This window comes from Salmo trutta, chromosome 7 (genome assembly GCF_901001165.1).
Source record: "Salmo trutta chromosome 7, fSalTru1.1, whole genome shotgun sequence".
Classification (NCBI taxonomy): Eukaryota; Metazoa; Chordata; class Actinopteri; order Salmoniformes; family Salmonidae; genus Salmo; species Salmo trutta.
In genome coordinates, this window is record NC_042963.1 from 33,805,023 (window position 1) to 33,865,970 (window position 60,948).

The 60,948-nt window shown below is 41.8% G+C and overlaps 2 protein-coding genes across 6 annotated transcripts in view; one reads left to right on the plus strand and one right to left on the minus strand.

Annotated features, from left to right (window-relative positions):
• The window catches only part of LOC115197280 (genetic suppressor element 1), a 36,642-nt gene extending 33,927 nt beyond the window's left edge, over positions 1-2,715 (plus strand). For 4 of the 5 annotated variants that reach the window (XM_029758660.1, XM_029758661.1, XM_029758663.1 and 1 more), the window contains one exon: positions 1-85. This exon is cut by the window's left edge and continues 237 nt beyond it. In XM_029758660.1, coding sequence (XP_029614520.1) covers positions 1-50 — 50 coding nt within the window. In that variant the 3' untranslated portion in view covers positions 51-85. Of the gene's footprint in view, positions 86-1,906 lie in introns of those variants that run through there. The other variant, XM_029758662.1, reaches the window with a different exon arrangement.
• A 13,055-nt stretch (positions 2,716-15,770) lies between these two features.
• LOC115197291 (ubiquitin-conjugating enzyme E2 H-like) lies at positions 15,771-38,073 on the minus strand. The gene is made up of 7 exons (XM_029758677.1): positions 37,671-38,073; positions 20,742-20,818; positions 20,068-20,142; positions 19,880-19,919; positions 19,651-19,703; positions 16,206-16,334; positions 15,771-16,130 (listed from the first exon to the last, which is right to left on the minus strand). The coding sequence occupies exons 1-7, from the start codon at positions 37,721-37,723 to the stop codon at positions 16,009-16,011; spliced, it is 549 nt and encodes a 182-aa protein (XP_029614537.1). The 5' UTR covers positions 37,724-38,073; the 3' UTR covers positions 15,771-16,008.
• Positions 38,074-60,948: the final 22,875 nt, after the last annotated feature.

A 60,948-nucleotide genomic window follows, 5' to 3' on the forward strand; every position in this document is an offset into this window, starting at 1 on the left:
TCCACAAAGTGTCCACAAAGCTCACATATCCACAAAGTGTCTCAGAGTAGGAGTACTGATCTAATCAAATCAAATGTTATTTGTCACATGCTTTGTAAACGACAGGTGTAGACCAACAGTGAAATGTTTATTTATGGACACTTCCCAACAATGCAGAAATAAAAAAACAGAAATAACAGAATATTAACACAAGGAATAAATACACAATGAGTAACGATAACTTGGCTATATACACAGGGTACCAGTACTGAGTCGATGTGCAGGGGTACGAGGTAATTGAGGTAGATTGGCTCCCCAGATCCTCAAAAAGTTATACAGCTGCATCATCGAGAGCATCCTTCCCAGTTGCATCACCGCCTGGTATGGCAACTGCTCGGCATCTGAACATAAGGCGCTATAGAGGGTAGTGCGAACGGCCCAGTACATCACTGTGGCCAAGCTTCCTGCCATACAGGACCTATATACTAGGCGGTGTTAGAGGAAGGCCAAAAAAAGTGTTAAAGACTCCAGACACCCAAGTCATAGACTGTTCTCTCTGCTACCGCACAGCGAGCAGTACTAGAGCGCCAAGTCTAGGTCCAAGAGGCTTTTAAACAGCTTCTACCCCCAAATCATAAGACTGCTAAACAATGAATCAAATGGCCACCTGGACTATTTGCTTTGACCCCCCGCACCCCTTTATTTTTACACTGCTGCTACTCGCTGTTTATTATCTATTCATAGTCACTTTACCCCTACCTACATGTACAAATTACCTCGACTAACCTGTATCCCCTCACATTGACTCTGTACCGGTACCCCCTGTATATAGCCTCATTATTGTTATTTTATTGTTACTTTTTATTTTATTTTAGAATTTTAAAACATTTAGTAAATATTTTCTTAACTCTATTTCTTGAACTGCATTGTTGGTTAAGGGCTTGTAAATAAGCATTTCACAGTAGGGTGTACTATAGCTGTTGTACCATTCCAGTGTTGTACTTGCTATACTTTATTTACTTTGCCACCATGGCATTTTTTGCCTTTACCTCCCTTATTCTCACATCATTTACTCACATTGTATATAGTCTTATTTTTTTCTACTGCATCATTGATTGTATGTTGTTTTATTCCATGTGTAACTCTGTGTTGTTGTATGTTGTCGAACTGCTTTGCTTTATCTTGGCCAGGTCGCAATTGTAAATGAGAACTTGTTCTCAACTTGCCTACCTGGTTAAATAAAGGTGAAATAAATAAATAAATAAAAAATGTGACAAATAACATTTGATTTGATTGGAGATATGTACATATAGGTAGGGATAAAGTGACTAGGCAACAGGATAAAAAAAAGGTCAATGCAGATAGTTAAATAGTTAGCCAATAGCTACCCAGACTAACTATTTAGCAGTCTTGTGGCTTGGGGGAAGAAGCTGTTCAGGGTCCTGTTGGTTCCAGACATGCGGTAGCAGAGAGAACAATCTATGACTTGGGTAGCTGGAGTCTTTGACAATTTTTAGGGCCTTCCTCTGACACTGGCTGGTATAGAGGTCCTGGATGACTGGAAGCTGGGCTCCAGTGATGTACAGGGCCATACACACTACCATCTGTCGTGCCTTGCGGTCAGATGCCAAGCAGTTATCAACTTTTTGAGGATCTAGGATCTGTCCATACAATTTTATTTATTATGATCAAAAAGTAAAAAACTAAAGCTTGATCAGCACTCTGTCTGTCTGTCTGTCTGTCTGTCTGTCTGTCTGTCTGTCTGTCTGTCTGTCTGTCTGTCTGTCTGTCTGTCTGTCTGTCTGTCTGTCTGTGACTGTTTGTTTACACTAATGTGCTTTGTTCACCCCTACTCACTCTTTTAGTAACTCTTTCGCTCTTTATCTCTCTCTTGCTCCATTCCCTCTCTTTCTCTCTCTCCCTCTAGGAGCTGCTGAGTCAGAGACAGAGGGTGAGAGATGAGAGAGAGAGACTACAGGCTCAGCTAGAGCACTTCAGAAAGTGTCTGACCCTTCCCAACGTGCACTGGGGCAAGGGGCAGCTCAAAGGTCGTCTCCCCCGGTGACTCCCTGCCCTGCTCCTGACAGATTGACAGAGACAGACAGACAGACTGACTGACCTCTGGAGAGAGGAAACTGGATTGGTTCCCAGTCAGAGGCAGAGATGGAAGAGAGCTCTGGACTGGGAAGGAAGAGAGGAGGGTAGAAAGGGAGGAGTGCCACACTCCTAGACTCTGTAGTGTGGTCAGACTCACCATTGGTGAAAGACTAGAAGTCTAAAAGCTGGAGGTCGTAGCTACATAAGAGTATGGCATAATATTGGCACCCACTTTAACCAATTCTAGAATTTGGGACAATAAAATGACGAGTATATCCTCCTTTTTTCCCTCCTTGATTTTGAAGGGTTTGGAAGCAACCAATAGCAAGCTCAAAAGGGAATGCACAACCAATAGCAAGCCAACCAACCACTGAACTGGAAGGACGAATCAGCCAAGATGCACTTAAAGACCTAGAAGAGCTACTAGGGATCAAACTAGTGACATTGCTGTTAGAACTATCTAGAACAGCAAACAATGTGTTATAAAGATATTACTATTCTGGAACTTTTTTTCACTTGGGTTCATGGACTTGCAAAAACATAGTTGTAGAATATTTAAGACAGTGTTTCTATAAGAAAATAACTGGATGTTGTGAAAATGTTTATATATATATATGCACTACCGGTAAAAAGTTTTAGAACGCCTACTCATTCAAGATTTTTTTCTTTATTTTTACTATTTTCTACATTGTAGAATAATAGTGAAGACATCAAAACTATGAAATAACACATATGGAATCATGTAGTAACCAAATAAGTGTTAAACAAATCAAAATATATTTTATATTTGAGATTCTTCAAATAGCCACCCTTTGCCTTGATGACAGCTTTGCAGACTCTTGGCATTCTGTCAACCAGCTTCACCTGGAATGCTTTTCCAACAGTCTTGAAGGAGTTCCCACATATGCTGAGCACTTGTTGGCTTCTTTTTCTTCACTCTGCGGTCCGACTCATCCCAAACCATCTCCATTTGGTTGAGGTCAGGGGATTGTGGAGGCCAGGTCATCTGATGCATCACTCCATCACTCTCCTTCTTGATAAAATAGCATTAACACAGCCAGGAGGTGTGTTTTTGGTCATTGTCCTGTTGAAAAACAAATGATAGTCCCACTAAGCCCAAACCAGATGGGATGGCATATCGCTGCAGAATGCTGTGGTGGCCATGCTGGTTAAGTGTGCATTGAATTCTAAATAAATCACTGACAGTGTCACCAGCAAAGCACCCCCACACCATACCACTTCCTTCTCCATGCATTGCAGTGGGAAATACACATGCAGAGATCCTTCGTTCACCCACACTGCGTCTCACAAAGACACGGCGGTTGGAACCAAAAATCTCCAATTTGGACTCATCAGACCAAAGGACAGATTTCCACCGGTCTAATGTCCATTTCTCGTGTTTCTTGGCCCAAGCAAGTCTCTTCTTCTTATTGGTGTCCTTTAGTAATGGTTTCTTGGCAGCAATTCGACCATGAAGGCCTGATTCACACAGTCTCCACTGAACAGTTGATGTTGAGATGTGTCTGTTACTTTATCTCTGTGAAGCACTTATTTGGGCTGCAATATCTGAGGCTGGTAACTCTGCGGCAGAGATAACTCTGGGTCTTCCATTCCTGTGGCAGTCCTCATGAGAGCCAGTTTCATCATAACGCTTGATGGTTTTTGCGACTGACTTGAAGAAACTTTCAAAGTTCTTGAAATGTTCCGTATTGACTGACCTTCGTGTCTTAAAGTAATAATAGACTGTCGATTCTCTTTGCTTATTTGAAATGTTCTTGCCATAATACGGACTTGGTCTTTTACCAAATAGGGCTATCTTCTGTATACCCCCCCCCACCTCAAAAAGATTGTGCAAAGCTGTCACCAAGGCAAAGGGTGGATGGCTATGTGAAATATAAAATATATTTTGATTTGTTTAAAACTTTTTTGGTTACTACATGATTCTATATGTGTTATTTCATAGTTTTGATATCTTCATTATTATTGTAGTGAAAATAAAGAAAAACCCCTGAATGAGTAGGTGTTCTAAAACTTTTGACCAAAGTTTGGGGTCACTTAGAAATGTTCTTGTTTTTGAAAGAAAAGCACATTTTGTTGTCCATTAAAATAACATCAAATTGATCAGAAATGCAGTGTAGACATTGTTAATGTTGTAAATGACTATTGTAGCTGGAAACGGCAGATTATTTATGGCATATCTACATAGGCGTTCAGAGGCCCATTATCAGCAACCATCACTCCTGTGTTCCAACGGCACGTTGTGTTAGATAATGCAAGTTTATCATTTTAAAAGGATAATTGATCATTAGAAAACCCTTTTGCAATTATGTTAGCACAGCTGAAAACTGTTGTCCTGATAAAATAAGCAATAAAACTGGCCTTCTTTAGACTAGTTGAGTATCTGGAGCATCAGCATTTGTGGGTTTGATTACAGGCTCAAAATGTCCAGAAACAAATAACATTTTTCTGAAACTCATCAGTCTATTCTTGTTCTGAGAAATGAAGGCTATCAGGACAACAGTTTTCAGCTGCGCTAACATAATAGCAAAAGGGTTTTCTAATGATCAATTATCCTTTTAAAATGATAAACTTGGAGTAGCTAACACAACGTGCCATTGGAACACAGGAGTGATGGCTGCTGATAATGGGCCTCTGTACGCCTATGTAGATATGCCATAAATAATCTGCCGTTTCCAGCTACAATAGTCATTTACAACATTAACAATGTCTACACTGTATTTATGGTCAATTTGATGTTATTTTAATGGACAAAAAATGTGCTTTTCTTTCCAAAACAAGGACATTTCTAAGTGACCCCAAACTTTTCAACGGTAGTGTATATAAGGTTATATACTGTTAAATCTTTATAGGATTTAAGTCTAAATAATGTTTTTAATAGTTTTGCCACTGATAATGTAAATACTTATTAAGCCAGAATTGTGTTTTTTATCATTTTAATTATAGTTATTTAAAAGCCTGCCTTAGAATACAAATTAGGGGTTAAACAAGACGCTTGGGATGTTTGTACTGCTGCTGGTCAGTATTTAAAGCACAGGAGGTTGGTGGCACCTTAATTGGGGAGGACAGGCTCGTGGTAATGGCTGGAGTGGAATCTGTGGAATGGTATCAAATATATCAAACACAAAGTTTCCAGGTGTTTGATGCCATTCCATTTGCTTTGTTCTGGACATTATTATGAGCCGTTCTCCCCTCAGCAGCCTCCACTTATTTAAAGATAAATAAACATGTTGTATGTGGAGTGTCCCAACTTAACTGAAAACATTTTGGGAAGGTGAGGAATAAATACACTGCAGGTGAGGGACAGGAAGTGTAATATTTTGATCATGATAGCTATTTTATATTATTCTATTTTATATTATTCTATTTTATATTATTTAAAGCTGAGTCTCAGCCACAAACCCCTCATAACCTGTCTGTCATTGAGATATCTTCTGCCACAGGACAGAAGTGCCAAAGTCACACAGACAATTGTAAACAGATTCTCCCCAATATGCCACAGGTTTTTCCACAGAAGCCTATACTGTACACCCTAGTAAGGGCTCTACAGTGCTGCCATTTTGGGACATATTTTCCTAAATATTTTGCTATGCTACCTGGAATGTTAATTTGGGAGCACCAGTGCCCCTAGGAAAAAAATCACCCAAGTAATAATTGTTGTAATTATATCTTTGCTGTCCCATAGCCTCAGTAGTATGCAAGCATGGAGATGAGCTTCAGGAGATGAGCTTCAAAAGAAGCTAGGATTCATAGGACAAATGTAGGGCCTCAATCTTAAAAATCTATTTTTCTGGTGCTTCTAAACCCTGCATTTTGTAATTGCTGACAATTCTTATCATTAAAGGGGCACTCTGCAGTCACTACATACATTTTGACTTATAAAGAATGATATACTGTAAATCCTTTTATTATTGAAGAGTTTAACTTAAGAGCCCCAGAGCTTAGTTCCACTGTCGTACCCCATCAGAAGCCAAAACATAGGGCTCTATTCAATCTGTATCGCTAAAGCATTACAGACTGCGTAATAGAAATGTAAAGGTCATTTCAGATTGAGCCGACATATGCAGCGTTTACCGTGAAAGCTGCCTCCACTGTAATGCTGAACTTCCGTGATATGGATTGAATATGAGCTTGTTTTTACAATATTTGTCAACAAAGTGAATGTAAACAAACACTGTATAACCTCCAAACATGGTTCAAACTATAATCATGGATGAACAGTCCTTGTATCTATATATGGCTCTGTCAACGACTTTGAGTGTGGTTACATTTCTCCAGGCCCTAATACCTCTAATATTTGTCATTGTGCTCCTAAATTGTTCAACTTAGGAGCAGATGTGTCACGTAGAGCCCTGCTGTAATAAGAGGTACTCTCTCTACATGCTATTGACTCTAGAGGAACTCAGCCCTGTTCATTGCAGATACCCAGTCTAAGGCCAAAGTCTGCCTCGCTCTACCTCATGCCTACCCTAGCCTACCTACATAACCTACCAACATAACCACTACCCCCCCCCACACACACTCATATGCTGTTAAATCATGTTTCTACATGCTCTAGTTTTTATATTTAGCTTACAGTAGGCCTATCATGTAATATACAGTGCCTTCAGAAAGTATTCATACCCCTTGACTTATTCCATATTTTGTTGTTACAGCTTGAACTCAGAATGGATGAAATTGATTTGTTTTCTCACACAATACCCCATAATGACAAAGTGAAAACATGTTTTTAGAAATGTTAGCAACGTTAATGAAATACATAATGTTCTCATTTGCATAATTATTCACACCCCTGAGTCAATACATGTTAGAATCACCTTTGGCAGCGATTACAGCTTTGAGTCTTTCTGGGTAAGTCTATAAGAGCTTTGAACACCTGGATTGTACAATATTTGCACATTATTATTTTCAAAATTCTTCAAGCTCTGTCATGTCTTGCCATACTGTAACTAGGTCACTCAGGAACATTCAATGACGTCTTGGTAAGCATCTCCAGTGTAGATTTGGCCTTGTGTTTTAAGTTATTGTCCTGCTGAAAGGTGAATTCATCTCCCAGTGTCTGGTGGAAAGCAGACTGAACCAGGCTTTCCTCTAGGATTTTGCCTGTGCTTATCTCCATTCCGTTTCTTTTTTATCCTGAAAAACTCCCCAGTCCTTAACAATTACAAGCATACACATAACATGATGTAGCCATCACTATGCTTGGAAATATGGAGAGTGGTACTCAGTAATGTGTTGTATTGGACTTGCCCTAAACATAACACTTTGCCATCTTTTTTTCTGGATTAATTTAGTGTGTTGTTACAAACAGGATGCATGTTTTGGAATATTTTTACTCTGTACAGGTTTTCGTCTTTTCACTCTGTCAATTAGGTTAATATTGTGGAGTAACTACAATGTTGTTGATCCATCTTCAATTTTCTCCTATCACAGCCATTAAACTCTGTAACTGTTTTAAAGTCACCATTGGCCTCATGGTGAAATCCCTGAGCAGTTTCCTTTCTCTCCGGCAACTGAGTTAGGAAGGACGCCTGTATCTTTGTAGTGACTGGGTGTATTGATGCACCATTCAAAGTATATTTAATAACTTTACCATGCTCAAAGGGATATTCAATGTCTGTTTAAAAAATATATATCTACTAGCTGCCATTCTTTGCGAGCCATTGGAAAACCTCACTGGTCTTTGTGGTTGAATCTATGTTTGAAATCCACTGCTCGACTGAGGGACCTTACAGTTAATTGTATGTGTGGGTTACATAGATGAGGTAGTCATTAAAAAATCATGTTAAATACTATTATTGCACATACATAGAGTGAGTTCATGCTTATTATGTGACTTGTTAAGCAAATGTTTACTCCTGAACTTATTTAGGCTTTCCATAATAAAGGGGTTGAATACTTTATTGACTCAAGACATTTCAGTTTTTAATTTTCAATTAATTTGTAAAAAGAATCTATGAACATAATTCCACTTTGACAATATGGGGCATTTTGTGTAAGCCAGTGACACAAAAAGTCAAGGGGTGTGAATACTTTCTGAAGGCACTATATTATTTTGATTAAACATTAATAATGAGCTATTTATGGAAATTCTACTGTAATTTTCTAAAGAAAACTTTGTAAAATGTAGAACATGTCTGGATCAATTTCAATGGGACTCACCTGGATAAATAAAGAATAATTTTAATCGATAAAATGGATCATGTTCAAGTTCGTTGACAACATTTACTCCTCAGCTAGATTGCGTCTCCTTTCCTCTACCTGCACTGAACTGGCATGCATTTTCAGATAAGTGCAGATGAGAGCAGGAGACAAGGAAAGGAAACCACTATCCTACTGCCAAAATAAAGGAAACACCAACATAGTGTCTTAGGGTGTTGGGCCACCACGTGCCACTAGAACAGCTTCAATGCGCCTTGGCATAGATTCTTGAACTCTATTGGAGGGATGCGACACCATTCTTCCACAAAAAATCTATAATTTTGTGTTTTGTTTGGATAAACTTAAAACACTGTCTCAGGCGCCGCTCCAGAATCTCCCACAGTGTTCAAATGGGTTGAGATCTGGTGACTGAGACACACAACCTTTAAACCCCTTATGCTACTTTGACTCACCTCTTTAAAAGTCACTAGGTCTTTATTCGAGCCATGGTAGCCAAAAGAATGGGCAACTGGGCATTTTTACACATGACATTACGCACGCGAGCATTGCAAAATACATTTACACATACATGTTATTCAATCATTTCATCAAAACTGCTTGTGCCCGTCAACGAGCGTCTGCGTAGCCTGGTGCTAAAATAGAACTTGGTTTTATTTTTGACTCGACGCACTACAAGTCCTGCTTCTCCCATCTCCTCATTGGTTTTTAGGAGCATATACCCACGTGGGTGATTGAAAGATGAACTGAGGTCCACACTCCAGTCTAGTTGGTGGTGGTAATGCACCTTAAAGTTGGTTGCCAACCGCCATATAATTGTATTTATTTTACCTTTATTTAACTAAATATAAATATATATTTAATAAATCAATATTTAAATATAAAGTCCAAAGAAGATGAAGAAAAAGAAGACTGAAGGAGGAGAGATTGCTAGAAACTAACTAGGTTTATCCTTAATAGTCGGATTAGAGGACCTTGCCCTGTCTACTCAGCATGCTTGATCGGATGTTAATTTCTTAATTAACTTGGGAACCACAACTGTGTTGGAGGCACCTGCTTTCAATATACTTTGTATCACTTATTTAATCAAGTGTTTCCTTTATTTTGGCAGTTACCTGTATATACATGCTGATCTGAGAATAGCTATAACCAAATTCAGTACAGGCTTATAGTACTTATATGTCGTTTATGCCCTCTGCTGGGCAGACCTTGTATGACATCTGAATTATCTTATTCTGGTGTTGCTGTCTGTCAGGCTGTGTTTAAAGAAATATGGTAGAGCATGGTTACACCAATCAAAATGCTTTGAAATTTACACGGGAGCGTGAGCAAATGTACACTTCAGGGAGAAATAGAAAATCAGACCGCAGAACAGTAGTAAAACAGATCATTTTGAAGGAGTTTGTTTTCATATTTTTGTTTATTTCTTTACTAACGTTACAAGGGAAGCACATTTATTTATTCATTTATTTGCCTTTACAAACGTCTGTATTTCTGGCCTTGTACATCCTTGAAGTAAGGGTTAAAACAAATAACGTAGGTTTCAAATATATATCTCATAATTCAAATGACACTGTAATGACTGTGTCCTGATGCTAAATAGCCATAGGAAAGGGGTAATGTCCGCTCACTGACCACGTTTACATGTGCACAGTATTCCAGATAGTAGGTCATATCCCACTTAAGGTCTTATTCGGGATAAGCTGTTTACATGCACCATTGATATCCCGTTCAAAACTATCCCTGTATCCGTGAATTAATGGAATATTCCCAATTGAAGTTCATATGGGTTAAATGGAACAGTAACTTAAATGTGGACACTGACGGTAGGCCTACAACCTTTCACATGCAGAATAATATCATTCATTCCTGCAGAATTATGCATTTCTTGCAGTTAAATTATACAACATATGTTAATTTTGTCAGCACCTCTTGAGAAAATGCAAATAAACATGTCATGTGTTATCTTTGACGCTGTAGCAGCAGACAGTTTTTCAACCACACAAAATATGCACACAAAGCAAACTGAAGTCTGATATGAAGCTGTGTTTAATCGTTTTCTCAGCTTTTAACGTCCTTAAAACCGGTCAAACTGATGACATTTGGACATTTTGCACAGGACCAATCTTTCAACTGTTTTGGAGTTATTGCGTTTTATTCCCAGTCCCAAAACAGACAACTTTACCGATGTTAGCGAGATCACTCATGCATTCATTCCATCAATGTAAGACATTATTCTGGTGTAACACGTTGTAGTCTAAGACAAATGGCCTACCAAATGACAGAAATGATATGGCCTACCAAATGTCTGGAAATTATAAACAGAAAGCTGTCTAAATTAAGGGTGAGTAGCAAATAGGTTATATGGTCCATTACCGAATATCAGCTATGATGGATCGAACTGCTACTTTTGGAAGTGATTTGTTTGACAATGCGATGACATCATCAAACAATACCTACGATATGAGAAACAGCCTGCGCAGACCGCGGAAAACAACATAAAATGGGATAAGATGTTTACATGCCACAGTTCCCATCTAAAATCAGCATATCCCAGGCATTTTATCCGGGTTTCAAGCTTTTTCAGGTTATTGTAAACGAGATATGATGTTTACATGTGTTAACTCAAAAATAGAATACTTGAGTATCCCGAATAATAACGGGATATTGGTGTGCAGGTAAACGTGGTCACTGATTTCTGCTTTCAACAAGCCTGCAACTCAGTAAACAGTGAGAGCAGACATTACCTTTTTTACTTCGTTACTTTTTGGTCTGCTTCTGTGCAAAGTTGCTAATAGACAACATAGGCTTCTGTGCAAAGTTGCTAATAGACAACATACAATATATTTACAAAAGTATGTGGACACCCCTTCAAATTAGTGGATTCGGCTATTTCAGGCACACCTGTTGCTGACAAGTGTATAAAATTGAGCAAACAGCCATGCAATCTCCATAGACAAACATTGGCAGTAAAATGGCCATATTGAAGAGCTCAGTAACTTTCAATGTGGCACCGTCATAGGAAACCACCTTTCCCGAGTGGTGCAGCAGTCTAAGGCACTGCATCTGAGATGCCTCTAGCTGCATCTCAGCTAGAGGCATCACTACAGACCCTGGTTCAATTCCAGGCTGTATCACAACCGGCTGTGATTGAGAGTCCCTTAGGGTGGCGCACAGTTGGCCCAGTGTCGTCCGGATTTGGCTGGGGTGGGCCATCATTGTAGATAAGAACAAATTATTAACTGACTTGCCTAGTTAAATAAAGGTTAAATAAATTTCAACAAGTTAGTTTGTCAAATTTCTGCATAGCTAGAGCTGCCCCGGTAAACTGTAAGTGCTGTTATTTTGAAGTGGAAACATCTAGGAGCAACAATGGCTCAGCTGCGAAGTGGTAGGCCACACAAGCTCACAGAACAGGACTGCTGAAGCGCATAGCATGTAAAAATCACCTGTCCTCGGCTGCAATACTCTAAACTGCCTCTGGAAGCAAACAAAGAACTGTTCTTCGAGAGCTTCATGAAATGGGTTTTCATGGCCGAGCAGCCGCACACAAGCCTAAGTTTACCATGTGCAATGCCTAGCGTCGGCTGGAGTGGTGTTAAGTTTGCCGCCATTTGACTCTGGAGCAGTGGAAACGCGTTCTCTGGAGTGATGAATCACCGACGGACGAATCTGGGTTTGGCAGATGCCAGGAGAACGCTACCCGTCCAAATGCATAGTGCCAACTGTTGAGTTTGGTGGAGGAGGAATAATGGTTTGGGCTAGGCCCCTTAATTCCAGTGAAGGGAATTCTTAATGCTTCAGCATACAATGGCATTCTGGACAATTCTGTGCTTCCAACTGTGTCAACAGTTTGGGGAAGGCCCTTTCCTGTTTCAGCATGACAATGCTCCAGTGCACAAAGCGAGGTGCACACAGAATTGGTTTGTCGAGATCGGTGTAAAAGAACTTGACCGGCCTGCACAGGGATGAATTGGAACGTTGACTGCGAGCCAGGCCTAATCTCCCAACATCAGCGCCCGACCTCCCAAATGCTTTTGTGGCTGAATGGAAACAAGTCCCTGCAGCAATGTTCCAACATCTAGTGGAAAGCCTTCTCAGAAGAGTGGAGGCTATTACAGCAGCAAAGGGGGACCAACTCCATATTAATGCCCATGATTTTTTTACGAGATGGTTGACGAGCAGGTGTCCACATACTTTTGGTCATGTAGTGAAGTTACACACTATGGCTGTGGTAACCATTACAATACACCACAGTATATGTCTGGTGCCCATGTTATTGGGACAGAGTTACCATAATGCTAAACCTACAATCATAATGTATGAAAATTCTAACGCCAACTCCAACCATCTCAACACTAAAGCAGTTCCCCCTGTCAGTGCAGACAGTGTATGTTTTTCAATGCACTATTATTTCAAATAAATGTAATTTTCCTGTCTCATTGACTCCTGTTCTTAGTTTAATGGAGGCAAAATAGAAATGACAGACAAATAGCAACAATAGCATCAGAATGTAGGGATGAGGTGGTGGTTGGATATGTTATCTGTACATCGAACTTCAACCCTGAACCCTAATACGTTACATGTTATTGTCAACATTATACATTTTACAGTTGTTGCATTTTGTGAAAAGAAAAACAAAGGGATTAAATCAATTGCGATTTAATTGTAATGTTTACGACTAGGATGTCACCAATGAAAGAGATTGGTTTTCTTAAAGAAATACAGATGATACATCTCTTCTCATCTGACCCAAGACAAGTGGCCAGTACACTTCTGTAACAGGCTTGTCAGTCTTATCACATGTTATGACAATGTCTTGAAGCATTCTGACATCTGCTTTGAGCAAAGAGTCCCTGTCATTATACCAGTAATGTGCAACCAGCTCCTTGAGTCTAGGACCTAGACCTTTCACTTACATCACTAGTAGCATATTGAATTGATGCACAATGTTTAGAAAATCATAGGTAGATCTGTCATGTACAGAATGGACAAGATCCTCTCTTGTGTGGACTAGACAACCATGACCAATTTCTATCTGAAACAATCAGAATGTGACCTATAGGATATTATAGAACTAAGCACACAGATGAGGATAGGTTTGGGCACATATAGTTTACTGTGGCAGGAATGGGACACCCTGTGTAGGTTGATGAGCAGCCTCTTAATGATCACAATAGTAAGAGAGAAGAATCCTGGAGCACTCCCAATGTGGTGCTCCTGAGTTAGTGATCCCACAGGCTGTAAACCAAAACCACTGTCTGCCAGCCAGTCTGAGTATGTAGGTGTACTCATCTAGCCTGGGTATCAGACAGTGCGTTTCTGCTTTAGACCAAATTTACATAAGAACAACGACACAGGAGTTGGCTACAGCAGAAACAGCCAGACACCCAGGCTAGATGAGTCCACCTGCACACTGAACTGAGAATACAGACAGAGGGGGGGATTTGAATAAGGGACAGGAGACAGGGATGCAACGTGTCTTTGGAGGATCAGATTGAAACCAGGAGAAAAAAATAAGTCAACTCAAATTAAAACAAAATGTATTTATCTGTTCACCTTTACAGGATGATAAGCTTTGAAACTAGCTTGATATAGAAGAAATAAAACCATAGATTATAATACGACTCACCACCCAGCACACTAACAAGCCCTAAGCTACACATTATAGTTGAACATAAGCAATAGGCAAAGTTAAGAAGGTCAACAAGGACCTGGTTAGTTCCCTCTCCATCCCACCCCACGCCACTCCCTATTCCACCCAACACGTCCCAAGATAGCCTTCAAACCTCCCAACCAGCCCTGCCCCACACAACTACTCAATCCAACCCAGCCCTGCCCCACACAACTACTCAATCCAACCCAACCCAGCCCTGCCCTGCCCTGCCCCACACAACTACTCAATCCAACCCAACCCAACCCTGCCCTGCCCTGCCCCACACAACTACTCAATCCAACCCAACCCAACCCAACCCAGCCCTGCCCGGCCCTGCCCAGCCCAGCCCTGCCCAGCCCAGCCCTGCCCAGCCCCACACAACTACTCAATCCAACCCAACCCTGCCCAGCCCTGCCCTGCCCAGCCCAGCCCAGCCCTGCCCTGCCCCACACAACTACTCAACCCAACCCAGCCCCTAGATCAGGGCTGTCCAGTCTTATCTAGAGGGCCAGTCGTACAGCTCGAGGCTTCTGCTTCAACCAAGCACTAACACACCTGATTCAACTAATAATAGTCTTCTATGAAGACTGAAAGGTCCAAACAGTGCTTGAAAGAAATGAAACCTGGTCATATACTGGCCCTCAGTGTGGATACGACTGGACACTGCTGACATCTAGATAGAAATCCATCCATCACACAAGAGGTGTCTTTTCTCTTTTTCTACAGCATATAAACTTAACAATGCTCTACACATCTTCACTTCTGTATCATGTCACAAGGTACCAAAGGATGCTTGGAGAATCACAAACACTTTCCTAAAACGGAGAGGAGGAGAAAGAGGACAAAGAGGATAAATAGGAGGAAGAGGCTTGTTTACAGAACAATTTCTATGACAAACAGGGTGTGGTGGTTGGATAGGATATACTGGCCTCTGGGGTGAGGCCTGACAGAGAGGTCAATGGCAGCCATATTGGATAGGTCTGGATGAAACCCACTAACTGATCCTTGGGAAGGAGTGATCATGTGGTGGTCCTGATGGTAGCTTCCAACACCCAAAATGTAGAAAGTCAACAAGTGAAATTGGATCTCAAAGTGCGATTCCTTATTGTGGTAATGACTCCAGAAACAGTGGGCCGTGCACTAGAGCCAGAGAGCTTCTCTGAGAGCAAGGGGAGGGTAAAAAGCTGTGCCTGTCAAAACAGTGATTCACACACTAAATCAAATATAGAACAATTTTGAGAATTAAAAATCAAACTAGAGTGGGGGGTGGTCGGGTTACTGAGTATAAACATTCCATCCCTGTCTCCCTCATGAGAATGACAGTCTGACCCTCTTGTCTTCCCATGGTGCACTGCTCTCTGGTCTCACCCCATCAGTTCTATCAGGGTTGGGTCAAAGGTAACCTAAAGTAGCAGGCACCTGAGCTGAGTCCCCACATCCGTTTTTAAGGGGAAACGGAAGTTATGTTGAAAATACTGTATCCCTGAAAAACTGAAAAATCCGCTTTCTGCCTACCCCGCGGATAGTGGGTCAACGAGAATACGACCCAGACCACAGCAGAGGGAATTTAGGATCCTGGGAATGCTGCACTCCTTTCTGGGTAAGAGGGGGTAATAATGTGGTTGTGGTGGTGGTGGAGGTAAAGGTGGAGGTGGTGGGGGAGGTAAAGGTGGAGGTGGTGGGGGAGGTAAAGGTGGAGGTAAAGGTGGAGGTAAAGGTGGAGGTGGAGGGGGAGGTAAAGGTGGAGGTAAAGGTGGAGGTGGAGGTAAAGGTGGAGGTAAAGGTGGAGGTGGTGGGGGAGGTAAAGGTGGAGGGGGAGGTAAAGGTGGAGGTGGTGGGGGAGGTAAAGGTGGAGGTGGAGGTAAAGGTGGAGGTAAAGGTGGAGGTGGAGGGGGACTATGACTGAGTTAAAAAATTATATCTAGACGAGGGTGACATTTTAACATTTCACACCGCCGCTTCTCATACATATAATCCATAAAAATCCTTGTTTAGTAATAAAAAAATTGCCATGTTTATATGTATATAATAGTCTGTTTCTGCTCTTTAGGAAATTATAGTCTGTGTGTGTGAGGGGAGTGGGGGTTGTCTCCCCTTCACTACAACTCCATGTCCTGAGCCTCATCCTCGGAGAAGTCTGACATGGAACTCTCAGACGAGGAGTCGCCTCCCTCCTCCTGCTCCTTTAGAGCCTCCTCTGTCGCATACTTCTGGAGATACTCTGGAACAGAGAGAAGGAAAAGAGGGAGGGAGTCAGACGGGCAATCTGGTGTGTGTGTATGTGTGTGTGTCTCACCTTTGATCTTGTGTTTGTAGTCCTCTGGCCGGTGCAGGTACATGGCAGCAGCGTCTCCATTGAGAGGATCGATGGGGTTGGGGTAGGCCAGCAGCTGGGGCAGGAACGCCTCAAAGATGTTGGTCAGGTCTGCAAGGGGAGGAGGGACGACCAGAGTTTTACATTATGGAGGAAGAGAGATGATAATGTGCACCCTACTCAAGGCAAACACTCAATGAGCTGTACTAGGGCTGTGGCAGTCGGTGATTGTCATGCAAATAACTAAATGGTCTCACAGTAATTTACCGTTAATTAACAAACACGTTTAGCATCTCCTGGCTTCCACACATAGCCTACAAGCCACTGATGCAGACCTTTGGAACGTCTACATTTTAAAAGTCTAATAAATCCATGTAATATAGCCTACATTACAATAAACCCATTATTTATTTTAGACAGGTCAAAAGAAACACGATATGAAGAAAATGCAGCCTATTTCAGTATAACAGAACAGCATATTCTGAGTTGTCCTTATGTTTGGTCCTGATCTGGCTAATCCATATGGCTGTGGGCTACACTAGTGCATTTAGCAGACAAGATTTGCTTAGAATTCCGTGGCATTATTTTATAGTATGAAGAATACAACTGCTGAATAAAATAGACAGGATATTTTCCCCAAACGATTTCTGATGGAGTGCGCACATGCGGCTATTCTGTGTTGAGCCGTTAACAAAGAAACAGGTCCTCCTCTATATGCTTAATTTAGAGTTATTAATGTAACTTTAGTTGTGATACAAAAGTTAGGCTATATGTTTAGATTTTTATACATTCCAAAGCTGCATGATGCGACTCTAATGATGATTTGAAAAAAGGTGCATGAAAGGCATGAACTCTGCCCTGTTGCTTGCGCAGGCTGTACACATTTCATCAGTCTCTCATTCACAATTTGACAAGTACTTGATAATATTCTCCCCTATCAGACATTCTTAAATGAATCTGGTCTTTACATATAGCCTACTAATATACTGTATGTGTGGAATTATTTTTTATTTGTGGATTGTTTTAAATCACTTTACCTACAGTTGGAAGGAAAGGCATCATGCGCAATTTGGGCAGATTATTGTTGAGTTGTGACTGTCTGTGAAAAGTAGAGAGCCCAAGCCAGGCATATCACAATATTTCAAAATACAATCACGGGAAAACAGTTTGGAAAGAAAAGTATTATTGCTGTAAAGAGAAGACAATGAAAATACTAATCTGTCTTTTAGTTATCAAAATTCTCACCTTATTTGAGTGAACATTATAGCCTATCTTATTGGCACCAGCAGACAGCATCCCAATATCCCCAGTGAGTGTGCACTGCGCATATTCACTATTTATCATTGAGTGCTACTTAAATGTTTTTTGGACAATCATTTCCTCCTGCAGTTAAGATGAACATCATATTCTATTTGTGTAGGCCTATTATATGGACGTCATTTTTACTGATCGGTTTGTCAGTGTCAGTAGAGTAGGCTACCATGTAATTTGTCTTATTAAAAAAAGATTCTGCTAATGTCACCAGTCATATAAAGTGTAGTCGAATTGCATGAAATGGGTTTATAAAAAGGCCACATTTTTCCCATGCAAAGAAAGAAAACCACGTCTGATATAGCCTATAGCCTGCTCTACATTATATGTGCTCAGCCATGCATTGAACTGTCTTTTTTTGCAAACAGTTACATTACTAGCCTAAATGATGACTATCAAATCGGCTCATCACATTACAAAGATTAGGCTCTTAGTCTGCAAATGCAATGATGCATGGAATGCTTTATTATAAAGGTGAATTTTTATGATGATCATTAGCTTCCCCAAACTTGAAACTCACATGCAGCCTATGTATGCCAGGTAGGCTACACTGGTTGTAATGTGCTTCATTTTAAGAATTGAGCAATAAATATAACAGCACGAGAAAGATGGGATCCTCTTTTAAATAGTGGCCAGTTAAAACTCTGTTTTCACACATGATTGTGCAATGACTGGGCTTATAAGAACATGTTTCACTAGGCTGTCTATGTGCTCTGATCGTGTTCCAGGGGTCCTAGGCCTAGTCTATAGGCTACGTTTGGAGTTATTTAGCCAATTTACAGTACCACTCAAAAGTTTGGACACACCTACTCATTCAGGGGGTTTTCTTTATTTTTACTATTTTCTAGAATAATAGTGAAGACATCAAAAATATGAAATGACACATGGAATCATGTAGTAACCAAAGTGTTAAATCAAAATATAGTTCATATTTGAAATTCTTCAAAGTAGCCACCATTTGCCTTGATGAAAGCTTGGCACACTAATGAGCTGTGGAGCTTCTCAAAGTAATGTTTTCTTCACTTCAAGCAAACAAAGTCTGTTTTTACATCCATTGAAAATGACAGTAGTTCCTCAATATATCCCCCTTTCGATAACCCCTCGACATGGTAAATGACATGCTCTGATCCAGTGTCTGTCCCGAACTCACTGTAGTGGGAAACAAAGCCCAGAATTTTTTATAGAATGTTTCAAGTTTGCTAGCACAAGTTAATAGTTGATACAATGTTTCAAGTTCAGTGCAGATAGGCCATGCGTAGCCAATGTGATTTCTAGGATATTTATTTTCATCAAGTATTTTCTACCTGCAGGCTGCAATATTTATTTGTCGGTTTTATGTAGGCTATTTCCACATAGTTGGCAATGGCAATAAAAGTTAATTTCTAGGTTTGTATCATTTTCATTTAGATAGAATTTTGATTACTCACATTACAATCCTTTTGAAATGTGAAGATATTATAAATTACATGAAACAAATGTGCATTTGAAAACCCAAACTGAGACACAGATCGATAGAAATGGTGAGATAAATTGGCATTCCACATGAGAAAGGTTGCAGAGTCCTCATGTAGCCTATTACCAGCAACTTCAGGAGAGTAACGGCAGAATCTGTGAAAGCCAGCAGGAGAAGGATGGTCGTGTCAGGTTAAGTATTATTTTTCTGGTTATCTTGATCTCTGGCTCCCTTTTGAGTGATGCGTCTTATTTCGTCACACAGTGTGCTTAGACAAGCATCAGACAAGCTAAATGCATATAGTTGATTTTATTCAAACACATATGGTGTGTCTATATATGGAAAGATACACGTTTAAAAATTTCGACCCTTCAATTGGTGGAAAGAACAGATGACTTTCGGTCGACCAAGATTTTTGACAATCATGCTCAGTTGGGAGCTACTTAAGTTTATACAGACATTCTATACCTGTTTTTCCAGTCTGTCCCTCTTATATCAGCTTGTCACAGCTGCTCCTTACAGCCAACAGTCCAGATTTGATGAGAGAAAAGGTATGTACCCATGTCATGGAACAAACCATTCAGTAGGTTTCAAACATTGTCAAACTGAGGTGGTACCATGTCCATTATATATCCAAGTAGACATTTTGGAACTGTTACTCACCATACAGAGCTGTCCATGTCTGGTTGATGACATCTAGACACACCGTACCTGACCTGAAGGAGATGGGAGATGAGAGAGAAAGAATAAAATAAACAAATTGTGAGAATCATTTTGTGATATAGGCTAACATCAAACAAACATCATGGATAATTGATAAGATTGTCCAGGCCTATACATCAACATGCATTAATTGCTAACTACTAAAACAATAATCATCATAAGAACTTACGCTTCATCAATATTGGGATGAAAGATTTTATTCATGAATCCTGCGAGGAGAACAATAACAGTCAGTCTACAAAGAAAACCTGTGGCTTGAAAAGGTGTTACTGTCATTTCTATGATGCTTTCACCAGTTGAGTTTATAATTGTATGTTACATAGAGAGTGTTGTGACCGATGCATTGTCACACTGTACCTATAGATGGAGACTTGAAGGGGTATTTGTCCGGGAGGTCTACTCGTACCTTCCATACACCTCCTTCATACGGTGCTAAAAAACAACATTTGATTAGAAACACACACACACCTGCACATACAACCACATGTTCACACACTGGGAGGAAGATTGCCTCCACACCATAGCAGATAATAACATACAGATCTTGCATTGACACAATTAGCCAGTGAGGATGTTTATGAAAACACTTACGTCCCAACTTAGTGGCCTTGTGGTTAGCTTGTCCACCCTGAGATTTGAAGGTTGTGAGTTCAATCCCTGGCTGAGTCATTCATTTTATTTAACTAGGCAAGTAAGTTAAGAACAAATTCTTATTTACAATGACGGCCTACCGGGGAACAATGCCTTGTTCAGGGGCAGAACGACAGATTTGTACCTTGTCAGCTCAGGATTCGATCCAGCAACCTTTCGGTTACTGGCCCAATGCTCTAACCACTAGGCTACCTGCTGCCCCAGAATACCAAAGACTATAAAAAGGGGACCTGATGCATCTCTGCTTGGCACTCAGCATTATGGGGGTATTGCCCTGCGATAGATCCGGTCCAGGGGATGTACTTGTACATCAAGATGCCTCGTGCTACAGAAACAGGAGATTCCTGCCCTATGAGCCGTTCTGGCTCAAGGCTACTTACTTCCTTGTGGGCCGTAGAACTTGACCACAAATTCGTTGAGACCGCTGAGGATGGTGACCTCATGCTTGCTCTCGATGCTGAGCACTTGTTAAGGAAAAGACACGACTGAAAATGAACTAACAAGGAGAGGGAAACAGTACAAACAAATGTTGAAATGTCTGTAAACAAGCAAATTAAATGAGCTACAAATAAGATACAATTCGTTGGGAGAAATGGTACTGGTTCAAAGTAGTGCACTAAATAGTGTGACATTAGTGGTCTGTGTGAAAAGGAACACAACATTTGACATCCCAATTAAGAACTGGCAAAAAATATACTTCAATCAGTTATAGAACCCATTACCCTCTATAGCTGTGACGTCTGGGGTCCACTCACCAACCAAGAATTCACAAAATGGGACAAATACCCAATTGAGACTCTACATGCAGAATTCTGCAAAAATATTCTCAGAGTACAACACAAAACCACAAATCAGGCATGCAGAGCAGAGCAGAATTAGGACTATACTCACTAATGATCAAAATCCAGAAAATTGACGTTAAATTCCACGACCCCCTAAAGGAAAGTGATGCCCAAACCTTCCATCAAAAAGCCCTAACCTGCAAAATGAACCTAGAGAAGAGTCCCCTCAGCCAGTTGGTTATGGGGCTCTTTTCACAAATACAAACAGACCCCAGGACAGCAACATTTTCACAAACTCCTGTATGTTAGGCGAAATACTGCAGTGTGCAAACCCAGCAGCAGAATGTGTGACCTTCTGTCAGAACAAAAGGTCAACCAGTGGATCAGAAACACCAACTGTAAATATAACCTAACCAGAACTAACAAACAGCCACGACAACCTCAGACTCTACCCAGAACTAACTGTAGGTATAAGCTTCTCTCCTGGGGAGAATAGGAACCAAAACAAGAAGAAATAACCATCAACTAGGGCTCTGGGAGACCAGGTTCTGGACTGATGAGAATCCCTGCCCTGATGCTACATACTGGGCATCAATCACTGGGGTTCTGGGGCTTGAGTTAGCCTCTCCAGCCTTATGGATGGAATGACCTTCCACATTCTGACACCTGTGTCCTGGTATTGTTTAGACCAATGAATTGTTACAGCTCAGTTGGCCAATGTTCTAGTTCACCAGGGTAAAGTGAAGGCTCAGGGAGGGAAAATAATGGGAAACTGGAAAAGAAAGAAAGAGAAATAGGAAAACAGAATTTGAAAGAGGAGAGGGGGAAGAGAGTTTGACATACAGCAGCAGCTGAGCCTCAGAGAGAAAGAGACGATCAGGGTAGAAAGGTTTCCATTCCGCAGCATCAGAGACATGGCTGACACATGGTTGTGTGTGTGTGTGTGTGTGCTGGGCAGTTGTGTAGCATCCACTGTTGTCCAGTGTGACTACGCAGTACAGTATGACCCAGATATTTCCGTGTGCAGAAATGTGTCATTCAGACCAAGGGGACTGGAAACAACATGAGAGGGTTCTTCCACTGCCCACAGGTGGTGGTTGGGAGGGAGGTGGTGCTGTAGGGAGGATGTGTCATGATTACAGGATGTGTTGGTGACCGAGCAGGAGAATCCAGGGACATGTTGAGTGTGTGACATGAATCCAGAACTTAGTGTGTCTGTTACTCTCACCTGACACACACACACACCAGTAGCAACAGGTATTCCATGTTTCATCATCCTGTCACTTCCTTCCCAATGAAAAACATGACACGATCTCCTAAACTTCACTTCTCAATAAGGCAGTCATAGAGCCTATCCCAGCTCACTAGAAGGCAAAAATGCAAGCTTGTTATGTACTGTATATGGGTTGATATATTTTACCTCATGTGTCTTACACTCCTCGAGGGGACTTCAAGTCTTATCCTCTTCATTCTGACAGCTCAAACAGGATGAAAAGCAAGTTGAAGCAGGAAAGGATTCATCCAACATTCACCTCGGCTGCCGGCTTGCCCCTAGGATCTGAAATCTGCCGCTCACACCTGTACTTCTACAGTGGCAAGACAAAGTATGTGAACCCTGAGGAATTACCTGGATTTCTGCCTAAATTGGTCATCAAATTTGATCTGATCTTCATCTAACTCACAACAATAGACATAGTGTGCTTAAACTAGAAACACACAAATTATTGTATTTCGATGGTCTATATTTCTATTGTCTATATTGAATACATAATTTAAACATTCACATTGTAGGTTGCAAAAAGTAAGCGAACCCCTAGGCTAATAACTTCTCTTAAAGCTAATTGTAGTCAGGAGTCAGCTAACCTGGAGTCCAATTAACGAGACAAGATTGGAGATGTTGATTAGAGCTGCCTTGCCCTTTAAAAGAAACTCACAAAATTTGAATTTGCTATTCAAAAGAAGCATTGCCTGATGTAAACCATGCCTTGAACAGAAAATATCTCAGAATAACTAAGATTAAGAATTGTTGACTTGCATAAATCTGGAAAGGGTTACAAAAGTATCTCTAAAAGCCTTGATGTTCATCAGTCCACGGTAAGACAAATTGCCTATAAATGGAGAAAGTTCAGCACTGTTGCTACTCTACCTAGGAGTGCCCGTTCTGCAAAGATGACTACAAGAGCACAGTGCAGAATGCTCAATGAGGTTAAGAAGAATCTTTGAGTGTCAGCTAAAGACTTGCAGAAATCTCTGGAACATGCTAGCATCTCTGTTGACGAGTCTACGATACGTAAAACACTAAACAAGAATGGTGTTTATGGGAGGACACCACGGAAGAAGCCACTGCTGTCCAAAAACAAACATTGCTACACGTCTGAAGTTTGCAAAAGTGTACCTGAATGTTCCACAGCGCTACTGCCAAAATATTCTGTGGACAGATGAAACGACAGTTGAGTTGTTTGGAAGGAGAACACAACACTATGTGTGGAGAAAAAAAGCTACAGCACACCAATATTAAAACCTCATCCCAACTGTAAAGTATGGTGGAGGGAGCATCATGGTTTGGGGCTGCTTTGCTGCCTCAAGGCCTGTACAGCTTGCTCTTATTGACAGAAAAAGGAATTCAAGTTTATCAAGACATATTGCAGGAGAATGTAAGTCTATCTGTCCGCCAATTGAAGCTCAACAGAAGTTGGGTGATGCAACAGGACAACGACCCAAAACACAGAAGTAAATCAACAACAGAATGGCTTCAACAGAAGTAAATACGCCTTCTGGAGTGGCCCAGTCAGAGTCCTGACCTCAACCCGATTGAGATGCTGTGGCATGACCTCAAGAGAGCAGTTCACACCAGAAATTCCAAGAATTTTGCTGAACTGAAACAGTTTTGTACAGAGGAATGGCCCAAAATTCCTCCTGACCGTTGTGCATGTCTGATCCGCAACTACAGAAAACATTTGGTTGAGGTTATTGCTGCCAAAGGAAGGTCAACCAATTATTAAATCCAAGGGTTCACATACTTTTTCTTGCCACTGTATATATAAACCTGATAGCTAACTGCCACAGACCTTCTATTGACCTCACTGTTATGGTAATCAGATGCAAACATGAACCCTGAGCCATACTCAGACCTGGAATAACCTGTCTGTTAAACACAGACTCCACCTATACCCAGAGCAGAGGGCCTGGTGAAATAGGTTTACCAAAATGGTGTCTTTTCATGTCAATCAGGAGGACCCACAGTTGGGTTGTACTTACTTTGTCTTGAGTTGCTGCTAGGCTAACGCTTAGGTTGTGGTTGCGTGTCTGTGGGTCTAAAGAAAATGTTTATTTTACTGGGTTTAGGAAATACTAACCTAGAGGACAGGGCAGATGCCACTGCTTAGTTGAATCAGGTGGTGTGTTAGTGTTGAGCTGAAACAAAAGCCTGCTCACCCTGTAGTCCCTAGAAACCGGTTAAAGAACAATGGCCTACAATAAAGGACGGAGGCAAGGCAGGCAGCGGTGACTGTGACCTACAACAGACAGGACCTATAAATAAGCCTGGTTACAATGATGCAGTTTGGAACGGTGCATCTCGGTCTTGTCTTTCCACAGGGGGTTGCCCTAATAGACCTAGGGTCCAACCTGTTGTGCACACAACACAGGAAGCTGCTGAGAGGATGGCTCATAATAAAGTCCGGAACAGAGCAAATGGAATGGCATCAAACACCTGGAAACAATGTGTTTGATATATTTGATACCATTCCACTAATTCTGCTCCAGCCATTTCCATGAGCCCATCATCCCCAATTAAGGTGCCACCAGCCTCCTGTGGTGCACCCAAAGACATAAGCAAACACTGAAAGAACCAGAAGGTGCAAAGGGAAGAGACTAGGGCCTGACAAACAGACAGTCATGTGCTGTGTTCTACATTGAGCACACTCTACATTCACAGGTCCTCTGCTGCCTGGAGTAAACACCAGCCAGGCCTCACACTGGGTGGCTGATATCGTGCGCATGCCACATTTCTCCACTAGTGCTGGGATAAAAACACTCCATTTACTGTGTGCAGGCTTTTCTACCAGGCTCATCAGATAAGATAGCTGAGGCCTCAGAGACTAACATACAAGTCCTAATGACCGAGTAAAGGCAACAGACAACAGCTGGTTTGGCAAAAAGAAAGGAAGGATTTACAGCAATACCCAGACTCCACCTGCTGCTAAGCTTCAGGAACACCCACAAGTGCATAAACACGCATGCACACACACAAAAACACAGAAAACACTAAATATCCAATGGCAAAAAACAAACATGCTCAAATATCAAAATGAGAGAATATCTCCCTTTCCAACACTCAAAAGTGCTGTGTGTGTGAACCTACTCCCAGGCATCACAGCGATGGCAGCAGCTCAGCTCAGGGAGCCCCAGCTGCCTGTTAGATCAGCCAGTCTCCTGCATATACAGACAGACCCCTCAGACAGACCCCTGCCCCACTCAATAGGCCATTGCTCATTTAGTTGATACAGCCCAAATGTTATAGCCTACTGTTCATCCTTTATTTATCCAGCTGATCCAATTGAGATGATTGTCTTGAGAGAACTGCCTGGGAAGGCAGCTGATTACTCATGATATCCATGCATTGATTTCAAACCAGACAGTATACAGTGCATTCAGAAAGTATTCAGACCGCTTCACCTTTTCCACATATTGTTATGTTACAGCCTTATTCTAAAATTCGTTAAATGTTTTTTTCCCCTCATCAATCTACACACAATAATCAAGATGAAAGAAAAAACAGGTTATCATTTATAAAACATAAATATCACATTTACATAAGTATTCAGACCCTTTACTCAGACCCTTTACTCAGCGATTACAGCCTCGAGTCTTCTTGGGTATGACGCTACAAGCTTGGCACAACTGTATTTGGGGAGTTTTTCCCCATTCTTCTCCGCAGATCCTCTCAAACTCTGCCAGGTTGGATGGGTAGCGTCGCTGCACAGCTATTTTCAGGTCTCTCCAGAGATGTTCGATTGGGTTCAAGTCCGGGCTCTGGCTGGGCCACTCAAAGACATTCAGAGACTTGTCCCGAAGCCACTCCTGCGTTTTTTTGGCTGTGTGCTCAGGGTTGTTGTCCTGTTGGAAGGTGAACCTTCGCCCTAGTCTGAGGTCATGAGCTCTCTGGAGCAAGTTTCATCAATAATCTCTCTATACTAAACACCAGCCAGGCCTTTCCCTCGATCCTGACTAGTATCCCAGTCCCTAGCCGCTGAAAAACATTGCCACAGAATGATGCTGCCACCACAATGCTTCACTGTAGGGATGGAATTGGCCAGGTGATGAGTGGTGCCTGGTTTCCTCCAGACATGACACTTGGCATTCAGGCCGGAGAGTTTAATCTTGGTTTCATCAGATCAGTGAATCTTGTTTCTCATGGTCTGAGAGTCCTTTAGGTGCAATTTGGCAAACTCCAAGTGGGCTGTCATGTGCCTTTTACTGAGGAGTGGCTTCTATCTGGCCACTCTACCAATCAGGCCTGATTGGTAGAGTGCTGCAGAGATGGTTAAGCTTCTGGAAAGTTCTCCCATCTCCACAGAAGAACTATGAAGCTCTGTCAGAGTGACCATGGGGTTCTTGTTCACCTCCCTGAACAAGGCCCTTCTCCCCTGATTGCTCAGTTTGTCCAGGCGGCCAGCTCTAGGTAGAGTCTTGGTGGTTCCAAACTTCTTCCATTTAAGAATGATGGAGGCCAGTGTGTCCTTGGAGACCTTCAATGCTGCAGAAATATTTTGGTACCCTTTTCCAGATCTGTGCCTTGACACAATCCTGTCTCGGCGCTCTATGGACAAGTCCTTCGACCTCATGGCTTGGTTTTTGCTCTGATATGCACTGTCAACTGTGGGACCTTATATAGACAGGTGTGTGCCTTTCCAAATCATGTCCAATCAATTGAATTTACCACAGGTGGACTCCAATCAACATCTCAAGGATGATCAATGGGAACAGGATGCACCTGAGCTCAATTTCAAGTCTCATAGCAAAGGGTGTGAATACTTATGTAAATAAGGTATTTACAATCATTTTTATACATTCACTAAAATTCTAAAAAACAGATTTTGCTTGTAGAAATGGCTCAAGGATGATTAATGGAAACAGGATGCACCTGACTATAATTTCGAGTCTCATAGCAAAGGGTCTGAATCAAAGCTGTCATCAATGCAAAGGGTGGCTACTTTGAAGAATCTCAAATATAAAATATATTTTTTGGTTACTATATGATTCCATATGTGTTATTTCATAGTTTATGTTTTCATTGTAGAATAATAATGTAGAAAATAGTAAAAAATAAAGAAAAACTCTGGAATGAGTAGGTGTGTCCACACTTTTGATGGTACTGTAAGTATTCCCACCCAAATCAATACTTTGTATAAGCACTTTTAGCAGTGATTACTGCTGTGAGTCTTTCTAGGTAAATCTCTACGAGCTTTCCACACCTGGATTGTGCAACATTTTCCCATAAAAAAAAGATAATTATTCTTCAAACTCTGTCAAATTGGTGGTTGATCATTGCTAGACAACCATTTTCAGGTCTAGATAAAATGTTCAAGTAGATTTAAGTCAAAACTCAGGAACATTCACGGTCTTCTTGGTAAGCAACTCCAGTGTAGATTTGGCCTTGTGTTTTAGGTTATTGTCCTGCTGAAAGGTGAATTCATTTCCTAGTGTCTGGTGGAAAGCAGACTGAACCAGCTTTTCCTCTAGGATTTTGCCTGTGCTTAGCTCCATTCTGTTTCTTTTTTATCCGGAAAAACTCCCCAGTCCTTAATGATTACAAGCATACCCATTGCATAATGCAACCACCACTATGCTTGAAAATATGGAGAGTGGTACTCAGTAATGTGTTGTATTGGATTTTCCCCAAACAAAACACTTTATATTCAGGACACTTTTTTGTTTGTTGCAGTATTACTTTAGTGTTTTGCTGCAAACAGGATGCATGTTTTGGAATATTTTTTTATCTGTACAGGTTTCCTTCTTTTCACTCTGTCAGTTAGGTTAGTAACTATAATGTTGTTGATACATCCTCAGTATTCTCCTATCACAGTCATTAAACTCTGTTTTAAAGTCACCATTGGCCTCATGATGAAATCCCTGAGCGGGGGACGCCTGAATCTTTGTAGTGACTGGGTGTATTGATTCACCATCTAAAGTGTAATAATAACTTCACCCTGCTTAAAGGGATATTCAACGTCTGCTTTTTAACATTATTATTTTAATCTACCAATAGGTGCCCTTCTTTGCGAGGCATTGGAAAACCTCCCTGATATTTGTGGTTAAATCTGTGTTTGAAATTCATTGCTCAACTGAGGGACCTTACAGATAATGGTATGTGTGGGGTACATACTGTAGATGAGCTAGTCATTCAAAAATCATGTTAAACACTATTATTGTAAATACAAGCAACTTATGTGACTTGTTAGGCACCTTTTTACTCCTGAACTTATTTAGGCTTGCCATAACAAAGGAGTTGAATATTTATTGACTCAAGACATTTCAGCTTTATATTTTCAGTTAATTTGCAGAAATGTCAAAAAACATAATTACACTTTGACATTATGGGATATTGTTTGTAGTCCAGTGACAAAAAATGTCAAATTAATCCATTTTAAATTCAGGCTGTTGCAACTTAATGTTTCAGCCAATCATCATTCAGGGCTCAAACCACCCAGTTTATAATTAGTGTGTACTAGGTAGCTAGTGTGTACTAGGTAGCTAGTGTATACTAGATAGCTAGTGTGTACTAGGTAGCATAGCACAAGAAACACAGATTAACATAATGCCCCGGACCAGAGCTAGTGCACACAGACTTGTATGTGAGTAGCACACTGACGCACTGGAACAAAGCTACTGGACTCACACAATACACAAGACCAACAAACGTCTACAGGTTGCGCGCGCACATACCATTTGAGATGCAAAAATACCATCTGAGACTCATGCGGATGCACTTTGAAGTTCGCAGACCATGCGGCGTCAGCGCACATAATCTGCAGCTGGACTCTTCTCCTTTATAGGCCTCTGCCAACCAAAAAACATTAATTGCAACATTAAAGAAACCATACAACTCTATGCACCGGGACTACTTTTAACAATCTCACCATTTTTTTTTTACAAAAACACAGATGCAAATGAGGGTCAAATATCCCTCTGTTTTTTTGTGACCAAGTTTCCAAAGACTCTTAAATATTTACTCAAAATTAAGATTCAAAGATGTCTGCAAAAATATTGGGGTGTCAGCTGTGATATGATACCTTGAGTTTAAAATAATATATTTTGGTTATTGAAATACAGTAAGTGAAGTGGATTAAGATATAGGATTAAGATATAGAGCAATTTCAGTGTCAACATAAACTGAATTTGAATGTAATATTTTTTTATTTGTAATGCACAAATTTAATCATTGAATTCATAAATTGAACTTATTTCATGATTCAAAACTGAATTGAATGAATATTGTGTTCAGTTTTCAAATTCAATTTAATATTTCAATATGTATTCAGATTTCAAATACAGGTCTCTAAATTCAGATTTAAAACAAGAAACCACATCCTGGTACTTTGCCAGAAAGGAATGGTAGAAGAGAACAGACAGAACCAAACACTCTGTGTTAAACAGGTTTCTGATGGTTTATGAAGCCAATGTGGCATATTGAATTTATTTTCACCTATGAATTTTGGCTCTAGCATTTGAACTGTTTTGGCTATAAGCTATTTTATGTAAGCACCCACCAAATTATTATTATGACCCCATTCTTGAAAGCTAAGGATCTCTGGAACATGGTAGTGCCTTCTGTTCCCTCCATGAGTAGGTTTACATGCACACTAATAACTTGATATGAAATGGATTATGGCAGTATGCAGCTTATGCAATAGTCATGTAAACACCTTACTCTACTCATCTTAAAATTAGTGTAAGGTCAAAATCGAAGTAAGCATACGCCGATTAAAACACCTGGTTTTCTGAGCAATCTTTAGAATTACTGGAGACCTGAAAATAACTGTGCAGCGACGCTCCCCATCCAACCTGACAGAGTTTGAGAGGATCTGCAGAGAAGAATGTGAGAAACTCCCCAAATACAGGTGTGCCAAGTTTGTAGCATCATACCAAAGAATTTAGGCTGTAATCGCTGCCAAAGGTGCTTCAACAAAAGAACTGAGTAAAGGGTCTGAATACTTACACTGCATTCGGGAAGTATTCAGACCCCTTGACTTTTTCCACATTTTGTTATGTTACAGCCTTATTCTAAAATGTATTAAATACTTGTTTTTCCTCAATCTACACACAATACCCCATAATGAAAGCGAAAACAGGTTTATAGAAATGTAAAAAATGTAAAAAATATAAAAACAGAAATACCTTATTTACACAAGTATTCAGACCTTTGCTATGAGACTAAATTGAGCTCAGGTGCATCCTGTTTCCATTAATCGTCCTTGATGTTTCTACAACTTGATTAGAGTCCGCCTGTGGTAAATTCAATTGATTGGACATGATTTGGAAAGGCACACCCCTATCTATACAAGGTCCCACAATTGACAGTGCATGTCAGAGAAAAAACCAAGCCATGAGGTTGAAGGAATTTCCATAGAGGTCTGAGACAGGATTGTGTTGAGGCACAGATCTGGGGAAGGGTACAAAAACATTTCTGCAGCATTGAAGGTCCCCAAGAACACAGTGGCCACCATCATTATTAAATGGATGAAGTTTGGAACCACCAAGACTCTTCCTAGAGCTGGTCGCCCGGTCAAACTGAGCAATCAGGGGAGAAGGGCCTTGGTCAGGGAGGTGTCCTAGAACCCGATGGTCACTCTGACAGAGCTCCAGAGTTCCTCTGTGGAGATGGAAGAACCTTCCAAAAGGACAACTACCTCTGCAGCACTACACCAATCAGGCCTTTATGGTAGAGTGGCCAAACAGAAGCCACTCCTCAGTAAAAGACACATGACAGCCCGCTTGGAGTTGGCCAAAAGGCACCTAAAGGACTCTCAGACCATGAGAAACAAGATTGAACCAAGATTGAACTAATTTGCCTGAATGCCAAGCGTCACGTCGGGAGGAAACCTGGCTCCAGAAAATGTGTAAGAATTGAAGGTGCCAAGAAATGCTATTGTCATTATAAGAATGTTTTACCATCATATACAGTGGTTGCTCCACTAAAAGTTTAGCAATTATGCTGCGGTACTTAAGAGGTAATTTGTGGTTTAGTATTATGTGGTTCACCCTTTCATTGCTCTAGACCAGCGCAAGGGGGAGATGGATCCAAAAGCATAATCAGTGCTCTTACTGTGTCTCTAACTGACAATGAATGGGCGACATAAACCTAAATAGAAACTGACAATTGTGCACAACTTCTGTATTACTTACTAGAACTGTTGTTACACTAAGGTTTTTATTATTTTAATGTTAGGATTATTTTGCTCTTACTGTAGCACTGTAGCCCACTCCCGACCAGTCAGTACAGCGCCTGAGTGGCGCAATGGTCTAAGACACAGCATAGCAGTACAAGCTGTGTTGCCACAGATGCTAGTTCAATACCTGGGCCGCCCTCAACTGGGAGAGCCATGAGATGACTGTAGGTTTTTGGTTTCTCTCCCTCTAAAAACAGAAAGAAATAATTCTAAGAAACAAACTGGCTTTATTTACAAATTAGTAATAATGTCTCACCCCATTGTCAAGAATTACATTTTTTACATTTACATTTTAGTCATTTAGCAGACGCTCTTATCCAGAGCGACTTACAGTAGTGAATGCATACATTTCATAATTTTTGTTTTCTGTGCTGGCCCCCCGTGGGAATCGAACCCACAACCCTGGCGTTGCAAACACCATGCTCTACCAACTGAGCTACAGGGAATGGCCTTGTTCTCGTTCACTTTACGTTATCTGAAAATGAAATAATCTCCAAAATACTGTTATTTTTTAACAAAGCGATTATTATATTTAATTTAGAATTATATAAAAAGGGAGGGAGTTGGACCCCCACCCCGCCACACTGGGCACAGAGCAACACTTTAAGGGGCATTGCACTAATAATGGCGCTGACCAAGGAAAACTTCCCGCTGTTGGTTGTAGCAGGTAGCTGGACAATAGACTTGCCTAGATGGAGGGTAGGGGGAGAATAATATCGTAGCACCGTTTTAGCACTGTTTCACGCTGCTCTGAGACAAGCATGGGGACTGGTCTTGATAAATCAATGAGATTTTAATTTTGTCTGAATCTCCGTTTGGGTATTGGTTAGACTAAAATTATGGTGTAGAAATGTCTAGGCAAGTCAGTTAAGAACAAATTCTTATTTACAAGGACAGCCTACTCCTTCCCCCTGTTGGGGAATTGAACCCCGGTCTCCCGTGTATGACACAGGGATTCTTTAGCTAAATAGCCCAGTACTGTGTAGCCTACTCCCGACCGTCACGTTGTACAGCTCCATATTTTCCATTCCATTCCTAACAGAAACCCAGAGGGTTTTCTGTTTTTCTTGGAATATAAACACCATAATATTAATTAAATGAATCCCAAACTCTAAAAGTAATTGGAAAGGTAGATACAAATGATTTGTGACATTGTGGTTACAATAAAGAATGTAAACAAGATGCTGTGCTTTTATTTACAGTAGTGATGGACATCTGGTAGCATTTTGAAAATAGGTTTTCAAACACTTGTAGCCCAATTATCAGGACAATAGACTCTTCATAGCCCAGCTAATTTTGGTGTGAACATCAATGTATTCGATGCTTAAGTACTCTGAAGTGTTACATTTCTAACTCAAAACAGTGGTACAGTATTTCTTCATCAACATCTTTATGCTTTTGTTAATAAAATAACTAGAGAAGAGACACTCAAAATGCAGATGGTTATTTAAACTACATTTTAGTTGCAGTTCCACCCTGCTCCACGACCACGGGTAAAACCTTGCGGAGATGATCAATGTATTTCTTGCATTGTAGTATCGTCAATTTCTCTAGCCAAAACATCTCGAATGCCTCAAAAGTTTGGACACACCTACTCATTCCAGAGTTTATTTTCTTTTTACTATTTTATCATTGTAGAATTATAGTGATGACATCCCAACTGTGAAATAACACATATGGAATCAGTTAAGATCGGCGTTCCGTCAACGGGACAGTTGTAAATCATTCAGCACGTTATGTCAAGATCGCAGATTTTTGAGAAACAACAAATGTCGATACATATATGTGTCTTATATTGGCTGAAAGCTTAAATTCTTGTTACTATAACTGCGCTGTCCAATTTATAGTAGCTATTACTGCGGGGGAAAAAATGCCATGCTATTGTTTGAGGATAGCTCCTTACAACAAAACACTTTATTCAACGCGATAGGTTTGACAAATTCACCTCTGAAGGTGAAATGTGTAGTTACATTCTGAAATCTTGCTCTGATTTATCATCCAAAGGGTCCCAGAGATAACATGAAGTGTCGTTTTGTTAGATAAAATCATTTTTCATATCCTAAAAAGGTCCATATAGCATGCACGATCGATTTTGTATTTCCACTCGTTCAATTTCCAAAGAAAGGAATCTGTGAAAGTCTCACCCTAAACGTTGTTTGAATGAGTCAAATCACGTTCGTATCTATTCCTCAGAGATCCTAGAAGGTAACAAGACTTCACTATTTCATTAGGGGTGTAGTATATCCTATAGGACACCATATTTGGTCAGAGAGTGCCGCCTTCATGGTACGCCTAAGAACGACTGCATCTTTGTCAAATAAGCACCAATCGGGGTCAAACAAAGCTAGCTAGATAGCCAATGAGCTGGGCTTTACGGGAGTATCCGGAAACCATGTATATGTCGTAAAATGTAGCTACTAACCTTGTACGACCGCATGCCTTTTCATTTTGGACAAAAATAAGAATATTCAGAGTAATGAAGTTATGAAAACTGGTTGTTTGCAAATGTTGAACTTATAATATGGCTACTAATACTTGGAAAGCTAAATCAAAGTCCAAGTATACAGATTTGATGATATTCTTGCAGAAAATGGAATATGAATGCGAATGTCTCCTTCACGATTTGCCCAAATGTACCTGGGGACTTCACACTAAAATGATTGTAGGTCAGTCACTCTTCAAGTTATCCATCTGAAACTTTGCACATACACTGCTGCCATCTTGTTGACACTATCGAATTTACAACCAGAGTGATGACTAGAACTATGAAGTTTCTCTTGCATTTCAAAGACGGTGGTAGAAAAAGACCGGTTGGTTTTTTCTTCATATTTTCTTCTACCAGATCTATTGTTTTATATTCTCCTACATTCAATTCACATTTCCAATTTCAAAGTGTTTCCTTTCAAATGGTACCAAGAATATGCATATCCTTGCTTCAGGGCCTGAGCTACAGGCAGTTAGATTTGGGTATGTCATTTAGGCTAATAAAAAAAATAAAAAAAGGGTGCTATCCCTAAGACGTAAATAAGAATTTGTTCTTAAAACAAGGTCAGCCTACTCCTTTCCTCCCCATTGGGGAATTGAACCCCCGTCTCCCACGTGCCTGTGTAACCGATGTGAAATGGCAAGTTAGTTAGCGGTGGTGTGCGCTAATAGCGTTTCAATCAGTGGTTCGAGCCCAGGTTGGGGCGAAGAGAGGGACGGAACCTACACTGTTACACCTGCGCACGACACAGGGATTATTTAGCTAAATAGCCCAGCACTGTAGCCTACTCCCGACCGCCACGTTGTACAGCACCCTATTTTCCATTCATTTTAGTCTTTTTTTTTTACATTTTAGTCATTTAGCAGACGCTCTTATCCAGAGCGACTTACAGTAGTGAATGCATACATTTCATACAATTTCATACATTTTTTCCCCCCCCCTGTACTGGCCCCCCGTGGGAATCGAACCCACAACCCTGGTGTTGCAAACACCATGCTCTACCAACTGAGCTACACCATGCTCTACCATCCTAATGGGCTTTAGAGGATTTTTCATTTTCTTTGGGAGTAGAAACACCATAGTAATCAAATTAATTAAGCAAAATTTCTTATAAAATCAGTCCCATATACTATGATCTTACAAAAAAAGGTTTTAAATTCTCTAGTACAGCCACTATTGAAGGCTATCAAATGCTTCTCAAAGATGCCCTCTGGTGGTCAAACTAGCACAAACTAGCATTAATGGTACCAGTGGCTGGCACTTAAATAACGTGCCATAGAATTCTGCAGCACATGCTGCAACTTTTAAAGGACGAACCACTGTACAAGACAATCTGCTCTTACCTCGACAGGAACCCATCAACTTCCCTCTTTTCTGCTTCGGCCCACCACCTAAGTGGAAGAGAGGACAGTAGCAGGTCGCTGTGGTTTGTGACAACTATAATTTCCCATTGTAGCCAATTCAATTGCAGCCATTCTGTTACTGATTTTCAGTGAGTTTTAATAATTCATAAACAAACTTGTTATCAGTAAAAACAACTAATTGGTAGGTAAACCTTTACTTGTTACCTCTAAAGTTTTATTATATTCCCTCCTCATAAGGGAGAGAAATTAAAGTATCTTAAATATATGTGGGTTTTTGGTAACAGAATGACAATATTTCTTAAACTTACAAAAGGCAAATAATTTTTACTAAACTAAATATAACTGTTGATATTAGTTGGCAGGGGTCTTTACTTCAACATTATTGTGTTTTGATGTATTAATACCTTCTAAGACTTTCTGGTAGATGTTTTCTTAGAACACTTTTCCATCTGTTTGACCAGAAATCAAAGCTTTTGCTTATTCCTAATTTGTGGGATGGGAAATGGTAGCCTTCATTTCTCAAAAATAAGACTCTTAGCTTTGATTTGGCACCCAATTTGACATGCTTCTATGTATTTATTTTTACATGGAAATGCTCCTATTCTGACCTATAGAGTGAGCATGAATCAGAACTCTCTCTCTCTCTCTCTCTCACACACTTCATGAGATTAGGATACTATATTTTTTTTAAACACCAACCGTCTGTAACAACAAAATCGAATGGTTTCTCCAAAAATGACCTATAGTGTCAAATATTACTCAAATATTCAACAGCATGCATTTTACACCAAAATAAAACATTTTGAAATAAGACAGGGCCATTCTGCAGATTATATACAGAGACAAATAGGCACAATGATTCATTTCCACTGGATTTATTTCATATGGCAGGTGAGCGGGGTCTTTAGGACCGATAGGCCTAGCTACTAACTAGTACATTCGGTCAATTCCCAGCCCCCCCATCCTGTGCAAGCAGGGTTTGTTGTCACTCGATCAGCTGCTTATCTAGTCCCGCCCCCTACCAGTTTCCGGGTAGTAACAGGTTGACCAATCGAAGAGCTAGCTCACGCTGCAGGAGCACAAAAACAAAACAATTCAACTCATGCCGTCTGAACCTTTCAGGCAAACTTAAATAACTAGACATGAGATAAAATATAATGTCTACATTCTGATACCTCGGTGTAAAAGGTTACAATACATGTCTTTAAGAACTAGTGTTAATGAGAGCTTGGTTTATATTAGTAATTCAATTACCACTACAGCATAGCTTAGTTAGGGAGGAAAACACAAATGCAAAAATATAACAATAACTAGCAAGCAACTACAATAATTACTACTTTAAGATGGGAATACATTTCTACCACAAACATTTTCCCATTGTATATTATAATTTCCTAATGACTCACGGGTGGAAAACAGAAGTAGGCCTGTCTGTAGCGAACTGGCAAACTTGACAGGGGACATGTAAACGACTCGTAAACAAGACATAACGTTCGCTACGCGTGCAATGTCAATACTGATTCGGTGATATATTGATCAGCTAACGTTACAATGACGGGACTGTCAACCGAAATGACTTTACAAAATCGAGATATCTTAGCTAAATACCCAGACATAAAGCCAAGGAAACATTATTAGATTGTAAAGAAAGACCAATACATTTGGACGGATGACGGATCATAGCTCACAGAAAATGGTGCTCAAGGCCAGCGTCATTGTTTAGCTTTTTCTAGCCATCGTCGTTTGAAGGATAAAGATATGTTAATTTTGCATAAAATAAATTATTCATTGTAGAAAACAATCAGGGGCTGTTTTGATGAGAGCATCACTATTAAGCAAGCCAAAATTACATTGCTTGATAACTGCCCAAATGTCATCCAATAGGCCTACTGGCACCTGTAGTTTTCTGATCTGAGCAAACATGCAAAAATGTTTGATCACACATATCTAGCAAATATTACTGTTGGGTAAAATATTTAACCTATATCTGGCAACAATGTAACCTTACAGAACTGAAACGAATCGTGTGATGCCTGATAAAAACAAAACCTGCTTTTCTTGTCAGAAAATCGAACCATCAGCAGTTATTGTTCACTTACACAACACGTCAGTTGTCTTTTATCAATAAACAATCAATGCCATATCAATGTTAGAGAGCTGTCACTAACTAGTTAAAATACGACAAAGATTTTTCGCCTGTCTGTTGTTTATGTTCAGAAAAGGATACAGTTTTACCACGTCGGTATCCATTCGCCTCTTGCCTGGACTTGGCGACGACATTGTTGTATTCCTTTGAGAAGTGTCAACGTAATAACGTTAAATCCGATGCTAGCTCAATACTTCAAATATATCGTATCCCTCTCACGTTTGTCCATCGATCTAAATCTGCACTTTCTCTCAACAGTAGCTAATGTACGTCGCTCTCTCTCTACCTAGTTCGTTCCTGTCCTGTCCTGAAGCTTTGGGCGCGTTTGAGCAGATTACTTTTGTTACGCCTTTCAAAGTGTGTTGCATTATGCGGATATAAATTATCTGACTTGTGCCTATATGTGGACTGCATGAACAGAAATCATGTGATCACAGTACACTACGTTTTGCAGTCAGAGAGGAAGAGGCAAAACGGCAGATAGCCTGGCGGGTAGGAGTGTTGGGCTGGGAACTGAAAAGTTGCTGGATTGAATCACCAAGCTGACAAAGTAAACATGTGTCATACTGCCCCTGCACAAGGCAATTAACCCACTGTTCCCCCTGGCGCCAATGGGTCGATTAAGGCAGCCCCCCTGCTTTGTTTGAATGGTAAGGCAAAAGCAACCAACTGTAGACAAAAGTAGGGGGAAGTGCATCTGGGAAAGCCTCAATTTGGACACTGATGTGGTTTTCCAACAGCAAGGATCAGTGCAACATGGCAGTGTTGCCATTGTTTATAAAGTTGTTCTTTACAATGAAATAAACATGTCTCAAACCCCCATATCACACACTCAAGCTGAAAATATGTGTGTACAATCAATTGGTGAGAGAAAGAGACTCATAACACATTCATTTGTACATTTCCACTGTATACATGAATTGAGGCAAATGTGGGTCCTGTTTCAGTCATGTCTTTGATCATGTTCACGTGGGTCAAACAAAAACACCCCCATGATTGGTTGACACTAGAGCCTCCCACAATGCAGGTGATTGCTGCAGGATGAAGTTGGTGAAGAGCAACTGCAGAAATTTGCAGTCAACTTCATGACCTTTGATCAAATTATTTTTGTAAAGTTCATGCAGTCAACATGTAGGCACAAGTCGGACATTTTTTTATCCCCATAATGCAACACACTTTGAAAGGCTGTGATCATGGATGGTAACGGCTTATCGAAAGTGATCTGCTCGAACGTGCCCAGTCTTTGCTGCAGTCCACTGCAAGTTTCTGTAGTTGCTCTTCACCAACTTCCTGGGTACGTTAGAGCAGATCACTCTTGTCAAATCGTAAACCATCGTTGGTCACAGCTTTTCAAAGTTTATGTGCAATCAGTGAAAGCATTACCATGTTTATCTCTCAATACCACAAGGATGACGCAAGTGAAGTGTAGTCTAGTGCTGTAGGTTGGTTATATTTGAATGAAGCAGCACTAGCATACCAAACACTTAATCAGCCTCCGCAGATAGCGTTATCAAGTCGTCAGAAGCCATGGCAATGTTTAGAATTACAGGAAATTTGCTTTAAAACTGAAACATTTTCTCTCACCCTTATAGACAAATGTGTAGAATAGCAGGACATTTGCTTTAAAAATGCAAAAATGTCTCTTAGTCTTATGGCAAAACATGTAGAATAGCATCAGATTATCTGTAAAACTGCAAACGTTTCTCTGCCCCATGAAAAAATGTGTAACAGCTGGAGCTCCTACCTAAAAACGTGCACCTCTAGTGGTTTGAATATTGCATTTGAGCTCAGGCCCTTTTTATGAACATTTCAACACAATTAACATAATTTGCCCACAGTTTATTAGCTTAAACTGCATATCATGTTTCCCATGTTGATGTTCATTATGTTTGTACCACAAGATGATAAAACAAAAGTAAATTATTATATTTAACCTGTATTTACCCCCCGGCAAATTAAATGTTAATTAGCTGATAATGTGGCTATCATAAATAACTACAAACGCCATGATGATCTGGACGAGACTGCCGAATTGAGGCAAAGGTAAGAATCTCTGGATGAACTATGTAATGTTAGCTAAATGCAGTGGAGATTTTAGCATGAAAATCTTGGTGGGGCAAAAAAAAAGTGGTATGCATGCAAGCAAAACCACTATACAACATAACTCTAAACAATACATGAATTGCACTATAATGGTTACAAACAGTGTCCACAAACGGTTAGGGCCTACATAAAGCTGTCCCAACAGCAGAGTCCCAACAGCAGTCCCAACACCTTACCACTGCTACACCTTGGTATCAACAGAGCCTTGTCTGGCAGCGAAACAATTCATTCAGCTTCATTTGCTGCCTTTACTTTAAAAAAAAACAACATAGCTGATATGGCTGACTTGCTTAATCAAATGTGGTTTCTACTGACAATTGAGATGTACAAGCTATGGCATAAAGGGTGTTACGATGAGCGAAGGGGGGAACCCAAGAGCGGACTCAGAAGAGGAAGGCGGGATGAATGCAATTTTTTTTTTTAACACAGAAATGGGGAGTGCAGAACCGGTGTAACTCAGACGAGTTGCAAAAACCAGGAGTGTTCCGAGTTTACAGTTGTTTGGAGCACGGCACAAATCATGCTTCATTGACAGCATGGCCGATGTTGAATATTTATAACTAATCTTAGACTTGGGACCACACAGACACTCCACTGAATAGCAGGATAATGATTGCTTTGCAATGCTTGAAGTTAGCCAAACCACTCATTGTTGAATTAGCGATTTCCAGTGATGGAAAAAGTACCCAATTGTCATACTTGAGTAAAAGTATAGATACCTTAATAGAAAGTTACTCAAGTAAAAGTCACCCAGTAAAATACTACTTGAGTAAAAGTCTAAAACTATTTGGTTCACCATTTTCTTGTTTTAAAAATGTATGGATAGCCAGGGGCATACTCCAACACTCAGACATTATTTACAAAAGATGCATTTGTGTTTAGTGAGTCCGCCAGATCAGAGGCAGAAGGGATGACCATGTGTTGTCTTGATAAGTGCGTGAATTGCACCATTTTCCTGTCCTGCGAAGCATTCAAAAAGTAATTTTGGGTGTCAGTTAAAATGTATGGAGTAAAAAGTACATTCTTTTCTTTAGGAATATAGTGAAGTAAAAGTTGTCCAAAATATAAATAGGAAAGTACAGATACCCCCAAAAATTACTTAAGTAGTACCTAAAATTATTTTTACTTAAGTACTTTACACCACTGGCAATTTCCAACTTGTTGTGTAATGTTTATGTCCAATGGCCGGTGAGAACCAATACATTTTATCTATAATTTCTCTTCATTATTTCTCTTCATATGACAAGGATTGAAAAGTATTTGCCAGAAGTTTGTCGACTTGATTCATGATGATGACTGCTAGCTAACATTTTGAAAGTATGACGTTGACATGATCAGTCCAATCAAAGCTACTGTAGATATAACATGATTTGACGTCATTTTATCTGTTGCCAATGACCTTGAGCCTTTGTGGATGGGCACTTCTAATGTAACTCTATGGCAGCACCCAAGGGGCTTGAATTTTCAAGCTCTACCATTAGACTTGGCGGTGACATAGTGTCCCGATGAGTGACAGAACACTGAGCCAATCACGGCGCAACACTCCGTATTTTCTTCTGGCTTGCCCCACCACCACAGAAAGCACTGAGCTAGGCAGGTGGGGCTCTGCCTCACCTGCCCTGGATGATGGGTCGCCACTGTGTCACGGTTGTCTAGGACCAGTGGAGATGTGGAATCAGGAGCAGGAGACAGAGGGCCGGAGCAACTGTGTTTTAATAATAATAGAAAAAATGCAATAGCCGTAGGGCACAGGGCGCGTGGCGAAGTCCGCCAGGGGAAAACACTTTTCCCAAAATAAGCGCACTGAAAAAAAACAGCGCACGGGGCGCAGCCCGGCAATATAATGGATACTAACAGGATACAATCACAACGATCCTGAGTGAACAATAAACAATCCCGCACGAGAACCCCAACTGAAAATACACACTAAATAACCCCCCACTAATGACAAACACAAAACAGGTGCGGGTAGACAGACAAAACCAAAAGACACAGAAACAACGATCGGTGGCAGCTAATAGGCCGGCGACGACGACCGGCGAGGGCCGCCCGACCGAGGAGGGGCGCCACCTTCGTTAGATACTGTGACACACTGGTTAAATGTAGTGATGAGTAGGGCTGTTACAGTGACCGTATTACCACCACACAGGCGGTCACGTCTCATGAAAGCAGTCAAATTCCACGGAAACATTTACTCACAGTAATTAGGCTTCTCCAAGCTCTGATGCTGCTGATGGTCATTAGTAGCCTACCAAACTTGCTACCTGTCAGGTACCCAGCACTCTATTGCCCCTCTAATCACTATGACATCAATGCAAATTTAATCAAAAATCTAAACAAATACTTCATGAGAGCATGAGCTCATGTTGCGCCAACATTTCTACAGGCTATGCAACTGCGTGAGAAAACAGAGTGATGGCCTCTATTAAAAAGAAGAGGATCACATCAGATTTCTATAGGCTAGGCCTACTATATTTATTTCTCAACTTTCATAATATTAAGCACCTTGCTTCTCTTAACAACAGGAATATAGCCTACATTTGAGGCATTATCAAGTGCTTGTCAAATTGTGAATGAGTGCTGTCTGGTCCAAATAAGTATGACATTGTTGCCGCCCGTAGCATTGAAGGCAAGGCATTTGGCCTCCCTTGATAAAAAATGTATACAAAATTAACCAATCAGCATTGAGCTAAACTGAGCGAGCTCAACTGGGAATGGTCTTGGCGCACCAAAAAAAATGTAAAAGGAAGCCAGCTTGGATTTTGGCATCCCTCCTATCAAATCCCATTGAGAGCATATAATTGACAGAAAAATCTTAATTGTTGCATCTCATTGTGTTGTTGTCCTCCGGTGGCCAGCTAGCTAGCTAAAATTGCCCCTTTCCTAAATTAGCCATGGATGGAGATAGGGATTTGGACTTAATTCTATGTACTGGCCAATGATTATAACGGCGATTCTGATCCAACCATTCATTCATACAGTGTCGTGCGCTTGGCCTGAGAGCTTGGAAGTTCAATATTTAGCTAGATGTAGAAGGCTAATGCTAACTAGCTAACGTTGCCCATGAATGTAAGTTATGCTAGTGAGCAAGAATTTTAGACAAGTAGCATTGGACAACAAAAAGTCCCCAGGGATTTTATCCTCGCACCGCTAGTGAACACATCCCTTATTTTAAGTGTTTCTGAAATGGGAAAAATGAATGGTGGAAAAACATTTGGAACCATTTCCCTGTTTGACCGCTAGGTTTTATGGGTATTATGACACCTCCACTGTTGGGCTCTATGATGTATTGCTCTTGATATGATTGAAGTGAAGCCAAATCCAAACTGGCTTCCCTTGACACTTCTTTGGGTGTGCCAAGACCATTCACAGTTGAGCTTGGTCAGTTTACTTAAACACTGATTGACTATTATTTTATACTTTTTCTATCAAAGGAGGCTAAATACTCACTGGCTTCCCTTGTTTCCAATGCTACTCCAGCATTCAATGCTACGAACGGGAACAATGTCATACTTTTTTGACCAGACAGCATCAGATAGATGGCCTAAACATACAGAGACAGAGGGGTGCTGTTTCGCTCGCTCGGATGCTTTCTCCGGTGAGATATATTAAGCCTCTTGCTAATTGAAGGAAAGTTATGAAACACAGGGAGACGAAAGATCAATTATTTAATGCATCCTTCATTTTTTTCTTGGAATTATTTTTGGGGAAGCCTTGCTTCCCTTGGCATCCATGAATACACGTCACTGCATTTCACTTTCATTTGTGAATAAAAAATTGCCAAGTATGATCACATTTATACCTAAATAAATGCTGCAGAAGCTGTTTTCAAAGTATTTCTGCCATTTTGTTTCATAGCTGGTAAATTAATCGCACAAAGTCAAAGAACTACAAATTCTAGCCTATCTCACCTGGCGCAACAAGTGTAGTGCTGAGTTAATTTTTAGGAGCACTGTGCACAGACATAAAAGTTGAAATGAAGTCTACTGACGTGAGACTTTGTCCTTGTGTTCTTTTGGCTATTTACATTGTTTTGTTCACAAGTTAGTTTGTTTTTCAATGTTTGAGTTTCAACTGCCAGGAAAGAGAAGACTAAATGGCTGCTAGTCACACAAGATATCCACATAGCAAGTTGGGCGCGATGAAACAACTGAAGCCCATACATTTTCAATGACTGTGTCGAATTTGGTCAACAAAAAAAGAAATAGCTTATTTGCTACATGAGGTTTATTTGATCTAATAAAAGTTTTGTAATGCATAAGTTGTTACGAGTATACTGATATAAGTAGGACACATGACATCCTGGCAACTTTGAGAAAATATACTTTATATTGGAGTTGTCTCGAGATGGCTATGCATATTAATGTCATGAGGCTACAGTAGTAGCACAGCATCTCTCTCCATTGAATACCGGCGGTTGACATCAACAACCCTCATCGAATATAAAAAAAGATGACAATAATTTGTTTTTTCCAACAATCCAAAGAAAGGATAGGCAGGAGCTAGACAGCCCATCATGCCGCTTTGTGGACAATGACTCCCATTGTTAGGGCGGAGAGACGAGTATCTTGTCAGTATATCCATAACCTTAAAATAAAATGAACTTTATTCAAATACTCTGCGACATCGCATCGTAATTGACCAATTGAATGCAGACCGTGGGGGATAGAATGACACTGAATTGGCCAACTCCCATTCGTAAAATCTGGTAGCATAGCTAGCATACAGAAATTGGTGGTGATAGGCAACATTGTTTTTAATTGTCATGCAGTTGATTGAGGAAGATGACATGAACATGTATTGGGGTCAGAGGCGACCCGTCATTCAGGGCAGGTGAGGCAGAGTACTTCTTACTAGCAAATCATGTACTGTTTTGAAAACATTACAAAGCATGCTCATCCGTTTTTTTGTGTGTTTTGTTGGTGTAATTTTAGCGATTTTTATTTTATTTTGGCTGGTAAAAAATCTGAGTGGCTGGTGGACCAAAAACTTAGTTTCAGGCCCTGGACACACCTCTCACTGTGTTAATTGGCTGCACTAATTGTACTATTTGTCTACATAACCTGCTTCAAGCATTTACCATATAACCCTGAGGAAGGCACTGCCGAAACGTTGGTTGCTACACCAATTAAATGCTTGGGAGCATAATTAGAGTGTGTGACTTTCTTTCTTTTTATAGTACACTTTCCGTTAGTAAGCTTCTCAAAAATGTTAGGGGGTGTGCATCAGCTTATGCCTTTTACTAAAATGTGTAACAGCAACATTTTCTCTGAACCTTATGGCAAAGGACACAGATGTCAGTTCAATGTGTAGTTTTGATTTACATTTGGTTGAGTTGTCAATTTACGTGAATTCAACATCAAATCAACAAAAAAGGTCACTGTGTCATTGGATTTAGGTTAAAAGTTAGGTGAAAAAAGACAAAATTCCCTTAAATTGATTACTTTTTAATAATCCAATCAGTATTCCACGTTGATTCAATGTCATCACATTTATTTTTTGTTGTTGAAATTACATGGAAACAATGTTGATTCAAACAGTTTTTGCCCAGTGGGATGAGATTAGCTATAAAACAGAACATTTTGATCTTTGGCACATGTTAAAAAGTGCAGAACTGCAGGAAGTTAGCTGTTCGCCACTGTGCAGCAGGTAATCAGCAGGTAATTTTCTTAAGTCATCATTTGTATTGAGTTTATATAGGCGACCAGTTTTAAATTGATAGGCCACTGTGGAGTGGATTTACAGTGGTTAAAATGGACATGTAAAATCAAAAAGTCAATCAATCAGCCATTTTTTTACCAATCCCTTAGCTTTTCTCAAACTAAGTTAAGACATTTACCATTCCAAATTTGGTGTCATTCGGTCCAATGGTTCACGAGCATAAGAGTTAAGTATTTTTTGTATATTTTAGCATATTAGCGTATGCGCTAATATGAATATACTGGTATAGCGTGGCCATCTTTGAATGCATCAATGTTATTTTCTCAACTTCTTTAGGGACTTTTGTGACGAGTCCTAAGACCAAATTTGGAGTAAATCTGACTTTTAGTCAGGGCCTGAAATTTACTTTTTGGTCTACCAACCACTGTGTTAGGTAAATCTACCAGCCACTTAGATTGTTTACCAGCCAAAATATTTTTGGCTGCTAACATTAGACTAACAAACCCACCTAAAAAATAGATTAGCATACTTTGTAATGTTTTTAAAACAATACATGTATTTCTCATAAGAATTCATGTTGTATATTGTTTCATTTCATGAAATTCTTTACCAAAATATCACAGATAAGACAAAAAGATTCACATTGTGCATGTTTTTACCTGTGCGATTGAGAGAGACTGACTAGTAGCTGCTTCATCTTCTCTTCCCTAGCAGTTGAAACTCATACATAAAAAAAACATAAGGACAAAAGTCTCACTTCAGTAGATTTTCGCTTCAAATAGACTTATGCCTTTGCGCAGCACTTCACGTGTGCACAGCCCCCAGACAGACAGTGTTGCTGCGCAGGTGGGATAAGCTATAGGATTCGTAGTTCTCTTTGTGCAATTCATTTACCAGCTATGAAACAAAATGTCAGAAATACTTTGAAAACAGCCACTGCAGCTTTTATTCAGCTAATAATGTGATCGATCACACTTTACAATTTTTATTCACAAATGCGAGTAAAATGCTCACACTGTGGAGTCCTGACCTCCCACCAACGTGGCTGGTGAAATAGACATCTTGCCCGCCAATGCCAAAATCTACCCTCATTTGGTGCCCTGCTTTTAGTCCATGAGAAGAAGATTTCTTATGATTATTTTAAGCATAATAGTCAAAAACGTGAATTGTTAATGATGTCATTTTGTAAGATAAAGTGCATTCAGAAAGTATTCAGACCTGTAACTATGTGCGCTGATAGTCGGGAAGCAAGTTCAGGGAGTGAGTGTTTTAATAAAATAAAACGGAACATAATACAAAAGAAGAAACTCGAACAGCACACAGACATGAAACATAAACAATGACGCCTGGGGAAGGAACCAAATGGAGTCACATATAAAGGGCAGGTAATCAAGGAGGTGATGGAGTCCAGGTGAGTGTCATAATGCGCTGATGCGCTTATCGATGGTGACAGGTGTGCGCCGTAACGAGCAGCCTGGTGACCTAGAGGCCGGGGAGGGAGCACACGTGACAGTACCCCCTCCCTGGCAAGCGACTCCAGCTGCAGGATGCCAACCAAGATGATGATCCTGGTGATCAGGAGCGGACCGGTCACCTCTACTAAGGTGCGGAAACCTGTCGATCCAGCTGAGGTGCAGGAGCATGGTGACCTAGAGCCCCGGAGAGAGAGCATACGTGACAGTACCCACTCCCCAGCGCGTTCGGATCCAGCCACAGGACGCCAACCAAGATGATGATCCTGGTGATCAGGAGCGGACCGGTCACCTCTACTAAGGTGCGGAAACCTGTCGATCCAGCTGAGGTGCAGGAGCATGGTGACCTAGAGCCCCGGAGAGAGAGCATACGTGACAGTACCCACTCCCCAGCGCGTTCGGATCCAGCCACAGGACGCCAACCACCGGGACGATGCCGGAGATCAGGAGCGGACCGGTCGCCTCAGAATGATGGAGGCCACTGTGTTCTTGGGGACCTTCAATGCTGCAAAAATGTTTTTGTACCCTTCCCCAGATCTGTGCCTCAACGCAATCCTGTCTCAGAGCTAAATGGACAATTCCTTTGATCTCATGGCTTGGTTTTTGCTCTGATATGCTGTCAACTGTGGGAACTTATATAGACAGGTGTGTGCCTTTTCAAATCATGTCCAATCAATTGAATTTACCACAGGTGGACTCCAATCAACATCTCAAGGATGATCAATGGGAACAGGATGCACCTGAGCTCAATTTCGAGTCTCATAGCAAAGGGTGTGAATACTTATGTAAATAAGGTATTTACAATAATTTTTAGAAATTCACTAAAATTCTAAAAAACAGATTTTGCTCTGTCATTATGGGGTATTCTGTGAAGATTGATGTGGAAAATGTTTTATTTTAATCCATTTTAGAATAATGCTGTAACGTAGTAAAACGTGGAAAAAGTCAAGGGGTCTGAATACTTTCCGAATGCACTGTATAAACAATAGCTTAATTATAGGCAGATTTTGATGGGGGTCAATGGGGAGACTCGGGATCTTTCCACCACGGTCCTTTCCCCTACACGTTTCCATGACAATTACATTGTTTTGGTCGATTGACCGCACTGCATCTATGGCTGCTTGGTATTTTGATGCAATAATGTTCATTCAAATTATGTTAACTAATGTGGGTCAAGCAATGGAATACATTTTTTGTAATGTCAGTTGAGTTGAATCAACAAATCACAGCACATATTGATGGGTACACTTTCTGCTTTTATTTCCTACTTTGCTCCTGTGGGTACACTCACAATGGCCACCAGTCAATCCATCATAACATTATTAAAGGTGCTACACATTGAATTTCTCATAATTTCTCCCCTATGTGGAGCTAGGTGAATTGAAACAGCACTAAGCATTCAAAACAAATATTCTCCCGCATCCTATTTCCCGTAACACGTCGGAGACTCACTTGAGCGTTTTACTTCTGGTTTTGGTCCACTAGCTTCAATCAGCTGTAAAACAATATTTTGGTAATTGAAAAGATATTTCAGAGGGCTTTGTTTGGTACAATGATTCCTTACAATATTCAATACTTGTTTTCTCACATAAACTGAAATTGAGCGAACATTGTAGATTATTATTAACAACCAGGACATGACAAACGGAAGCACAGCTGCGAGCTGCCCAGTGACACAAGCATACCAGACGAGCTAAATCACTTCTATGCTACCTTCGAGGCAAGCAACACTGTGGCATGCATGAGAGCATCACCTGTTCCGGACGACTGTGTGATCACGCTCTCCGTAGCTGACATGAGTAAGACCTTTAAACAGGTCAACATTCACAAGGCTGCGGGGCCAGACGGATTACCAGGACGTGTGCTCCGGGCATGTGCTGACCAACTGGCAGGTGTCTTCACTGACATTTTCAACATGTCCCTGATTGAGTCTGTAATACCAACATGTCTCAAGCAGACCACCATAGTCCCTGTGCCCAAGATCACAAAGGCAACCTGCCTAATGACTACAGACCCGTAGCACTCATAGCCATGAAGTGCTTTGAAAGGTTGGTAATGGCTCACATCAACGCCATTATCCCAAAACCCTAGACCTACTCCAATTTGCATACCGCCCAAACAGATCCACAGATGATGGAATCTCTATTGCACTCCACACTGCCCTTTCCCACCTGGACAAAGGGAACACTTATGTGAGAATGCTATTCATTGACAACAGCTCAGCGTTCAACACCATAGTACCCTCAAAGCTCATCACTAAGCTAAGGATCCTGGGACAAAACACCTCCCTCTGCAACTGGATCCTGGACTTCCTGACGGGCCGCCCCCAGGTGGTGATGGTCGGTAGCAACACATCTGCCACGCTGATCCTCAACACTGGAGCTCCACAGGGGTGCATGCTCAGTCCCCTCCTGTACTCCCTGTTCACCCACGACTGCATGGCCAGGCACGACTCCAACACCATCATTAAGTTTGCAGACGACACAACAGTGGCAGGCCTGATCACAGACAACGACAAGACAGCCTATAGGGAGGAGGTCAGAGACCTGGCCGTGTGGTGCCAGAATAACAACCTATCCCTCAACATAACCAAGACTAAGGAGATGATTGTGGACTACAGGAAAAAGAGGACCGAGCACGCCCCCATTCTCATCGACAGGGCTGTAGTGGAGCAGCTTGAGAGCTTCAAGTTTCTCGGTGTCCACATCAACAACAAACTAGAATGGTCCAAACACACCAAGACAGTGGTGAAGAGGGCATGACAAAGCCTATTCCCCCTCAGGAAACTAAAAAGATTTGGCATGGGTCCTGAGATCCTCAAAAGGTTCTACAGCTGCAACATCGAGAGCATCCTGACTGGTTGCATCACTGCCTTGTACAGCAATTGCTCGGCCTCTGACCGCAAGGCACTACAGAGGGTAGTTTGTACGGCACAGTACATCACTGGGGCTAAGCTGTCTGCCATCCAGGACCTCTACACCAGGCGGTGTCAGAGGAAGGCCCTAAAAATGGTCAAAGACCCCAGCCACCCCAATCATTGACTGTTCTCTCTACTACCGCATGGCAAGCTGTACCGGAGTGCCAAGTCTAGGACAAAAAGGCTTCTCAACAGTTTTACCCCCAAGCCATAAGACTCCTGAACAGGTAATCAAATGGCTAGCAGGACTATTTGCATTGTGTGCCCCCCCCCCCACCCCCCAAACCCTCTTTTTACGCTGCTGCTACTCTGTTTATCATATATGCATCGTCACTTTAACTATACATTCATGTACATACTACCTCAATTGGGCCAACCAACCAGTGCTCCTGCACATTGGGTAGCCGGGCTATCTGCATTGTGTCCCGCCACCCACCACCCGCCAACCTCTCTTTTACACTACTGCTACTCTCTGTTCATCATATATGCATAGTCACTTTAACCATATCTACATGTACATACTACCTCAATCAGCCTGACTAACCGGTGTCTATATGTTGCCTCGCTACTTTTATAGCCTCGCTACTGTATATAGTGTCACGGTTGTCGTAGGAAGGAGCGGACCAAAGTGCAGTAAAACGTCTCCAGAAGCTCTGGACTGGGCACTGTCGCCAGAGGCTCTGGACTGGGAACTGTCGCCGGAAGCTCTGGGCTGGGAACTGTCGCCGGAAGCTCTGGGCTGGGAACTGTCGCCGGAAGCTCTGGGCTGGGAACTGTCGCCGGAAGCTCTGGACTGGGAATGCGCACTGGAGGCCTGATGCGTGGGGCTGGCACAGGTGGCGCCAGACTGGTAACATGCACCTCAGGGCTAGTGCGGGAAACAGGAACAGGACACCCCGGACTGGGCAGGCGCACTGGAGGCCTGATGCGTGGGGCTGGCACAGGTGGCGCCAAACTGGTGACACGCACCTCAGGGCAAGTGCGAGGAGCAGGCACAGGGCGTACCAGGCTGAATAGACTCACTGGTGTCCAGGTACGTGGAACAGGCACAGGATATACTGGGCCGTGGATGCGCACTGGAGGTCTCGAGCGTAGAGCTGGCACAACCCGTCCTGGCTGGATGCTTACTTTCGCCCGGCAAATGCGGGGCGCTGGTATAGGACGAACTGTGCTGTGAATACGCACTGGCGACACAGTGCGTAGCACCGGCGCAGGATATCCTGGACCGAGAAGGCGAACTGGAGACCAGGAGCGTTGAGCTGGCACCACCCTTCCTGGCTGAATGCTCAACCTAGCTCGACAAATGCGGGGAGCAGGCACAGATCGCACCGGGCTGTGAATGCGCACTGGCGACACAGTGCGCATCACCCCATAACACGGTGTTTGCTTTGTCACTCGCTCCCCACGGTAAGCACGGGGAGTTGGCTCAGGTCTCCACCTTGACTCTGCCAATCTCCCCATGTGACACCCCCCAAAAAAAAGTTTTTGGGGGCTGCCTCTCGCACTTGCCTCGTGGTTGGTATAGTGCCTCGTAATATCGCCGTCCCGCTTTCGCTGCCTCAATCTCCTCTTTAGGACGGCGATACTCCCCAGCCTGACTCCAGGGTCCTTTCCCGTCCAGAATTTCCTCCCAGGTCCATTCCTGTTTCTCCTGGGCACGCTGCTTGGTCCTTTGGTGGTGGGAGATTCTGTCACGGTTGTCGTAGGAAGGAGCGGACCAAAGTGCAACGTGTGTGTCGTTCCACATTTTATTTTCACTGTGAAACTATGCAATACATACTAAATAAACTGACTGAACAAAACAACAAACCGTGACGAAGAGTTAACATACACGTACTCCAAAATCAATCTCCTACAAACCCCGGTGGGAAAAACATCTACTTAAGTATGATCTCCAATTAGAGACAACGATGACCAGCTGCCTCTAATTGGAGATCATCCCAAACAAAACCCAACATAGAAATACAAAACTAGAACATAACAACATAGAAAATCTAAACTAGAACCCCCCCCCCGTTGCGCCCTGACTTACTCTACCATAGAAAATAACAGCTTTCTATGGTCAGGACGTGACCTAATTGTTCACCTAACACCTTTTTTGCACCATTGGTTAGAGCCTGTATGTAATCATTTCACTGTAAGGTCTACACCTGTTGTATTCGGCGCATGTGACAAATAAACTTTGATTTGATTTGAGAAGCTCTTTTCGGTCATAAGAGACGGTAGCAGCAACATTATATACAAAAAAAGTTATGAACAATGCGGAAAAAAAAATAACACGGTTGTTTAAGAGCCAATAAAATGCCAGCAATCCCCCCCGGCGCAATCTTTAGAATGTATCACAGCTGTTGGTTGTGGTTGGTGATGACTGGCAGGCTCTAAGGGAATAAGATGGCTTCAGACTCGGCGGATCTTCTATGTGCCCCAACCTCCGCATCCCTAATAGGTTTCTGAAAGAAGGTGGGTAATTGTGAAAGAAGGTGGGTAACACCCCAAGACAGCAGCCGAGACCTCCTCTCTTCACAGACCAATACTAACGTAATTTTTGTGCATTCAGACTCCGCTAAAGAATGATGGGATTAGATGAAGCTGTCCCGGATTGAACCAGGTTTTTTTTTATTGTATTTTTATTTAACCTTTATTTAACTAGGCAAGTCAGTTAAGAACTAATTCTTATTTACAATGACGGCCTACCAGAAGGCAAAAGGCCTCCTGCGGGGACCGGGGCTGAGATAAATAATAATATATATATAATAATATCCAAACCCAGAGACAGACACATAATATATATATACTGCAAAAAAAAATAAAGGGAACACTTAAACAACACATCCTAGATCTGAATGAAAGAAATAATCTTATGAAATACTTTTTTCTTTACATAGTTGAATGTGCTGACAACAAAATCACACAAAAATAATCAATGGAAATCCAATTTATCAACCCATGGAGGTCTGGATTTGGAGTCACACTCAAAATTAAAGTGGAAAACCACATTACAGGCTGATCCAACTTTGATGTAATGTCCTTAAAACAAGTCAAAATGAGGCTCAGTAGTGTGTGTGGCCTCCACGTGCCTGTATAACCTCCCTACAACGCCTGGGCATGCTCCTGATGAGGTGGCGGATGGTCTCCTGAAGGATCTCCTCCCAGACCTGGACTAAAGCATCCACCAACTCCTGGACAGTCTGTGGTGCAACGTGGCGTTGGTGGATGGAGCGAGACATGATGTCCCAGATGTGCTCAATTGGATTCAGGTCTGGGGAACGGGCGGGCCAGTCCATAGCATCAATGCCTTCCTCTTGCAGGAACTGCTGACACACTCCAGCCACATGAGGTCTAGCATTGTCTTGCATTAGGAGGAACCCAGGGCCAACCGCACCAGCATATGGTCTCACAAGGGGTCTGAGGATCTCATCTCGGTACCTAATGGCAGTCAGACAACCTCTGGCGAGCACATGGAGGGCTGTGCGGCCCCCCAAAGAAATGCCACCCACACCATGACTGACACACCGCCAAACCGGTCATGCTGGAGGATGTTGCAGGCAGCAGAACGTTCTCCACGGCGTCTCCAGACTCTGTCACGTCTGTCACGTGCTCAGTGTGAACCTGCTTTCATCTGTGAAGAGCACAGGGCGCCAGTGGCGAATTTGCCAATCTTGGTGTTCTCTGGCAAATGCCAAACGTCCTGCACGGTGTTGGGCTGTAAGCACAACCCCCACCTGTGGACGTCGGGCCCTCATACCACCCTCATGGAGTCTGTTTCTGACCATTTGAGCAGACACATGCACATTTGTGGCCTGCTGGAGGTCATTTTGCAGGGCTCTGGCAGTGCTTCTCCTGCTCCTCCTTGCACAAAGGCGGCGGTAGCGGTCCTGCTGCTGGGTTGTTGCCCTCATACAGCCTCCTCCACGTCTCCTGATGTACTGGCCTGTCTCCTGGTAGCGCCTCCATGCTCTGGACACTATGCTGACAGACACAGCAAACCTTCTTGCCACAGCTCGCATTGATGTGCCATCCTGGATGAGCTGCACTACCTGAGCCACTTGTGTGGGTTGTAGACTCCGTCTCATGCTACCACTAGAGTGAAAGCACCGCCAGCATTCAAAAGTGACCAAAACATCAGCCATGAAGCATAGGAACTGAGAAGTGGTCTGTGGTCCCCACCTGCAGAACCACTCCTTTATTGGGGGTTGTCTTGCTAATTGCCTATAATTTCCACCTGTTGTCTATTCCATTTGCACAACAGCATGTGAAATGTATTGTCAATCAGTGTTGCTTCCTAAGTGGACAGTTTGATTTCACAGAAGTGTGATTGACTTGGAGTTACATTGTGTTGTTTAAGTGTTCCCTTTATTTTTTTGAGCAGTGTGTATATATGACAAAACACATTATGACCAGTCACTTGACCGGGTGAAGCCGGTGAGTGAGGCGCACCCTGCTCAAATTGAACAGTAATCTGCGCCCCTCGGTCATGTTGTCTACAAGGCGGCATGATGCGTTGTTCAGAAAATACATCTTATTTACATAAAATATATGTTTCAATTTTTAAAGTAGGTTTCATTGGTTATGCAGATAAAGTGTTTTTCTCAAAATCAATCACTTTTGCATGTAAAAACCGAATCCTACTCATTACTCCACGTGCTTAACCTACGTCACTTTTGTTTTCAGGCAAATTCGATGTCTGGCAGAAATGGGCACCCGGCTCATGCCCAGGAGGCAGCCTGGTTTGAAATCGAATGCAATTAATGCAAACCCGGTTCGCATGGGGCATTAATCGAATCCCCTCAATGGTAACTGTCTCTCCTACACTTGGTCAAGCACTATCCTCCTCCTCTTCAATCCCACCTCACCTCTTACAGTCTGCAGAGCTTCTCTTCTTCCTCCTCTTGTTTCCTATGGCTCAGGGAAATCCACCTGTACCCCTCTGCTTCCTCCTCTCTTCCTACCCAAAGCACTTCCTTTTCCCTTTCTCTGCCTTGTAATGGTTGTCGGTCAACTCCACCTCTTCTCTTCCTTCCTGTTCTCTTCCATCACTTGAGCTTCAAATCATCCCTCCTAGTAAGAGTCTCTCTTCCTCTGATTGGCCCCGGTTCCTCCTCTCCTCTCTCCTCACTCCTCTCCAGCTTTCACTATTGGACCAGGGAGGCTTACTCTCCTTCAGTGTCTGTCTCTGGGTTTGGATGTATGTTTGTCATGGAGTGGTGTTCTCTGAGGTCTCGCTTTCTCTGTTCTATTTATCTCTGAGTCTGTTACGTTGTGGTTATTATCATAATCATTATAGGAAACAATAGACCTGTGTGGCCCCCTATTTTTCAGTGTCTGAATTTTTAAATACACCTCATCATACTGATATGACGGATGGGCAGTTAATCATTACACACAGTAAACTAAACTACCTCCCCATCCACAGTGCAGATGTTACAACGCATGTCAATAAGAAATAGTTGATTATTCATCTAACCTGGTGACTATTTCCAAATGAACTTGTCGTATAGAGAGCACATTAAACAAACGCTTGCTATTCTGATGTTTACTTTGTGTGATCGCTAGCCCTATTTAGCTATATTCTTAAACAATTCAAAATATTTAAGCATATGCATCTTAAAAGCTGCCTGCTTGTGTAGGTGTACACAGTTCAGTGCAGTCATGTTCTTGGTAATCTGTGCAGCAGATGATAGAATTACTAGAGGGATAATGGCTCTGGGTAGAAATCTGCTGGAAACCCACTGGATTACTACACCGCAGTTTATTATACTAATTTATGTCTCTAGATCGGCTGTCTATAACACACCGATGGGAAATGGCAGAGCCTAGGCCTACACATCTATGGCTCTCCAGCCCTTGCAAATCATGTAGGGGAGGTCAAATCAACAAGGGTAGAGGTGTAGGATACACATTTTTAGATAGGAATCTAGCCAATGTTTCAGGGCTGCATTCCATTCCATAACAGTCCCCTCCGCTCTATGGTTCCCTCCTGACCTCACTCCCCCTCATGGATATGACTGGACTAAATCAGTGAAAACAATATGGCAGATCAAAACTAGGTGGCGCTATTGCTTACATCTACATGGTTATCTCCCCCACCTCAGGTCACTGTGCCTCCCTAGCGCGCAGTGGGCACCGGTGTGTGGCAGACAGTGCCAACCTGTATGTGTTTGGAGGGTACAACCCTGATTTTGAGGAGGCATGCGGCTCAGAGAACGAGGTCTACCCTCTGTACAGGGAGCGGTGGAGATTCCACTTCGCCACGGCTACCTGGCAACAGGTCCACACAGAGGGCTACACCAAGCTGGCCCCATGTCGGGAAAGAGTTGGAGATTGTCTGTCTTTCTATCCATTATATGTACATCTATTCATTGCAGAATTAACTTGTTAAACCATTCATTTCAGTCCCTGGTCAGACTTAGAGCAGACAGTTGAACAGTTTTGGGTTTTTCTCTGTGTCCCAGCTGTCGTACACAGTAACAATCTATTGGTGTTTGGGGACACTGGGATTCCTTTTGGAGAAAGCAACGGGAATGACATATGTCTGCAACATTCACAACAAACGCTGGAACCTGCTCAACTGCCGAGGGAAGAAACCCAACCAAATCTACGGGCAGGTAAAGAGCTGTCATCTGCTCCCCACTGATGCATTGTGTGGTCTGTGGAGAGTTAACGGTTAGCTTCAAACCTGGGCTGTGGTATGTTCCAATAGTCCTGTATGACTTCCTTTCCCTATCTCCTTTCTTTTCTGACCTCCAATCTAAAAAGATTGGATTGGTCAAAGTGAATAACTGACACATAATTACCTTGTCAAGTTATTTACTTTGTTACAGTCAAACCTACTGCATAGGATGATCACATTGAAAATACTCAAATGTAGACCTACACACATATACACACACACAACCCCTGCAGCACAAAGCAAGCTTATTGAAGCACACCTAGCCTACTTCTTTGCCTCTTGACAAAATTGGTGATGCAGAAACAAGAGACAATGGCTGTCGGAATATCTCAGAATATTTTGCTAAGGAAACATTTCGAGTGGGTCTCAAGGTATGTCAGCAGTTAGGGAGACTTTTTCAAATGGGATTGAGTGAAGTAGCAGCAAATATGTTGAATGAGCAACTAACGAGCATAGAGAGCCTCACAAGTTTGACGAAATTACATATCTTTTTGTATAATACGTCTATTGACTTACTTCTGTAGCTCTTCGTTAGAAATGCGCATTTGTAAGAAGCCTAGTTATCTATCCTTTCCAAGTTGAGCTGGATTCCTTTTGGAGAAAGCAACGGGAATGATGTACATGTCTGCAACGTTCACTACAAACGCTGGAACCTGCTCAACTGCCGAAGGAAGAAACCCAACCAAATCTACGGGCAGGTAAAGAGCTGTCATCTGCTCCCCACTGATGCATTGTGTGGTCTGTGGAGAGTTAACGGTTAGCTTCAAACCTGGGCTGTGGTATGTTCCAATAGTCCTGTATGGCTTCCTTTCCCTATCTCCTTTCTTTTCTGACCTCCAATCTAAAAAGATTGGATTGGTCAAAGTGAATAACTGACACATAATTACCTTGTCAAGTTATTTACTTTGTTACAGTCAAACCTACTGCATAGGATGATCACATTGAAAATACTCAAATGTAGACCTACACACATATACACACACACAACCCCTGCAGCACAAAGCAAGCTTATTGAAGCACACCTAGCCTACTTCTTTGCCTCTTGACAAAATTGGTGATGCAGAAACAAGAGACAATGGCTGTCGGAATATCTCAGAATATTTTGCTAAGGAAACATTTCGAGTGGGTCTCAAGGTATGTCAGCAGTTAGGGAGACTTTTTCAAATGGGATTGAGTGAAGTAGCAGCAAATATGTTGAATGAGCAACTAACGAGCATAGAGAGCCTCACAAGTTTGACGAAATTACATATCTTTTTGTATAATACGTCTATTGACTTACTTCTGTAGCTCTTCGTTAGAAATGCGCATTTGTAAGAAGCCTAGTTATCTATCCTTTCCAAGTTGAGCTGGATTCCTTTTGGAGAAAGCAACGGGAATGATGTACATGTCTGCAACGTTCACTACAAACGCTGGAACCTGCTCAACTGCCGAAGGAAGAAACCCAACCAAATCTACGGGCAGGTAAAGAGCTGTCATCTGCTCCCCACTGATGCATTGTGTGGTCTGTGGAGAGTTAACGGTTAGCTTCAAACCTGGGCTGTGGTATGTTCCAATAGTCCTGTATGGCTTCCTTTCCCTATCTCCTTTCCTTTCTGACCTCCAATCTAAAAAGATTGGATTGGTCAAAGTGAATAACTGACACGTAATTACCTTGTCAAGTTATTTACTTTGTTACAGTCAAACCTACTGCATAGGATGATCACATTGCTGCTGATGCACACCAGAGAGAATATAGTAGACGGTATGTGTCAAAAAGGGATTGATGAGCTATTTCTGTGTCCTGTGTTTATGTCCTTTCCGGATGTCCTCATGCTATTTATGGTGTGCTTTTGTAACATGATAGTACAGCTGTTTCTTTGAAGTAAAGCAAATGTTTGCAATAAAAGTAATGGCCTGATGATTGATGTGTGGTGACCTTATTGAAGTGAAAGAAATTGTGTTTGAAAAATGTGATACAGTTGGGAATTTTTGTTGTGAACTTGTTGAGCTGCTGTACATCTTGTGACCCCTTGTATTGTAAGGACCGACGCCGGAGATTTATTTTATTTATTTATTTCACCTTTATTTAACCAGGTAGGCAAGTTGAGAACAAGTTCTCATTTACAATTGCGACCTGGCCAAGATAAAGCAAAGCAGTTCGACAACATACAAAAACACAGAGTTACACATGGAGTAAAACAACATACAATCAATGATGCAGTAGAAAAAAAATAAGACTATATACAATGTGAGCAAATGATGTGAGATAATGGAGGTAAAGGCAAAAAAATGCCATGGTGGCAAAGTAAATAAAGTATGGCAAGAAAAAAACACTGGAATGGTAGATTTGTAGTTTGAAGAAAGTTAAAAGTTAAAATATAAATATAAATAATATGGTGCAAAGGAGCAAAATAAATAAAATAAATAAATACAGTAGGGGAAAAGGTAGTAGTTTGGGCTCAATTAAAGATGGGCTATGTACAGGTGCAGAGATCTGTGAGCTGCTCTGACAGCAGGTGCTTAAAGCTAGTGAGGGAGATAAGTGTTTCCAGTTTTAGAGATTTTTGTAGTTCGTTCCAATCATTGGCAGCTGAGAACTGGAAGGAGAGACGACCAAAGGAGGAGTTGGCTTTAGGGGTGACCAGAGAGATATACCTGCTGGAGCGCGTGCTACAGGTGGGTGCTGCTATGGTGACCAGTGAGCGGAGATAAGGGGGGACTTTACCTAGCAGGGTCTTGTAGATGACCAGGAGCCAATGTGTTTGGCGACGATGATGAAGTGAAGGCCAGCCAACGAGAGCATACAGGTCGCAGTGGTGGGTTGTATATGGGGCTTTGGTGACAAAACGGATGGCACTGTGATAGACTGCATCCAGCTTGTTGAGTAGGGTATTGGAGGCTATTTTGTAAATGACATCGCCGAAGTCGAGGATTGGTAGGATGGTCAGTTTTACGAGGGTATGTTTGGCAGCATGAGTGAAGGATGCTTTGTTGCGAAATAGGAAGCCAATTCTAGATTTCACTTTGGATTGGAGATGATTGATGTGAGTCTGGAAGGAGAGTTTACAGTCTAACCAGACACCTAGGTATTTGTAGTTGTCCACAAATTCTAAGTTAGAACCGTCCAGAGAAGTGATGCTGGATGGGCGGGCAGGTGCAGGCAGCGATCGGTTGAAGAGCATACATTTAGTTTTACTTGTGTTTAGGAGCAGTTGGAGACCACGGAAGGAGAGTTGAATGGCATTGAAGCTCGTCTGGAGGGTTGTTAACACAGTGTCCAAAGAAGGGCCAGAAGTATACAGAATGGTGTCGTCTGCGTAGAGGTGGATCAGAGATTCACCAGCAGCAAGAGCGACATCATTTATGTATGCAGAGAAAAGAGTTGGCCCAAGAATTGAACCCTGTGGTACCCCCATAGAGACTGCCAGAGGTCCAGACAGTAGGCCCTCCGATTTGACACACTGAACTCTGTCAGAGAAGTAGTTGGTGAACCAGGCGACGCAATCGTTTGAGAAACCAAGGCTACTAAGTCTGCCGATGAGGATGTGGTGATTAACAGAGTCAAAAGCTTTGGCCAGGTCAATGAATACGGCAGCACAGTAATGTTTCTTATCGATGGCGGTTACGATGTCGTTTAGGACCTTGAGCGTGGCTGAGGTGCACCCATGACCAGCTCTGAAACCAGATTGCATAGCGGAGAGGGTGCGGTGGGATTCAAAATAGTCGGTAATCTGTTTGTTGACTTGGCTTTCGAAGACCTTAGAAAGGCAGGGTAGGATGGATATAGGTCTGTAGCAACTTGGGTCAAGAGTGTCACCTCCTTTGAAGAGGGGGATGACAGCAGCTGCTTTCCAATCTATGGGAATCTCAGACGACACGAAAGAGAGGTTGAACAGGCTAGTAATAGGGGTTGCAATAATTTCGGCAGATAATTTTAGAAAGAAAGGGTCCAGATTGTCAAGCCCAGCTGATTTGTAGGGGTCCAGATTTTGCAGCTCTTTCAGAACATCAGCTGAATGGATTTGGGAGAAGGAGAAATGGGGGAGGCTTGGGCGAGTAGCTGTGGGGGGTGCAGTGCTGTTGAATGCAGTAGGGGTAGTTAGGTGGAAAGCATGGCCAGCCGTAGAAAAATGCTTATTGAAATTCTCAATTATAGTGGGCTTATCGGTGGTGACAGAGTTTCCTATCCTCAGTGCAGTGGGCAGTTGGGAGGAGGTGTTCTTATTCTCCATGGACTTTACAATGTCCCAGAACTTTTTAGAGTTGGAGTTGCACGAAGCAAATTTCTGTTTGAAAAAGCTAGCCTTGGCGTTTCTAACTGCCTGTGTGTATTGGTTTCTAACTTCCCTAAAAAGTTGCATATCGCGGGGGCAGTTCGATGCTAATGCAGAACGCCACAGGATATTTTTGTGTTGGTTAAGGGCAGTCAGGTCTGGGGAGAACCAAGGGCTATATCTGTTCCTGGTTCTAAATTTCTTGAAAGGGGCATGCTTATTTAAGATGGAGAGGAAGGCATTTTTAAAAAATAACCAGGCATCCTCTACTGACGGGATGAGG

What these genes read in the sequence shown, in the direction of transcription:
- LOC115197291 (XM_029758677.1), bottom strand. Translation starts at nt 37,723, where the DNA reads ATGTCGTCGCCAAGTCCAGGCAAGAGGCGAATGGATACCGACGTGGTA. An exon ending in CATCCCAATATTGATGAAGC is followed by an intron (nt 19,704 to 19,879) that starts GTAAGTTCTTAT and finishes CATCTCCTTCAG; the next exon opens with GTCAGGTACGGTGTGTCTAG. An exon ending in CTACAAACACAAGATCAAAG is followed by an intron (nt 16,131 to 16,205) that starts GTGAGACACACA and finishes TCTCTGTTCCAG; the next exon opens with AGTATCTCCAGAAGTATGCG.